Below are 72,089 nucleotides of genomic sequence, written 5' to 3' on the forward strand. Positions count from 1 at the left end.
CAATAGTCAAGTCTAGAAGACACAAAGGCATGAATCAGAATCTCTACATCAGCCATAGATAGAGAGGACCTAATTTTGGAGATATTACACAAATGAAAGAAGGCAATCTTTGTCACCTCTTTAATATGCTGGTCAAAAGAGAGAGTTGAATCTAACGTTACTCCAAGATTCTTGACTGTTGAACTCTGGGTTATTAAACAGTTATCCTCTTTGGTCTTCCTCTAGGCCTCCTGCCTGGCAGTTCAAAACTCAGCATCCTTCTACCAATATATTCACTACCTCTCTTCTGGACGTGTCCAAACCATCTCAGTCTGGCCTCTCTGACTTTAGAACCTCAGCATCTTCATCTCTGCTACCTCCAGCTCTGTCTCCTGTCTTTTCCTCAGTGACACTGTCTCTGGATCAAACAACATCGCTGGTCTCACCACAGTTTTGTACACCTTTCCTTTCATCCCACCTGACACTTTTTCTCCACCCCTTCCATCCTGTCTGTACATGGTTCTTCACCTCTTTTCCACACTCTCCATTGCTCTGGACTGTTGACCCTAAGTACTTAAAATCCTCCACCTTCTTGATCTCTTCTCCCTGTAACCTCACTCTTCCACTTGGGTCCCTCTCATTCACACACATGTACTCTGTCTTACTGCGGCTAACCTTCATTCCTCTCCTTTCGAGGAAAAACCTACACCTCTCTAGCTCCACCTGTTCCCTGCTCTCACTACAGACCACAATGTCATCTGCAAACAACATAGTCCATGGAGATTCCTGTCTAACCTCATCTGCCAGCCTGTCCATCACCATAGCGAACAAGAAGGGGCTCAGAGCTGATCGCTGATGCAGTCCCACCTCCACCTTGAACTCCTCTGTCACACCTACAGCACACCTCGCCACTGTCTTACAGTCCTCATACATGTCATGCACTGCTCTAACATACTTCTCTGCCACTCCAGACTTCCTCATACAATACCACAGTTCCTCTCTGGGCACCCTGTCATCAGCTTTCTCCAGATCTACAAAAACACAATGCAGCTCCCTCTGTCCTTCTCTGTACTTCTCTATCAACATCCTCAAAGCAATTACTGCATCTGTAGTACTCTTTTTTGGCAAGAAACCATACTGTTGCTCATAAATGCTCACTTCTGCCCTTAGTCTAGCTTCAACTACTCTTTCCTGTAACTTAACTGTATGGCTCATCAGCTTTATTCCTCTGTAATTGCCACAATTTAGCAAATCTCCCTTGTTCCTAAAAAAACAGCCACCAATTCTAGTCTTTGTTCTCTCTCATTTTCCTCATTTATCAACTCTTTAAAATACTCTTTTCATCTTCCCATCACACTACTGGCACCTGTCAATACACTTCCATCCCTATCCTTAATCACCCTAACCTGCTACACGTCCTTCCCATCTCTGTCTCTCTGTCTTGCCAACCTGTATAGATCAGTCTCTCCCTCCTTACTGTCCAACCTAACATACAAGTCATCATGAGCCCCTTGTTTGGCCTTTGTTACCTCTACCTTCACCTTACGCTGCATCTCCCTGTACTCCTGTCTACTCTCCTCAGTCCTCTCAGTGTCCCACTTCTTGTTAGCTAACCTTTTTCTCTTCATGCATTCCAGTACCTCCTCATTCCACCACCAAGTCTACTTATCTACTTTCCTTCCACAAGTACTCTCCTACCTGTCTCCCTGATCACATCAGCTGTCGTTGTCCAGTCACCTGGAAGCACGCCCTGACCACCCACAACCTGCCTTAACTCCTTCTTAAAAGTCATGCAACACTCAATTTTTTAGCTTACAGCATTTTGAAGTCACTGATCTCCTTCAGATGACACTGTCTACACAAGATGTAGTCTACCTGTTTGCTCCTACCTGCCTCTTCTGGAAGAAAGTATTCACGTCAATTCAAGTCAATCATCATCTGTCTTTCTGAAGTTCTCTCCTGGATACCAAACCTGCCCATCACCACCCCATCATCTCTTTCCTGCACCAACATGTCCATTGAAGTGTGCACCATTGACAACTGTCTCATTTCTAGGTATGCTCTGCATCACTTCATCAAAGTCCAACCAGAATTTCTCCTTCTCCTCCAGCACACATCCTACCTGTGGAGCATACCCACTAACAACATTGAATGTCACACTTTGGATTTCTAGCTCCAAACGCATCACTCTATCTGACAGGCTAGAGTGATGAGGCTCTATTGACAGGCACCATTTGTTAAGAATGTCCTCCAGGACATTCCTAACAAACTCCTTCAAGATAACTCCTACTCCATTTATTTTCCTATCTGCACCATGATAGAACAACTTTAACCCTGCTCCTAAACTTCTACCCTTGCTGCCTTTCCATCTGGTCTCCTGGATACACAGTATGTCTACCTTCCTCCTCTACATCATGTCAACCAACTCTCTACCTTTTCCTGTCATAGTCCCAACATTCAACACCCCTACTCTCAGTCCTATACTCTTGGAGTTCCTCTTCTCTCTCTTTCTACAAACATACTTTCCTCCTCTCCTTCTTCAACCAACAGTAGTTTCCTCCTGAACCCTCTAAGCGAACAATGTCGTCGTTGTTAACCCGGGCCTCGACCGATCCGGTATGGAAGTCATTGATTTGAATTGTATGTTTGATTTGGCAAAAGTTTTACATTGGATGCCCTTCCTGACACAACCCTCTGTATTTGGACCGGCACAATAAGATACTTGCTTGTACCCCCTTGCTGCTACATTAGAGTTAAGATAAGATACAATATATTTTATTGATCCCAAACTTTCAAAATTTCCCAGTTAGAGCATCACAACGAGTTGACTGCGGACAAGTGGGCAGTGTTACGAAAATTTTTAGGTCTATTCAGTTTTTCACATCTACATTTAATGGCTTTGATTTATGGGAAACCATAAATAGAGGGAAATTCTGAGCTGAGGAATACAATGAATTACAGTATTGCTCAGACGCAGGACTCATAATGTGTGAGGCTCTATGTTCAGTTACCCATTTATAGCAGGTAATTCAGTACTTCCAACATATTTTTTGATGACTGTCATTTTCCAATAAGAAGCACAAAACAGTCGTTGTGTTTTAAGTGTAGCAATAATTGAACATAGTTTTATTTCTTTGCTTACTGTCATTGGAAACGAATAGGGATAATGACAAAGTGTGGGGTTACCAAAATGAGACGATGTAGTCATAGTATAACTTTCATGCAGACTGACAATTACAATTTGTAACACATACAATCAATTTTGGAATTTGTGGCTGAAGTTCGAAGACCCGAATCAAAAAAATTGGTAACAGATCAAATCATTTTGTCTTTTTGTAGCAATCTGTGTTTTAAGTGCTCATTGAAGTCACACACAAATCAAAAATTTGGATGTGTGTTTTTTAGACAGCTTATGACTACAAGTAGACTTTGTGCTGTGAGATGCTCCCATCTGTGAACCTGACAGAATGAATATGGCATACTTGTCTTGTTTATGATGAATGCAATTTGAATGCAGTGCCATAAGATAATGTGCAATGTATTAAACATCCAAAGCATCTCACAAGTGATTTAGTTCAAGCCTAATCAAAATGTGAAATAAAGAAAACCTTTCCTTTGTAGCAAGTACATACTATAAAAAACATGATTGATATACTGTATATTTGTTGTTTGCAAATAGAAGAAGTTTGATTCCTTGTTGTATGTTTACTTCTGTTTAGGGTTCTGCCCCTGTGTACACATGTACACACTATGTCACACTATGCCAATGGATACATGATTCATTGAGAGCAGATGTGCTGTACTCAGTTTTATATTTAAATGTTGCTAATATTATTTCCATCTTGAGAGGACCCAGATTTATCATCTAATTTTCTGGATTCAACATTGATGTTCCTTCAGTAAATGGGTTATGCTTTAAGAAAACTATGTGAGGCGTGGGCCTGATGACATTAGGATGATACCAAAGGTTGGCTTTTGTGTTCTTCTGAATTTGCCTTCTCCAATCGTTGTGTTTGAAGGGTTCACATGTTTAAGCAAATTTGAGTTTACTAGTGACAGCTTTTCACTTTAGTATGTTATTTTTCTACTGATAAGTGAAGCCATTAGGCCCTACCTATTTGGGTCTTCACTAAGAGTAATCAGCAGTTTGGAGAAGCACTGCGTTAAGATGGACCCTAGACTAGCACTGTGACAATTCCATTAAGAAAACACTGTGCGCAGTTAGTGTGATGCAAATTGGCTACAAGTAGTCTGGCTGCTCTCCAGGCCTGACTCAAGGTGACAGCAGCAACACAAAGGCACAGCATTGCTGTCCAAATCAATACAATTATATTGAAGGCATAGAGCTCATAACAGCTATGTTGTGCTATGCAACAAAAATAAATAGAGTGAATATTTATTGGAGGGAAGTGAAGTCGGTCCAACAGGACATACTTTTTGTGTACTTGCTCAGTAAACAACAAAAGAGGCTGACCATAATCGCATATGTTCCTACCTTTGGACAAACTAGAGGCAGAAACCCAGCACTCATTAACTACGTGGACAACATAAATTTACTGAAAACCCACACTGTGCCATATAAACTGTATGGAGTAGAGATGTTCAAGGAAAGACACACTTACATGTGATGCATTAAGAGGTGTTAACTTTTGAGTGCTGCACTTTAGATTATAGGTTTTTGTTTTGCTGCATCTTTGAAGCTGAGAAAAACCTCAGGTGCCACAGAAAAGAAAGGTTATAGGCAGAGGAACAGCATCACATGTCAATTCTTGCATCATGAAAAGAACTTTATTTGAAATCTCTGGAGCCATGTTCATGTTTCCCTTTTGTGCTCTGATGATGTTCATATTCTTTTATCTTTTAATGCAACCATTCGTTTCAGTGTCTAACACTGTTGGATAAAAAATAAGGCTGCATTTCATTTCCTCAAAGGGGTGAGTAAATCATCGATTCTATTCAGAATCTTTCATTATGCCTTTATTCCTTCCTTATTATGTGCATGTTCAGAAACACTGAATCTATTTATCCTGAAGTAAATGAATATGCTGATTTAACAAACTTTTATCTTTTAGTAAGTTAAACACCATTTGTCTTATCAAAGACTTAAGTAATCCATCATTTGATTCCAACAAAACAAAAGCCCTTTCTCGCCAGAACATGATAGATAATTCTGTAACTCTGTAAACTTTGCATCCATTGTAGGAAGACAGAGTTAAGGTGAAAAGTCAGTATCAATACCAGAAGAATTCATAATTTTAATGTCAAAAATTTCAGCATTTGAGCTTTAATTACTTGCACACACGCGTGCACGCAAACACACACACACACACACACACACACACACACACACACACACATTTGTAGGAACACTTGAAGCCAGTATCTTAATTGGACTGAGGTCATGCTTTACGTAAAATTAAATGGGAACAATTTATTTCTACCATTGGATGTTACTATTTTACTGTTCACAACTATTGTGTCTTATTCTTCATTAGTTAAATTATTGTTTAGCCTTTAGATTGTGTATGCTTACACTCATTACTTCCATGAACATTATGAGATTACTGCTTATTGATTTCCATTTGCAACATGCATCGAGGAGCTGAAATTTTTTTTCAGCAGTAAAACTGTTGTAATGACATGACCACATTCCTCATCCCTCAGTTCTATCATTTAAAAAACATTCAATAATGTTGGTGATTAAATACGTAATAGAAAGTGTAATTTTTATTACATAATAGAAAGTGAAAGTGTTTCAGAGAAAGGCCACATTTGTTTGTTTATTTGCAACAATGCAGGTATATCATTAAGTATTATGCCATTTACTATACCAACGTTATCTTAAAACTGTCTGCTTCCGTTACGCTTGTTTCCCCTCTGTGGGTCATTTATTCCTTAGAATTTTTGTTACAAATTAACAACTCATGTAGCAAGACTCACCTATCAAGCAAGTGAATCATTTGCTCTGATAGAGCATAGAGACAGAGCACAAAGCACCACACCACGTTTAATGGAGAAGAAAACAATCATCATCACATTATGCAACCAATGGCCAAAACAGTCTGCACAAATATTCAGACAGCAGTTGTGTACTCCCCCAACCTCTCTCTCTCTCTCTCTCTCTCTCTCTCTCTCTCCGTCTTGCTATCCGATATGTATCAGACATGAACCTAGTGTTTTATCCTCAACCAATGTTTTATTTAAAATAATCATAATAAATTAGTCTACTAAGCGTTGAAAACAGAAAACAAGTTACAAGTAACTGTGTATGTTGACTATGAAGATGTATATTGGGTCTCCTGCAGCCCACTTTAAGACCATAATCTTTATAAATTGCTACATCCCACTAAGAAATGACACAAGTTAAGCATAGCTGACCACAGAATCCTTAATAACACTGATATTATTAATATTGTAATAACACTTTTATTATTAAATTACAAGAGCAACAGCACAGTCTGTTTTAAAGTGTTGCTGGCATAACATTCAGAATAAGTATATGTGTAGAAATTAGTGGCGATTATTAATATTAGTATTATATAATACATCTTTGTACTGTATTCAGTCAGATTTAAGATTACTAGAATTAACAAATTATTGTTTCCTGGCTTTTTACAATGACCCAACTTTGTTGGGATTAGGGATGTTCGTCTGTGCTTTGCATTTATTTCACTCAGACTGCAGCGAATTGAATATTCTCTCCCAAATGTTTCTAAAACAGTAGGTTTTTAGATGTTATACCATTTTGTTTTTGTTTTTTTGTTCAAACTCATTAAAACATTAGTGTAATATATTTCAGTCTCATATTTAATGAGATGATACCACCGGTTTTCTGAAAGTAATTATTTGACTGTTACAGTAAAACACCCTAATGAGATTTCTGACGTGCATGAAAGGGGCTGCAGTGCAATCTCAATGTTATCACATCCTTATTTTCAACTGAAATAAAGCAATTTCAAAAGACACAGCTACACACACACACACACACACACACACACACACACACACACACACACACACACACACACATATATCTGGGTGTATATCTTCTTCTTTTTCTATTGGCTTTTCGCTTCAGGGGTCGCCACAGCAAATCATTGCCTCCATTTAACACTGTGTTCTGCATCCTCTTTTCTCACACCAACTACCTTCATGTCCTCTTTCACTACATCCATAAACCTCCTCTTTGGTCTTCCTCTAGGCCTCCTGCCTGGCAGTTCAAAACTCAGCATCCTTCTACCAATATATCCACTATCTCTCCTCTGGACATGTCCAAACCATCTCAGTCTGGCCTCTCTGACTTTATCCCCAAAACCTCTAACATGTGCTGTCCCTCTGATGTACTCATTCCTGATCCTATCCTTCCTGGTCACTCCCAAAGAGAACTTCAGAATCTTCATCTCATCCAAATCATTTTAGCATCCAAATGGAGCCTCATGATGCTTCGAACCACAGTGAACCGATTGGGATGAAAAACTCCAGTGCTTCATTGGGCTTCACATGCCCATCACTAACTATACATGGACTTCCCAGCTAACATGATTTTAGAGTATCATAACTGTTCCAACAATTTTCATGTTTTGTAGCAGAAAGTCCAAGCAGCAGGAACGACACAGAAAACAGCAACGGTTTCTGAGTGAAACTAGCTGGCTAGCACAAACAGTCTGTCCAGCTTTGGTTTCCATTTGAAATGGGACGATCGATGTAGTAATCAAAATACTCCTCGGGCGTCTGACAAAAACGGTCTTTAGGTAACTACATACAGTTCTGTTCATAAAGTCAGCTAACAGAACTATCACTTTTCTACAATTTCTTTTCCACATGCTCTTTTGCCTTTTCCTTTAACATTAGCTCCTTTCCCAATCTCACCATTAGTTAGTTTTCTTTCTCCAGTTATCCTGCTAACACTCATCTACGGCTTCGCAATGCCCGCCGAGCGCAATCCATGATTTGCCAACACAAAGTCGTTACGTCACCACATTGGTTTTTGACTACACTGGGTGCGCTTGGTATATAATACCAATACTTTGGTTTCATAAGCTTGGTATGAAGTCTGATATTATTGTTTTATCGTGGAATTTCCACAGGTTCCCGCTAGTGTGTGTGCGTGTGTGTGTGTGTGTGTGTCAAGATGAGTCTCTGCTGACCTCACAACCTTTCATAAATAGGCCAGTTTTGCAAAGAGGGAACAAAAGTAATGCTTGAAGAAGTAGGACAATGGATGATGAAAGAATAAAAGGAATGACAGTAAAGAGAATATTGAGTTTACTGTTTGTTCATAGTTGCTGGCTTAATTCAGCATGAAGTTATTTCTCCTATCTGTTTTTTGGCTCTACAGCCTGGTGTGTTTTATGTGTCCATTATTGTAGTTATGAATTGTCAGTATGCTAATAATACATACATAACTGTCTCATTTTAGCATCTGCAACACAGCCTTCTCTTAATTAAAAAAAATTGAGTACGGATAACTTCATGCCCACACATCTGGAATGTACCTTGCCTCTTATCAGCTTGGATAGGCAACACCTGTGAGCTGCAAGGTGATAAGCTTATGAAAAAGACCCAATTACACTTGTCTTGTCTTCAAGAAAATGGATTAATAACAGAACTGAACTTCATTTTTTATTTCCATGGCATATCTACAGTATATATTTCATATTGATAGAAATGGGAGTGCATCAAGGTAGTAGTTCCACTCTATGATATGCACTTACATCTTACATGCTCAGATATATACAACCTTTATATAGGGTTTACAATACTTTTCTTTTAAAGTCCCATCATTTTAAATTAATTTATGCACACCCCCTAAATTACAGCTAGATAGTTCCAAAATATGTGCTGTGTTATCAATCCAAATGACCTTTTCAATGCAATAAACCAAATAATCAAAACGGTGTTATAATCACAATCATTTAGAGATCTTTGTACTTGATTCAGGGTTTTGTTGAACTGAGTAATGCTGAGAGAGCCACACTCCACCTTTCCAGAATTGTAATTCCTCGGAGCAAGCTGTATATTATATTTCTTCAACAGAAAGCTACTCTGAATGAATAGCTCATATTAAGTTCCCAATAATTAGCTGGGATTTCAGCTAGAGTTGCCAGAGTGTTACCTCAATGTAGCAGTGTAAGCATTGCATTTTTATTTTTCTTCTTCATCATGATTTTATTTTGCCTACATTTGTTTGACATTATACATTTTTAATTAGACTTTCCACCGTCTTAACTCCAAACCTCACAACCCTATAGGGATACTGATTTATAAACAGTCAATTCACACACTGATAGGGTTCTACCTCATCCAATCAATACAACAATCCCAGCAAGGAGTCAGACACCATCTGTCAGCAGGTCATCTTGTAACTAGTGATAGCGTAGCTCTCTTTTTCTCTTTCTCTAATGGAGAAGAAGTAATTAGCCTGTTGAATGGTTAAATTTCTGCAAGAGAAGGTGTTCAAGACAAGTGATGCTGATGGAGTTTTTCTTTGAATGCAAAGCTCCAGCTGCCTGAATACAAAAAAAAATCACGACGTTCCTCACTAAGAAAAAGATGGAGGTAATTTCCACCCTAAATTTATTTGACAGTAAACTCTTCCCCCCACCACATGTTTTTTTAGTCTTAAATTTCTGTTGCTATTCACATTACACTTGGTATTATAAAATAATAGCACAACACTCTGATTGGCTCCCCACCATGACACAACCCCAACCACACCCTTGGGTAGGTGAATGTGTGGTTTTCATATTACACGCAGCATGTGCTACACTCTCTAGTGCATCATGCGCCAGTGTAATGCCTCTTAAACACAGAAGTAATAGCACAAACAGATGTGATGTGCATGCAGCTCTAGTCTGCAACTGAGAATGTCTTGAATTATTTAAAACCAAAAAAGACCTGGATGAATGCTGAAGGATGGAGTTCGTTTGGGTAATTTAAGGTAACACACACCTCTCAAAAAATATTGCTAAAAGCCATAAATAAATAAAGTATTTTTTTTCTAAATTGACAATCATAATCACCTCATCTACAGCCACGTATCCACCTTGAGGGTCACTGGTCTGCTAGAGCCTGTCTTAGCTGACTATGGGAGAAAGGCAGGATAAACCCCGGATGAAATTCCAGTTCGTCGCAGGAGTATATGTAATACAAATAACCATACACTGTCACACTCACACCTGTGGACAGTTCAGTGTGACAAATACGTAAGATTCACGTTTTTGGAGGTGGGAGGAAGCTGAGAACCTTGACAAACCCACGCAGATGAATAACATTCAAACTTCGAACACATAGGAATCAAACCTGGAACCTTGCTGTTAGGCACAGCACTACCTACTCTACCATAGTGCCACTTCAGGGTTTTTTTTTAATTTAAATACTAATGCATCATGTCATATTTCCTTTATCAATATAAGTTATTAAGTCACAATTGCAAGGCATGAATCTTATCTTTTTGGAAGAAGAAAGAGCACAGCTGTAGTCAGATCTTTCTCGTATATAGCCTACTTCCAGCTGGATTGGCTTTCCTCAGTAGAAGAAATTTATGTCTGGGGCAATGTATGCTTAGTTAGTCGTGCTCTATACTTTAATGAACAAGTCTATATAAATACCCATATTAACATGTATTTTTAGTATCCACAGCACTCAAGCAATCAAGAGATATCATGGAATGTCAGCTTTGTAGTTCTCATTACAATATACAAAAAGTAAAGAGATAAGTCCAAATTAAGGATACATCCATTAAAAATATTAGCATGTGCATGAGTTGTGTTCTGAGAGAAATTTTAATGTTATATATTTGCATCCTAGCCACATGTAACACAAATCGGTGTATCTGCTTCAATATTCAGTGCCCTAAAATGCCAGGGGCTTAACAAAGTCATTTTGTTGACTTATGTCCTTATGGTTCAGATTTGCAAGGACGAGGAAATTGTCTCACTTCATAAGCAAGCAGTCAAACTGCATTTTCCAACTGTCAGTAAAATAATTCAACTCATTAGCCTTCCGAGTCTTATCAGTTGTTTATGGAGCAAGAATCAGAACTTTATTTGGTGGGTGTTTCCCTCGGGCACTCCCTGCCCTTAATCATGAGCTGCATCTTGTGTAAAGCTTACTGCCATCAAAGAGCCCTAGTTATCTGTCCCTATTACCACAAAGCACCAGTGAAAAAAGCCAGTAGCCTCCAACCGATCTTATCAAGGTCATCCCCTGGATAGCGTTGAGGAAAATAAAACAGATAAGAGATCTTCCATAACTTAATTAGCTTTTTATCACACAATGCAATTAAAAAATTGTCATCATTGGTGTAGGAGACCAGGAACATTTTGATGAACTAAGAATTACCGATGGTCATTTCCACTGTTAGAGCAGTAGCCCTCAGTCGTCTCGGTGCAAAGATGCAGCTCTTGGCCGAGGTAAACTCAAAAGGAGCACTATGGTTTATTTAGCATCCATTGAGTAATGGTAGCTTAATGTAGAACATACCATTCTGGGGCCAGAGCACCTACTGAGATGCTGATAAGAGAGATTAATGGTGTTGTCTGGGTAGCTGGCATACAATCAGTGCTTGAGCAACCAAAATGCATATGCTATCTAAAATATCTGAATCCCTAGTACGCATTGAGCTGGGTGAGGCAAAAGGACAAGATGTCACATGAATAAATAAAGCAACAGGAACAGACGAGTAAAAATGCACGGTCCCGTAAATGTGCAATATTTGCAATAAACCAACACATGAAGAAGAGACAGCGATAGAGCAAAATGGGGAAGAAGAGGTAGATGTATACATCAAAAGTTTTAAGCTGAGTAAACAGAGAGTTTGAGTAACAATCATACTGAATATGGAAATCTTTTTGCAAGTGTGCTCAAAATTTGCATGGAAATTGCATTTTGGTTCCCATGCTCTTTTGTAAGAGTGTGTATAGGTGTGCAGGGTGGTCTATTATCACCTTTGTAATCATACCTGCATAGAATTATGCTTTGGCTTCAGGATGTGATCTACAATTTCTCACATGGACCATTCAGCTTATACTGAGGGAGCCAGCTACTTTCACTGCCAGAAATACTAGGTGATGAATAGTTAAATGTTTTTATGAGCAGAAGTTGGAGTTTGCATGCTTATGTTTTGAACACCATGCCTTTTTCTTTTTTAGTTTAGCTACAGTTGAATGTTGGCGAAGGAATTAGAGTTCAATGATGCATTTGTTTGGAATGTGTAATGTGAAATAAGGAAAAAAATGCAGTCGCAAATGACACTCATTAGTTCTTGCTGTTTCCCTTTTAAAAAATACTGGAAATACATTTTCTACATTTCTATATATTGTACTATTTTTCTATATATTATTAGCTGTATAACAAACAAAAAAAGGAACTTTATAAATATTTGTAACTAGCAGGTACTGGGCTTCCTGATTATTTCACAAGATACTGTATATGGAAATAATTTTACAGTACCTGTCCAACAGTGTTTCCTTGGTGACCAAAGATTCCAGTCAGACCCTGCAATCCCATAAACTGTGCAAAGCTGGGCTCCTGATTTCCTTAGGGTGGGGACCAAATAATAGCCACTGTGCACATTGTCCAGCTCAAAAACATTTGGGCTACCAATCAGATCCAACTCCTGCTCCACAATTAATTAAAAATGTCAGAAAATGTGCTGAGTGATTTAACTGTGTGTTTTAGGTAATGGATTAATGTGTTTTATAATTATAGAGGATTAATTCGCACAAGATCTAAATTCTGCATCTGGATTTAAAAGGTTTCATTTTCATTGCAGATGGGGAAACCTCACTTTTCCATACTTTTTTGTGTTTTCCCAGGTTAGCAATCTAATTTAATCTCTATAAAATCATGTCAAAATTGTGAATGAGATCCGAGATCATTGGGTCTTCATCAACAGCATCTAGTAAGTAAGAAATAATAATAGTACCTGTATCAATGGAAGAAGCGGGTATAGAAATTAAATGAATGAATGAATGAAAAGCTGGGCCATGGTCCTGACAATCTGCAGTTTGCTGGATAAATAATTAAAAGTCACAAAACTATCATTGATCTGTGGAAACTTTTTAAAAGATCCTCATCAAAACTGAATATTTAAGTAAAACTATATTCCTAATGATATTAGAATTTCTTTGAATATTGTTTATATGTTCAACAAGGACAGTGGATGCTCAGTTCACCATTGTTTAAAATTTATCTTTCTCATGGTTGACAGTGTGAAGAGGAAAAGATTATTTAGGTAGGGGGCAGAAGGTAGTTTGTGTTCTCCATGGAATTTATCAACAGGATTGCTCTAATGGGGATGTCATTACAGGAGGAGAGGGACTGTCTCCTTGGGCTTTAAAGGAGGCATCATGATTGAAAAGGAGGGTTGTGTAAACATTAGCCATGTCTCTAAGTAAGACCCCCGGCCATATTGAAAAACGAAAATTGTGTTCCTTAATCTTTGTCCTATTTATCGTATTAACACTAATGGCCATCACACACACACACACACACACACACACACACACACACACACACACACACACACACACACACACACACACACCGACACGATTGCAGGATCAGCCATGAGTGTCCACTGACTTACTTTCAGATCACAGCTGATAGCCTCTAGGGTAATAATGTTAAACAGATTTGTGTTGATGCTACAATCACATCATCAGATTATCAGAGTATCTCTATTGTCATTATATACAGTACAAGTACCATACAACTAAATTACATCAGTATAACCTACTACTGAGGAGTGCTGAGGTGTTGCAGCTAATTCCCCACCATCAAACTCAAGCCTTAATAAGGACTGGCAAAGAAAGAGCCCACAGTAGCCCACGTATCCCACAGCGAACGTCCCGTCAGGACAGATAGGTTCCCCCTGGAACAGCATTTCTCGTTAAAATGATTTTGTCTATTGCATTTAGGGCCCAACTTATTTCATGATTAATCCATGTGGCTTTGAAGAAACAGTGCAGACAGGAGTTCCCAAGACAGGACAAAAAAAACAGCGATGGGAATTAAAGAGGGAAGAAGAGACAAGGAGGAATGTTTTCTTCCCTCGCTGAAAGCCGGACGAATAGTGACAGCATAGTGATTGACTGTACTGGTGCTCTAAGGGTTTCCAGTGACCAACATCAATTTTAGTATTTCATCATTTAATGTCTACATCCATTACATTTTAGAGAGAGAGAGAGAGATTTATTTTTTCCTTGATTTTTTACTGTCACATTTATTCATGAAGTCGTTATTACAAGATAGTTACGATAACAAACATCTAACCATTGACAAAATCTAGAAGAGAGAATCACTCAAATATGAACACACACTTAAAAAAAAACAACAACAACTGTCATTTGAAATGTGGGCAAAATATACTTGAATTAAATCAAACGGTGTCTATTCTTTAGTCTGACTCAAGTAAAACAGTCTATTTCAAAGTAGAAGTAGAAGTTGGGAATGAGCTTTCAGCTCTGTCGCCCTTCTTGCTTTTGAAGATGTTGGGATTCTCAATCTAAATAGAAGATGCATTGCTAGCTATGAAAAAAGTGACTTGAAAAGATTGAAAACACATGTTTTCTACAGCTGAAAATGTTCTGAAAACTCTGGTATCCACAGTAATGTTGGTGGTAATTGTGAACAGTGGAGAAAGGGAAACAATAAACACTGTTAATTTGTATTGGATAAATGTGGGAGGATTCATGTAAAGGAGGTTTGGGCCATATTCTTCAAAACCTGTGGAATATGTTCTTTGTCAACCATGGCTAGCCATATGGCTGTGACATGATGCACGAATACAAGCTTGCAGACATAAACAGACAAAATATCATTAACAAATGTAATATAAACGTGCTCAATCGTAAGTGGATGCATCCCTCAGGCAAATGGTTGACATCGATTAACATCCATTTCCCATCATTTTGGAGGCTGGTTACATTTATATAGCGTACAAGACTGAAATATTATTTTCCGTTTGAAGTAATGTGTGAATGATTTGTAGAAGTTGGAACAGAGATAAATGTCCAGCTCTTGGAATTATATGCCATTGAGGCAGAGGCACATCTCAAACAAAGTTAATTATCTCCTGATTTGTCTGTCTGGAAAATGTCATTTTGTTGTCAGGATGTTTTGAAGATATATGCCTAGTGGTAGAAGGGGTTCAATATTTACTCTGATGAAAGCAGGGCAAAGGAATGGGTCATGTGCTCCTGTAATAAATAAATCCGGGAGTTTCCACTGAGGATCAGGAACAGGCAAAACCCTCTTGACCTGGATGCAGGACCTAAGTCGTTAAATATTTTTATTAGACTGGCTCTTGTAGCAATTCTTTCAAACCAGCTATATTTTAGTTATGACATTTAAATCAACTGGCATCTTTTTGAACAATAACATTTCACATTTTGACTCTTCATCCAAACCAGCCAAATGACCCCATGTAGAGAATATTGGAGTCATGCTTGGATTCTAAGGCTTCCTATCCCAGTGTCCAAAAAAAGGAAATTGAAGAAAGGGAATCCGGGCAATGGTTGTGCTCATATTTAAACAATGACCGTTTTCAGCCACGCTGTACCGGACCAAGTTGTGGCACTGCTTTGACTTACCGGCAGGACACAGATAACAGCACCGAGGATGGATGGAGTGATTTGGTGAAGGGTGAAGGGACCAGAGAGACAGCCACCAAGGTGGCAGAGTCTCTGCTGGAGAAGGACGGGGAGGAGGATGATATTGTGATAGACGAGGACTTATTATAGATAGCTCTTGAAAGGAAAAACACTAACACAAGAATGAATAAAGCGAAGAAATTGCAAAATAAACACCCAAGACACCTCCTGATACAAGTAACTCCGAGAACGAAAATGCATAACAGTCTGAAAGAAGCCGTAAGAGAAAAATATGATTCACGAAGGATAAAAAAAAAAAACTCTTGCAAGACACAAGAGGTTCAACGGCAAAAGTAGAAGAAAAAAAAATTCCCTGACCTAAGGAAAAAGGAAAACTAAGGAAAAAGGTAAAAGACGTGATTGTAGAAGAGATGATTACGGAGAACTGGGGGGTTTTTTTTCTTTTTTTTTTTTTTTAGTTTGATAAATGTTTAAAGGTTGGATGTTTCTCTTTTAGAAAACGCACAGTACTATCAAAAATACTTTTTGCGTGAATCTGTTTTGGATTTTGTGTCAACATGATTGTTTTGGAACTTGATTTTATGAATAAATGTGATGTGTTGTTAAAAATAAAAATGTCTCTTTCCCTTTCTGTCTCTCATGTCGAATGCAGACTTCAGTTCCATTCATTCATTCAATGTCATATGACCACCGCTATATCCGCCGCAGCGGGTCACGGGGAGCTGGAGCCTATCCCAGTGGCATAGGGCGTGAGGCAGGGGACACTCCGGGCACGACGCCAGTGCACCGCGGAGCCACACACAAAGACATACAACCACTCACACACACACTCAGTCCTACGGGCAATTTGGGACCAGCCAATCAACCTGAAGCGCATGCTTTTGGAGGTGGGAGGAAGCCGGAGAACCCGGAGAGAACCCACGCAGACACGGGGAGAGCATGCGAACTCCGCACAGAGCGGGACTCGAACCCGGGTCCGCCGTGTTGTGAGGCGGCAGTGCTACCCACTGCGCCACCGTGCCGCCCCGACTTCAGTTCCAATTCTTCTGATTTCTACAGTTACCACAGGAACAACGGAAATATTACCTGTATTGTGTCTGTGTAGGCGCATTTATTCCTCAGAAAGTAATTTTATTGTACTGCATGTAGTAAATGTGTGGGTCATTTCAGGTAATTGTCAATTGAAGAGATACCATAGGTCGTCATCTCCCATGAGCTAACAGATGCTGCCTGATGAGTACATAGAATGCCATAGCAATACATTCTTCATTAGTTATCATTTGTGTTTTTGACTTCATGTTTACCATGCATGACAGGACGCCTTCGTAAGGCCTGGAGCATGTAGCTGCTACTGGAGTTCATGTTGCAATCACACTGCTGCTTTCTCTGTCATTGGTTTTGCATTGCATTATTTCTTTCTGTTATCATCTGCTTTGAGCTCGTAGATATTGTTAGCCCTTTCAGCATGGACTATGAGGAGTGAACATGTGTTGACGGTGGAGATCATTTTGCTTAAAAATTTATAAGTGATTTTCTGGATCCCCCCATATGGATTTAGATTCCTAATTACTTTTATTTGTCAATGTTAACTCAATATTATTTGCCATTAGTATTTTTTTTTAAGTTTATGGGAATTACTAGTGGATGGAACAATGCCTCTTATTTAACTTTTTTGAGTCTGGTTTTGTTCAAGGGGAACTTCATTGCTTGTGTATAGTCTCCAGGGTGGAACTTTCAAATTGTCTTAGATTTTACCATTTAATGCTCCACATCCTTGTACCATCCTGCACACCTATCACGCTATAATTTCAGTAATTGCTCTGCTACGATTCTATGGTTCATGCAATCAGCATGAAACTCAGTGAAGCACACTGCTGCTGTCCTGCTCCTGGCTCCCAGTCTCCATCTATTACCACATCCTATCTATTCATTCCCTCCTGTGCTCTCTCTGGTAGTCTGGAGCCTAGCCAGAAGGATCAATGATATCTGTCGTTTCCTGTGGTCATAAGAAAATGATACATTAAGAAAGGATGAACTCTCCTTCAAATGCTTGCATCCTGGGGTATAATTGCCACTAAATTCTATTGAAATGCATTTATTGGGCTATGAATGTAGATTAATGATTGCTTGGGAGTAAATTACCTGCCTAAATCATGGCAAATACTATGTTCTATAAACAAAATGTAGACATCATGCACAGACAATTCATCCGCTGAACACACTTGTGGTTTGAATAAGCATTTGTTTGATTTAGTAAATTATGTTTTTAATTTTCAGTACATCTTACTAACTTTGCTGTTAGTGTGATGTACTTTTGTTGATGCAGACTGATTTGCAATGCAGCACTACGCGATAAAGATGGATTATGACTTAATGTTGCAGTCCAGAGCCTGATGACTGCTGCTCAGGTCATCCAACCTGGCCTGAGAAGCAAGTCTTTAATGGCCCATCACTGCCAAGAAAGACTTATAGGTTGCAAGCATGCTGAAGCATAGAAAACAGCATCTTAGCAAAGTAGTTCAAACTACTCAAACAGGAAACCAATTAAAATTTGACAACCTTCACTTAATTCACCCTGCTGAATATCGCCACAGTGTATTTTCAGATCAGTCCATCTTTATAGGATTCCATATGCTTGGATTAAGTGTACTTAATTTAAGTTTTAATCATACAATCAAGGTACCTTCACAATAGACACTGGAGTTACTTCCACTCGAAATACAGTACATATCTTGAAATATTTCAGTTATATGGGCTATTAAATGGAAATTATTCCAACTGTTTGAGTTGAACTTGTAGGGAAGATAAGTTACACATTTCATGAGAATTCAACAGCTGCTTTCCAAATCAGCTGTTAAAGAAATCATAGTTGGCATTGTAAACAAAAATGTTGAATGCACAAGTACATAATTGGGGCAAATACTGTACCAATGATTAGTTGATGAAGGATCAAATAAGAGTCAAAGTGAGTTCCTTTGATACAAATTTTTCTTTGGTCAGTGCATTATGCTTTGTGGCAAAGCAACAGTGCCAATCTCTGTGGTCCTTCACATTGTTTGCGAGGTTTAATTAAGTCAAATTCACTTTGATGGAGTCTCTTAAAGCTCTGAACCTCCATTGACTCTAGAATGGCTGAATGAAGCTAATTATTTTTGCTGTGATTGTTCTTGGTTTTTCTTCCTTTTAATTATAATCATAAAGGACTCTGGAGAAGTTAAAGAAATTATACTTGTAATTTCATCACACACAGACACAAAAAAAATAACTATACCATTATGTCACTATCGCAATATGTTATGAACAATAGTTTTGCCCTTCTCCAGAAATCCTATTTTAAGCAGAAGGTTATTGCCCTTAAAATTCTATTTTAAAGGCCCACTAGGGCAACAGTCTTCAACTGCAGGTTGATAAATAGCTGTACCTAACTGGTTGGGGTTAGGATGTGGGGATTATCCATTCACTTTGAAAGTCAGGTTTTAATGCAGGGGCTGATTTTGACCGCCCTACCTTACAGCCATACTTTCTCTATCACAAGTTTCACAAGTTCAATACTGCACTTGGGCCTCGTAAACGTGGACCCTTTTCTGTTGGTCATCTCCCACAATTTGATATCAAGGCATCTTGGCAGTTGTGTTTCCACATTCACTACTTTGTATTGTTTTTTTGTTGGAAATCGCAAGTTCCGCTCTGAAGTCAATATTCATCCATTGACCTTTACAATACATGTCGTGTCTTCCCTCAACACACGTATGTATTTACTGCTGGTCATCAGATAGAAGCCACAGATATCAAGAAAACTTCTCACCATGCATCAAAGTCCTAGTCCCTGAGATGGTCCGTGTACATTGCTGCAGGATGTAACGCCAGCTAGAATAGGGAACATGATGAGGCACTATCAAAAGACTGGGATATTGTCCAGGAAGGACTGTACCCAGTATGGAATAGAAGTATCCAAATCCCAAAAGGACATATGACTGATGGAGGCTGAGAAAAACAGAACCAATTTGCTGTGGTACTTCAACTTCCAGACTAACAAACAGCTGCTGGTTAACCAACAGGAAATAGTGATGGTGGACAAAATGTTTAAGTGAACGGTGGTGCTGCCAGATGAAGGCAACATTAGGTATATCAAAAGTAAAAACCCTGCAAAAAATTGAGTGCATATTGTCACTGGATATTACTGTTTTGCAAAATGGTATTTTTCCCAGTGTTATTTACCTTTCCAACCATTGTCACTGGGCAACCACAGACAGAAACTTCAGGGTGAAAAGTGAGAGAAAAGTGAGAGTCATAGCTTATCATCCATATCACCATATGGATAATAAATGAATGTTCTTTGCAGTGCAACAGGCTGATTCCTGATGTTTAAATTCATGTATTTAAAACAACTAACAATGGGGAATATTTAAAAAGCAAAATTGAAATCTAGCTCAGAACTTGAGTTTATAGAGGGCATTTTTATTTAAATGAAACTTTAGCCTCTGAGATAATTTCTTCATTGGTTTGTTGGAGCTCTGAATGGTATCTTTACTCCAAGCAAATATAGACCATGACGATGTATTACCTGAATATGTAGAAGAACTACATATTGTCAGGTGAGTGATCTGAAGAGTTGTAGTGTTCCATATTTTTATTCAGATGGAAATGGAGTGACTGCTACAGTTATCCAATAGAGACATCTCACAAAGATGTTTATTTCACTAACCTGAAATCCACTGACTTTTAATCAAGATACATTTTATGACTCTGTGCCCATTCAGTGATGCCTTCAGATGTAACTACAATCAATGCGTCACTAACAAAAGCAGATGGCGCAGATAAATGGAACGTATCTTAAGGTATTTCTTTGTCCACTTAGGCCATAGTTTGTAGTGTTTTTGTATGTGTGTGTGTGTGTGTGTGTGTGTGTGTGTGTGTGTGTGTGTGTGTGTGTGTGTATCTCCATACCTATCTATTTGAATGAACTCACTTGACAACCTCATAGTCACGCTTTTAACGCCACCCACTACCTGTCAATCAAGCGCTCAACCAATCACGGTGCATCTGCCAGAAGTAATCACGTGAACAAGAGCTCCTGAGAGCATCGTGGAATTAAATACAGCTGTCACAGAAAATACTCTGTTTTCTGTCACGTGATGCAAGCATGTACCATGATTCGTGAATTTTGTCACGTGATGCAAACATGTCTCGTGATTCGTGCATTTAAATCTGTGTCTTACTTTGAAAAATACAATTTGTTAAATTTTCGAATTTGACTGTGTGTCTATTTTGTCCCAAAAAACTCCTTTGAAGAGTGGCATAAGTGACACAAACTGTATTTAATTATGTTAGAAGCCTATGGCAACCTTTCTGGAGTTCAAAATCAATTTAATGAGCATGCTTTTGTTTTTTATGTCCAATAAAATACAACTTTTCCATTTTCGAATTTGACTGTGTGTCTGTTTTGGCCAAATATGTCAATATAGTAAGTTATAGGGAAATGGTAACTATCTCTTCATACAGATGAAGTTGTGATGAAGATAAATATACCAAGCATGGGTATGCTAAATCATTTTTAATGTGGTATGTAGAGACAAATATCAAAGGTACCAAAAAATGGCCAAAATAGGTCAGGGGTCTAAGGGTTGATGTCCATTGACATATACAGTAATGCTCCATGAAGAAGTTTAACCGAGATTCCTTTCTCCATGACATTGCAGCAGTGAACTGGGATAGAATTAATACATTTTCAACTATGGATGCTGCCTGGTCCTTCTTTAAGTTGACCTTCAGTCAGATCATCAGCAAACACGCTCCACTCATAAAATCTCAGATCAAGGATCGCTTCAGCCCCTGGTTTTCCCGTGACTTAGCCACTTTAATTCACCAAAAGAACACCTTATAGCGGAAAGCCCGTTCCGCCCAGTCACCTGTCAACTGGCTTGCCTTTAGGCAGTGTAGGAACAAATGCACTCAGGCTGTCAGAAAAGCCAAATTCACTCAAAGTCACACAAATTTGCATCCTGTGGCTCTGATTCCAAGACATTTTGGAAATGTTCTCATTCTGTTTAATATTGTATTTATTATTCTTTATATTTTCTGTATAATGTATAACTTTGTGTTTATTTCAGCCTTCCTCCCCACCCCCACACCTCTAAGGGCCACTGCTCTTTGTTCAGGCTGCATTTGTAAATAAGAACCTGTTCCTAATTGCTTGCCTGGTTAAATAAAGGTTAAATAAAATAAAAATAAATAATGCAAACACACTGTGCATAAGAAAACAAACGTCACATTAAAGATGTGAAATGTTGTGAAATCATTTGTCTTGATTTAGTTTTTTTTTACATCACCAAAACCTAGCATTTGAACAGGAGTGTGTAGACTTTGTATATCCACTCTATATTGTGTATATATATATACAGTACTGTATATATATTTACTGTTTATAGTCTCATACCAGCTTTCCCTTATTATCTCTCAGAGATCCTTAGCTGTCATTTCCTGTCATTGTCAACGCTGCATCCATTTAAATTCTCTTTCCTCTGTACATCTAAGTCTTTCATGCTTTCATGATTTTATCCCACTCATTAGTCCCAGCAAAGTCATCAACCAACACCACCATCAGAGTCTGGATTCTAGAGTCTGTGGGATTCATCTTATTGCTTACAATCTCTCCGGACAGTTTTTTTTTTTTACTGTATTTTACTGCCGCAGTCATAGTTACTTAGCTTTCTTTATATTTATTCTAGTTCTTTTATAAGAGATAAGCACACAGATACTACCTACAACCTCACACACTAGGATAAGCCATTATTTACCATAAATAGCAAAAAATAAGGGTGTTTGCTATATATTTCCCAATATTTTTATTCAATTAGAACACACTTTCCTTGATAGCCTCATCAGCTCAACCTGACTTTCCGAAGAACAGAAAGGGGCTTTTCAATCTTCATCTATCATTCAATGTCCTAGATAATCCAATTGGTCCTTGCCCCAAAGTCATTTATGCACCAGATACATAGCAGATGGTCAGTCATCCCATTAACCATAGCTACCAATGTTAACCCCATAGACTCTTAGTTTTACAAATAGGCATCATCAACATTATTGTTTTGTATTATCCCAAATTGCCAGTACTAATCTATTTATTTACCAGTCTTTATGAATCTGAAGGTATTTTACAACTTATTTTTAGTTTGCACTGAAGTTAAAGGTTATTTTATAAGTCTCATGTTTTACTTTTTTTTTTAAATTAGTTTCACACAGCTGTCAAATGGGGCGGCGGTGGCTCATTGGTAGAGCGCGCGGTAGAGCGGGTCGTCCAATGTTCAGAGATCGGCGGTTCGATTCCCGAACCCGCCCAAAAAACACCTGGAGGTGAGCTGACAGTGGGAGGCGTCAGGTCACCTCCGGAGCACTGCCGAAGCGCCCTTGAGCGAGGCGCCGTCCCCCTTACAAGCTGCTCATTTGGAGCACACCAGGAAGGAGCTGCCCACCACTCTACCTCCCTCTGCATGCGTACTGGCCCCCTGTGTGTGTTTGTTTGTTCAGGGCCTGTACATACTAACATATGAATGTGGTTGGATTTGATTTGACTAACTAGAGAATGCTCTTAATTTCCCTTCAGGGATTACTAAAGTATATTAAATCCTAAATAAAAAATCTTAAATGTCCACCTGTACCGTATTGGAAATGTCTTGCCCAGTACTGAACCACGGTCTTTGATATACTGTATTTGTTTGAAAATTGATGAAATGAGCTGCTTATTCTGAAGAATACTGACTATGACGTACCCTTCCTTTGCTTTTCTTTTTAAACAATGACATATTTGGCAATTAAATAATTTGAAGTTGAGTTCATAAAACATATGACAACACAGATGACAACAGGGAATGGCCTTCATTTCTCAAATGAAAGGTTTTAAAATATATATCTTGGTTTAGATCTTAGTTGTAATTTTAAATGAAATAACTTCAGTGTCCTCCCTCCAAAAGGATAATGATTAAGATGTGATAAATCTTCATCAAGATTTTTCATTTGAATGGATGATTAACTTAATTTGTTGGGTGTTAGATTTCCCTGCTTTTTTCTTTCATCACCACAGGGTGTAACTTTAATGTTGGATGAAATCAGTATGAAATCTTTGGAAGACCATTTACATCTGAAATGCCAAATACCTACAGTATGCCAGTATGACCTGACTATGAGCAGTCCTGATCAACACAGCCAATTTTTCTTGCTCTTTACATATCACTCCAGCCTTGAAACCCCCATTTCCTCTTTTCCTCTTTTCCATAGATACACTTTTGTTTAACAAATATTGAGTTGTTTTTGTTGTTTTTTTACATTTTCACGTTAAAGATCTAGCCACATGCTTTCATAACTACCGCACCCTAACAGGGTCAATTTGCTGTTCACATTTGCATATCAGATCTGGTATTTGCATCTACCAATTGCTTCATTAATTAGGTCAGTGATCAAACCAGGATTTTAATTACTTGGGTATGGAGACAAAAATCATTTGTTTCAACTTCGTGCTGCTACAGAAGGGAAATGATGGGTTAAGATCTCACACATAATATCTTACAGTGAACCTGCTGAGAGCTACTGCAATTTTATGTAACTCAGCAGCATCATTATGAAGACAGCCAGAGAAGACAGCATGCCTCCATCTTTACTCCCTGCATCTGGCTCAAGAGTCAGTTCGCCCACGCCATCTACTGGTGGGCATGGTGGAGGGATTTTAATCACTATGACCACCCAAGGGAGAGCGCTGGGGGCCCAACCTACTAAAAGGTCTTTCAGGGTCTGGATGTGAATCTTTTGTACGCTGATGACATATATGATACAACATTAGGGATTATCATTAGTCATGTGAGACAAATCCTTGCTGTAGGGCCCACAGTGCTTTTCCCCTCTCCATTTTCTGAGGTGATGTGTAATTTGTCTGCTTTCCTCATTCTTCTGACCCTCTTCCTGACAAGGTATCATTTAAAAGACATTTGTGTGTGCTGGGCATTTGTGGTAATTTGCTGACACACAGACTTTAACCACCTAACTGTGCTGAGGTCTCTTGCCCACTTCTTCAATCTCTTATCTGCTGGCGGCACTACATCATAATCCTGAAACACCAAGCATACTAAGAGAAGGTACACATATACAAACTGCTGACCCATTTGTTTTACATAAAAGTAGAGAAAAACGATTTATAAAATACATATATATATACGAAATTCAAAAAGTAGGACCATTTTGATAGGCATGGCTGGATTGAAAAATGAGTGTTGTCTTACTTCAATAGCTCATATTGACGTTTATGTGCTCCACTTACTTAAGCTTTCAATCAATTCATGAATTCATATATTGTTGTGTTTAGGACTCTATAAAGCATTCAAGAAGTGACCTCAAGAACTGCAGTAATGTTAACTGTTACAGCTCTCGCTGGTGAGTTATATTTCTCAACAATAAAGGTAAGTACAGCTCATCACTGCAGTACATACCTTTTCCACATTTTTCATCTGGTAAATTTGATTTGAGCTTTGATGCAATGCCTTGAGCACATCAGTCATTTTTGAACTGTTGGTTCTACTCTAATGTCTTGCAGATGTTTGCGTACTACCAGTACACAAACATCTGCTGTTTCAGTAATTAGAGATAATTATCATTTTTTTGCTGCTTCTTCATTGCAATTCACCCTCTGCAGAATATGGACCCTAGACACTATTTTTAGGGAAGCTGACACTTAATCCATGTTGACCCTATAGAATAAAAAGAAAAAAAGTCCATCTGCCTTTCAATTACCCAGGGGCTATTAGCTGCTTCTTGAAGTCTTATAGTGCTTATAACAGTATATTTCTGACAAGTAGATGTCTGAAATAGATATGCAAGATGTGAAATCAAAAAGGTCAGTCTGAATGTTTTTTCTTTGGAAGTGTGAAGATCAGCCATCTCTAAGGTATGGCTCACTGGATTAAAAATGCAATTGTCATACATAAAGAAATTATAAAAATAAAACCCAAAAGCTGTATCATGTGAAAATTGGACTTGGAGGAGGCGGCGGACATTCCAGACGCAACACCAGTGCATATAAACTGAGATATTGTGAGTCCCGCTCTGTGCAGAGTTTGCATGCTCTCCCCGTGTCGGCGTGGGTTCTCTCCGGGTTCTCTGGCTTCCTCCCACCTCCAAAAGCATGCGCTTCAGGTTGATTGGCCGGTCCCAAATTGCCCGTAGGAGTGAGTTTGTGTGTGCATGGTTGTCTGTCTTTGTGTGTGGCGCCGTGGTGCACTGGCGTCATGCCCGGAGTGTCTCCCACCTCATGCCCTATGCCAGCTGAGATAGGCTTCAGCTCCCGGTGACCCGCTACAGCGAACAAAGCGGCAGAAAATGAATGAATGAATGAATGAATATGTTTGGTCTGATGTTATTGTTTTTATTGTGGAATTCTCTAGGGTTCCAGCTAGTGTGTGTGTGTGTGTGTGTGTGTGTGTGTGTGTGTGTGTGTGTGTGTGTGTGTGTGTGTGTGTGTGTGTGTGTGTGTGTGTGTGTGTGTGTGTGTGTGTGTGTGTGTGTGTGTGTGTGTATATATATATATATATACATTATCATATGATATTTTCCAAGTTACGAAACGCCTCAACAGGAAAATATTCCCTCTTGTTACAAAATAATTTTCAAGATATGAAAGGTAAAAAAAAGCAGTGAGGGCTGCTATTCGCAGCTTCAAAGGTTCCTGAAAGCAACATTCTTACAGCTCCTCTGCCATTGGCTATTACCTAGCATCTTCCTGGCATCCCATTGGCTAAGAGGACACTAAAATAGACACAGGAGCTGATGTTAATGTCATGAATGAAGACACATTCTACTCTCTCAGCTTGGACAATGTCAGTGTCAGTGCCTACTTGTGCTGCATGAGAATCAAACCAGAGGTTATTTATGTGCCAGGTAAAACCCTCGTTGTTGCAGATGCTCTTTCACATAGCCAATAGACATACACCAACAAGACGACAGTTCTGCAAAGCGAGGTTGATTGCTATGCAGCCGCAGTGGTGCAAGGCATCCCAGCTTCACCAAGCCAAATAGACAGCATCAGAAAAGCCACAGCATGGGACGGTGAACTGTAGTCATTGGGCTCATAAGAAATGGATGGCCTGAATACAAAGGCAAAGTACCTTTGAACGTCAGAGCATACATGAAAGTCAAAAATGAACTGTCAGAAACCAACGGTCTGGTCACACGTGGATGCAAGATTGTCTTCCCAAATCAGAAAGCGCAGAGATCCTAAAGAGAATCCACGCTGGTCAGCAAGGACTCACAAAATGCAGAGACAGAGTAACTCCATCTGTTAGGTGGCCAGACCTCTCCACTGAGATAATAGACACTGTGTCTCAATGCAAGTCTTGCCAGAAGCAGAAACACACCCAGCAGAAGGAGCCACTCATCTCCACACCTCTGCTGGACAGCCCCTGAGAAAGAATTGGACTTGACCTTTGTGAGTACAATAAAAATGATTATCTGGAGGTATCAGACTATTGCACACGTTTCTTGAAGATACTGCACCTGCCTTCAACCACTACTTTTCAGGTTATTCAGAGACCGAAGCTTGTTTTGGGATCCCTGAGGAGGTGGTGAGTTCAGGGAGTTTGCAAAAGAAATGAACTACAGACACATCAGATCTAGTCCTCACCATCCTCGGGGAAACGGTGTCGCTGAGAGGGTGGTGCAGACAGCAAAGAGAATTCTCAGACCGGAGGATCCGCTCGTTGCTCTGATGTGCTACAGATCTATAGTACACCTTGTGCAACTACTGGAGTCAGTCCAGCCGAACTCCTCATGGGGAGAAAGATCCACACAACACTCCCCACTCTAAAGAAAATTCTTCAGCCAAAGTGGCCCAACAAACTGACTGTCAGGCAAAAGGATGCTGCAGAGAAGGCCAAGCAGGCTTTCTACTACAATCGTTGCCATGGAGCTAGACCTCTCCCATCTCTACGTCCAGGTGACGCGATTGACACCAAATTGGATCAGGAAATTACCCGGTTGACACCTGCCGTTGTTTCCGAGAGGTGCGTTACCCCAAGGTCCTATCTTCTACAGACGCCACAAGGTGCACTGCTGCGCTGCAACTGCCGTCATATGGCAAGGACAATCTTCCACAGCCTGCCTGTTGCTTCTCAGGTTGTTGCCGACACACACTGCTGACTCACCGCTGACTATCCGTAGTCTCTGTTGCACTCGGCGGACTCTATAGGCTTTGGGGGGAGGGGGGGTAATTTGAAAAAAGGGGGAGATGTCATGTGGTGACACAGAGGACTGCAGTATTGCCTGCTTTACGGCAAGTCCGCAATTGTACAATATAATGACTGTTACAGAGTACCAGCACGCTCCTGTTCATGTTCTATTTGTTGCCATTAATAAAGGCCTGTTCTACCACTTGTCATTTTATACCAGTCACTTGGGGGGGGGGGTAACTTGATCCCATGCTGGTGAGTGAGCTTCACCAGTGCGGCTTTTTCCTCCGTGTTTGCCGATCTTGGGCTACATTGGTGCCTCCTAATTTCTGCAAAAGCCCTACAAACTGCCAAATGCAACTGCAATGTAACCTTCGCTAACTCAAAGTGAAGACGCATGCATACAAAAAAACAAAAACAGACAGAGTGAAGACATACATAAAGACGCCACACTCTCATCTATTCCTCTCACAAACTCCCAAAACGTAACCTTGGTTAAATTATGGTACACAAAAGCCTGTACAAATATATAAAAAATCAAAAAAATGAGTGAATACATGCGCAGAGACGCTACAGAGAGAGAGAGAGTTATTTATTGATATGCATGTACCATCTGCAATGAATGAGACCAGCCAGATGGGAGAAAAGATGGAGTATAGATGAAGACGAGGAGGTGAGCAATGTATCGGAAATGGCTTTTTGTGTTTGAAGGGTGTAGAGGGTCAGGGGAGTCAGTAAGCTTGTGGGTGACAGCGATGTACCTCACTGTAATAAGTAAACACATCACAGCCCTGTGTGATTTATTGCAGGGCCAGGATGACATTTTCAGCTGCAGGACAAGGAGCCAGGGCTCTTCTTCACTTTTGTTTGTATGTTGTCTTTCTTATCGTAGAGGACAAATCCTGCATACTTATTCTTGCGTTTCCTCTGTGAAGAAAGGGTAGTATGCTTATCTGGCAGGAAAAGGAGAATCCAGACACTTTCGCTGAAAGGGCTGAGAGGTACTGTAATGAAAAATAGGGGTGGGAGGTTTCAGCATGATAAATATCCAATGAGTGCACAATGACAAGAAAAGAATCCAGCCGTTGATTCTATTGTGTATGTGTTTATCATGTAGCCAAGAATTCACACCCTTACAAAGGGCGGACTGATGATTCAAACAGAATCGATGTTGTACACAAGGTTTTCTGATTAGCTTGTTTGGGAACTGAGAACATCGGTTTGTCTCATCATGCAGCAATACTTCACTACGCCACTGAGTAAAGTTCTCAGGCATTTGTGTTCTACTTGTGTGTGCAGCGTTTTCCTTTCCTCTTTGCATTTAACACATGTATTTGCAATATGTTCCTTCCTGTCAGCATACTATTATTATTATTAGACCTATTATAAAATAGTAGGCCTTATAAAAATCATAAACAAAGACATACTGTAGCATACAAGGAAACACACAATGAACCCAGTCACAAACAGTAGGTGTCAAACTGTTTTTCTTTGTTTTTCTTTGTGTTCAAAATAATTGTCATTCACTCTGAATATTTTTTTTTCTCTGAATGAGTGTCACAGTAGATTAAATTTAAAAAAATTCTATTAAAATGTCACCAGGCCCAATTTAGTCGACAGCAATGTTGATATTAGTATATCTTACATTTAAACAATACACCTGGAACACAAGTAACTGTACTTCTGAGAATGTGCGCTTATTTTACCTCTGCTAAGATCTATAATCAAAAAACCCTGGACCATGTTTTGCTGTTCATGACCATGTTGTGCTCTCATAAAAGGTCTGAACTGTAATCGCAAAACACCTATTGTTTGTTTGACAATGTTTGCCTTGCTGTAAAAACGAAATAAAATTTAAAAAAAGCTCTGAAATAGCATTTCAATTCAAACCCAGACTCAAAATAGTGAACAAGAGAAAAAAGGCCTTGCAGAGCTAATCCCAAGTCAGCATTTCAGAGCTATTATTCCTGCCAAGGAAAGCTTGAACACAATAAAATTTTAAACAGACGTGTTGACAAATGCTAAAGCCGTCCAGCATCTTCATTTTGAATTGTTACATAAAGTTGTGTAGTGTAAACTATATGTTAGCTATAAAATCAGAGGGTGCACTGCCAGTAAAAAGACTCAGTACTGTATGTGCTGTCGTCCCCATCCAAGGAACCACATCAGGCACTATGTTATCACCTCATCACAGCTGCATGCTTATCTTTCACCAACCAAAGTGAATTGTGAATTCATAGTCCTCAATCAAGCTGTTATTTTTCCAATCTTGACAGGTAAGACTCCTGTATTTTCAGGATTTAGAAGTGAAAATGACACTATCTGCCATTTTTTTTAGATTATCTTCATGACAGGAAAGAGGATTATTTCATCTATGTTTAACAGTGACACAAACAAGATAAGTAAATGTTTGAAATCCTGGTGAGAGAATGTACTAAGACATGTCTATGGCAGGGACAGTTCGAGAGTCAGAGGGGCTCAGCCCCCAGAGGTAGGATGGATTTTCCTGAGTGCGGATTTTTTTATGTGTTTATTTATTTGCCATGAATGTGTGAGGCAGACTGAAAAAGCATGCAGGAGAGAATTGTCCTGACACTCTTATGGCACATAAAACATTTCACCATTTCATCATGCTCATCAGTTGTGTAGCAACATAGATCTCTGATGACAACTCTGCCCTGACCGACAAGAACTTGTCACTCCTCCTCCTCTTCCTTCACTCTAAAGGTAAACTACATGCTACATGCTAAAGTACTGTAAAGTTGCTGTTAGAAGTATACAGAAGAGGTTCACGTATCTGTATCACAGAAAAACATTAGTGATAAAAATAAGTATCCTGAATATTTAGCCATGCCGTCATTGACAACCTCTATACAACTGTTTTAGGGTTTTTGACTGTGGTTGTAAGATGCACTTAAAAACTGGATTAAATTATAAGTAGCTAAATCTTACCGTAAACTTATCTGAATTGAAAGCAATCGTGTGAATTATGAGTGATGCTTAACTACTGTATATTTTAATATGATATGTGTTTATTCATATTTATTGCACAGTAACATGGTATTATGCACTTTTAATAGTTTTGTAGTTATTTTAAGAGTATGTAATCAATCTCGAAGTGATATGTCAGAGTTTTGATTACAAGGAAGTGCAACAGTGCATTATTCATGTCAGTGTGGTGGAATACCTCAGTGGCTTAAAGGTTTCCTTAGCCTCTACGTCCCTGAGGATAAAATTCATTCAGCAGAGGTAGAGATGTAAAAGTTACATCCTGGTACCACAGTATTTTATTATGTTTATGTGTTGTTTTTATTGTATTGTTTCTGACAATTGTCAGGGAATAGTACTTTAGTATTTAGAGTAGTAATGGCATTTAAATAACCTCAAATGGTGATTATAGATTGAAATTCAATAAATAAACAAATTAAGAAGAATTCACCTAAGAAACAAATGTGTTGGTATGTAAGACTACCTGTATAAATCTATTAAGTCTATTTGTTAACTCCTATCTGGGCAAATGATTTCTAGTGCATGCTGCAGGCAGATTGAATACTGAGGGCCTTTTTCCAATTGTTGACATTCACAAATTCCTCATGTTTGAAAGGCCACCACACTTTCTGCATGTAAAACAGAAAGCAGCATTTTGTCAAGGTGAGTACTTGTGCTGATCAAACTCCGAGACCATTTTGGTTGGAAGGTTCTTTCTTGTGAATCAAACTGATCTTGCGGATATTGAGAAGCTTTAACTGGTGAGGACTTGTGTCTTTCTTCTCTGAAAATCAACATAAGCAATAGGCTGCTCTGCTTTGGTGTCCTGAATGCTGCTTTCTCTCTGTCTTTATCTCCCTGTCTCCATTGTTGTGCTGACAGCCACAAACAATCACACGAGACAGTGTTTTGTATTTTTACTGGCTGATATGTGAGTTAGTTTTATCTGCCAGGGCGGCACTGTGCATTTTTGATAAATTCCATATTTATTAAAGAAAATCTTTGGTATTAAGAGTAGAAACACAGTATTGGTAACAGAAAAAAAAGAAAGAAAGGTAAAAATGATCTCTCTAATTTGGGTGGTAGGTGGGGATTATATACAATTTTTGAGGGATTTCATCCCACCCTAAAAAAGTGTCTAAAAGCTACTTATAAAATGACCAAGTCCAAAAATATCCATTACTACAAAATTGCAAAATATATATTTATTAACCATGTAAATTTTTTGTCATGTCCTGAGTTTACTCTGATGACTTCCACTGAATGTAATCAGCAAAAGATGCATGGTCTAGATGGTAGGTGCTAGTCTAGACAGCCAACCTCAAACACAATTCCAAATCGTCATTGGTCATAGTAGAACGTAAGTGGACTTGACTTAACTAACAGCCACTGACAGTCATTTATCTGCCTGCATTCTCCATGTCCAGCTAAGTGGAAAAACTCCCTAATCCCCAGACAGAGGTCTCAAAATCTTTGAAGGAATTTCCCTCGACCTAGCCATCTCACATCAGTGTGGAGCATCAACTCAGAGTGGTTACAGTCAGCCTTCTCCAGATATCCACAGAATAACCATCTTTGAAGATATCTGGCGCAAGTATAACATGTGATCTCTTTTGCAACATCCATGATCTCTTTCACGTTGAACATTTTAGTGCATAAAGCTTGCTGATGGTCCAGGAAATCATCATCCTGCTTGCACTTGACAATAAATCCATTCCAGCGGCCATCCATTGCAGGTGGTCCATCTGTTCTGATGGACACTAATTTGTACACTGAGAGCTGGGTTTTCTCAATTAAGTTTTTGAACGATAGAAATATGTCCTCTTCTCGCATCTGTTCTTTCATGGACAGCACTGTTAATAGCATCTTCTTTGACGTGATATCAGGAAAAATCATACAAATAAGTATGCACATCTGGGCTGTGTCACTCATGTCCATATATTCATTCAACTGCAGTGAGAACCACTCACAATCTGCGGCTTGTGCTTTTGAAGTTGTCTGTGAGACAAACAACTGCTGTCAGGACAACTGGCTTTTGAGTGGCTTTACCTTTCCTTTCTTCAGCTCACTTTTCAGCAGAAAGTCAGTGTCCTAGTGTCTATGAACAGGCCAAAAATGCCGCTTCCCGTTTCCTTTCTTTGGTATTTACATAGGAGACTGGCAGTTGAGGCAAACGCACTTCAACAATGTCAAAGTGAAAAGATGTCCTCCTATTCTGTATGAAAGTGTTACATTTTTGCTTCCTGACTTGGTCTATCTCCCCCACTCAATTTGATAGTTTTTCTTAAATTTAAGCCAAAAAAGAACAAGAGCTGAAAAATGTAAGTGACTCACTAGCTAACTTCTTGTTGTTGTTTGTAGTTTAGCATTATGTCTGTACATGCACGGTGACCTAACTTCAAGAAAATGTCAGATGCCATAATATGACTGCCCTGTGTCAATCTGGTTATGGGTGGCTGATAGGCTATTTTAATGTCATGCAATCTACCCAGTCACTAGCTAGCTTGCTGGCCCTAGTGCCGCTGTTTGCGCATGCGCTGACATCTATTTTTTTATGTCATGTGATCTACCCGAACTACCATTGATGTATTGAACACCCCAGATATAGGGTAATTATAAAAGCAGCTGAACCCCTTGAATACAAAAGCAATCAGAAATATTTGTCCTGTAATTGCAGTACCAGTGCCCTCGATTGAATTTAAAAAAAACATGCAAGAAATCACTAATCACTTCTTGAAGTCCTCTCATTTTGAATGTGGCCATAAGGCAAAACAATTATTAATTTCAGTTTATGAGTAGAACTTCAAAAAATAAAAAAAACACATGTACAGCCATCAAACACGTATCATGAGATCATCAAGACATGACTGGGAAATGTTTTAACTTGTGTTTTTGATCCAAAATACCAGAACACTAAAACAGCCCAGGCTAGATTTTCTTTTTCTTCCTTTTTGATTTTCCTTTGTTTTGCCTGCTTTTATTGTTTTGTGTTGCTTGGCTGCTGTAGGGGTTTACACAGAATTCTCAGTTATTTTTCTCTGAATCAATTTAGCACTGATCCCACTTAGTAGCATATGTTACTGACACACAGCTGGCCTACTGATCCATGATCACACATGGAATATACAATGTATTTTATACTTTTTATTATGAAAAACATTCTGTACTCTGGATCAAGGGACCAATCCCTTTAGTAAAGCACTTCGGCTTTCTATGGAGGACCATAGAGTGACTGTCTTTAGCTCTTGCTGCATGTGATTATGAAGTGGGGTGTGATTAAAAAGCCCAAGCAGGATAAAGTAGGGTGAAGTAGGGTCTTTCCAGCATAGCCCAAGCAGCATAAAGAGAGTGTGACAAAAACAACATGTTGATGTTGACAAATGGGGCGGCAGCGGCTCAGTGGTAGAGCGGGCGGTAGAGCGGGTCGAGCGGGTTGTCCTATGATTCAAGATCAGCCGTTCGATTCCCGCTCCCACCCAAAAAAAAAAAATACCCGGAGGTGAGCTGACAGTGGGAGGTGTCAACTCACCTCCGGAGCACTGCGGAGACGCCCTTGAGCAAATCGCCGTCCCACCCCTCTACGTCCCTTGCATGCCTACAGGCCCCCTTGATTGTGTGTGTGTGTGTGTGTGTGTGTGTGTGTGTGTGTGTGTGTGTGTGTGTGTGTGTGTGTGTGTGTGTGTGTGTGTGTGTGTGTGTGTGTGTGTGTGTGTGTGTGTGTGTGTGTGCTACAGGGGCCTGTACTCACTAATACACAGTATGTATGCATGCGTTTGAACCATTAACTAGAGTGCGCGTTCTTGATTTCCCTTCGGGGATCCAACCAGTATATAAAATTTAAAAAAATTAAAAATACAATATTTATATGTATATGTGTATATATATATATATAATATATATATATATATATATATATATATATATATATATATATATATATATATATATATATATATATATATATATATATATATATATATTTATTATCAGCTGGGATAATTAAGCATTTAAACATTTTTGGTTAAAACTATCTTAATTTTATGTCTGAGATCAATGCAAAATTGTATTTAATTTCTTCGCTGCAATCATTCTGAATAATAAGATAGCTTTAGTCCCTCAGGAACACATCAGATAAAAATGCTGATCATTTCCAAATGGTTTAACAGTGAGATGAAGCTTATTTTTTTCCACACTACCATTCAAACCCTTGACTTTAAACAAGATGAAGTTTAAAGGTGGAATTTCTAGAAGAAGCTCTACATTCAACACCTCACGGAAGTGACTAGGATGCTTCTAAGCAAATTCTCTCTGTTTGCTTTCATGTGATATTCTGGGCTTTATCAGAAAAGAAAAGCATATATTCTTACTGATAATAATTTGTGTGAAATTTGTGAGTCTATAAATGGAATTGTTCTGAGAGCCCTGGAACAAAATGAATAATGATATCTGGCCAGGAAGACTAGTTCCCCTTTTAGAAACACAGCCTCTTGGAAAAGATAAGGACAAAGAAAATAGTTGCTTCGCTGTGCTCTTATCAGTAAGAACTGCATAATGTAATCTGACTCAATGGCATATCAGATCAATCACTGTCTGATGGAGGAGGAAGTGCAAGAAAGAAAAGAGTGGGGTGGGAGGTTAGGTTAGTGTTTTGGATGAAGATTTTATTAAACAGTAATTACAGCTTATATCCACTTGAAGTTCGAAAGTGTAGTCACAAAAGTGTATGGAGTTAAAACTGCTAGCACTAAGCATGGTCAGTGTTCGCCATTTTTTTTTGAAAACCCAAAAGCAATCAATGGTAAAAATTCAATACGAGTTCCTAAACAAGCCAAATATTAATGCAATCACTAACATATCCAGCTACCTACCTCTGTACACACTGACTGTAAAACTAACACAAAATGTATATCTGAGTGACCATGTAATTTCCCCTTCAGGATTAATAAAGTATACTTCTTCTTCTTCTTCTATTACAGACAGAAGAACCTACTATGAGTTCTTTCACCAAAAACAGCATGTCACTAATGCATGACCAAGGCTCTTTGGTTATAGGGGCCTGGAAGTCTGATGAGGCTCTGCGGCTTGGGCCAGATCATACAGGAGGTTTGCAACTAAACAACCTTAACAATACATTAGTCCATTAAAACCTTGTTACCATGTGGCCATGTGGTGATAGTTGCTGATACTATCACAACTCCCCCAACTCATTCAATAAGTACTGCACTCTAATATCATTACTTCATTACAAGACAGATTTGTACATACAGTATGCACAAGCAATATGTCTTTCTTGTATGATATGGCTCATTAAATAATGAGTAAAGTTTGATTGTTTGTTGCAAATGAGGAGGAGGAGAAGGCATGCTTCTCTGAGTATGCAACTGAGGAAAGCCTTGAGGAGCAGGAGGAGGATTATGTATGGTGTTTTACACAAAATAACTCAGATATTCTCAGCTAATAATAGTGGAAAACAAAACACAATATACAGGTTCAGCACAACGAAATACTGATGTCACCACTTGCAACAGTATTGTGGCTAAGAAAGTCTATCTGCTAGTCAGCTAGCCATCTCATTAGTGTACCCTTCTCCTTTTGACTTTTCCCTTCAGGGGTCGCCACAGTGAATCTAACCAATCTAACGCTGTCTTCTGCATCCTCTTGTCTCACACCAACTACATTAATGTCGTCTTTCACTACATCCATAAACCTCCTCTTTGGTCTTCCTCAAGGCCTCCTGCCTGGCAGTTCAAAACTCAGCATCCTTCTACCAATATATTCACTATCTCTCCTCTGGACATGTCCAAACCATCTCAGTCTGGCCTCTCTGACTTTATCTCCAGAACCTCTAACATGTGCTGTCCCTCTGATGTACTCATTCCTGATCCTATCCATCCTGGTCACTCCCAGAGAGAACCTCAGTATCTTCATCTCTGCTACCTCCAGCTCTGTCTCCTGTCTTTTCCTCAGTGACACTGTCTCTAGACCAAACAACATCGCTGGTCTCACCACAGTTTTGTACACCTTTCCTTTCATTTTAGCTGAAACTCTTCTATCACACATCACACCTGACACTTTCCTCCACCCGTTCCATCCTGCCTGTACACGCTTCTTCACCTCTTTTCCACACTCTCCATTGCTCTGGACTGTTGACCCTAAGTACATAAAACCCTCCACCTTCTTGATCTCTTCTCCCTGTAACCTCACTCTTCCACTTGGGTCCCTCTCATTCACACACATGTACTCTGTCTTACTGCGGCTAAACTTCTTTCCTCTCCTTTCCAGGACAAACCTCCACCTCTTTACCTTTTCCTCCACCTGTTCCCTGCTCTCACTGCAGATCACAATGTCATCTGCAAACATCATAGTCCATGAAAACTCCTGTCTAACCTCCTCTGTCAGCCTGTCCATCACCATAATAAACAAGAAGGGGCTCAGAGCTGATCCCTTATGCAGTCCCACCTCCACCTTGAACTCCTCTGTCACACCTACAGCACACCTCACCACTGTCTTACAGTCCTCATACATGTCCTGCACCACTCTAACATACTTCTTTGCCACTCCAGACCTCCCCATACAATACCACAGTTCCTCCTTGGGCACCCTGTCATCAGCTTCTTCAGATCTACAAAAACACAATGCAGCTCCCTCTGGCCTTCTCTGTACTTCTCTATCTTTTTTGGTATGAAAAAATACTGCTGCTCACAAATGCTCACTTCTGCCCTTAGTCTAGCTTCCTCTACTCTCTCCCATAACTTCATTGTATGACTCATCAGCTTTATTCCTCTGTAGTTGCCAAAACTCTGCACGTCTCCCTTGTTCTTAAAAATGGGCACCAGCACACTTCTCCTCCATTCCTCAGGCATCTTCTCACTATCTAAGATCCTGTTGAACAACCCAGTCAGAAACTCTGCTGCCACCTCTCCTCGACACTTCCCACTAACATACCCACTAACAACATTGAACATCACACCTTCAATTTCTAGCTTCAGACTCATCACTCTATCTGACATTCTTTTTAACTTCTTCAAGATAACTCATACTACATTCCTTTTCCTATTTACGCTATGATAGAACTTAAACCCTGCTCCTCAACTTCTAACCTTGCTACCTTTCCACCTGATTTCCTGGACACACAGTATGTCTACCTTTCTCCTCTGCATCATGTCAACCAACTGTCTAACTTTTCCTGTCACAGCTCCAACATTCAACAACCCTACTCTCAGTGCTAAAATCTTGGCTTTCCTCTTCTTCCTACGAACACACTTTCCTCCTCTCCGTCTTCAACCAACAGTAGTCCAATTTCCACCGGCACTCTGTAGGGGAACAGCACCGATGTTCACCCGAGTCATTGTTAACCCGAGCCTCGACTGATCCATTATGGAAGTCATAGATTTGATTTGCATGTTTGATTTGGTAAAAGTTTTACATCGGATGCCCTTCCTTACACAACCCTCTGTATTTATCCGGGCTTGGGACCAGCACAGTAATACACTGGCTTGTGCCCTCTTGCGGCTACATTAGCCAGCTCATTAGTGTACTAACCCTACATCAACTTGTGGAGTCACTCAGCTTGGAAAACATAGAAACAAACGTTGGATTTGACATTGATTTCCTTAAAAAATTACAATTATCAATCTACGCTGTTGATTTGGTGCCTAAACAAGCTGCCATGTGATGACCTAACATGTAAGTAAAGATAAGAGCTTGAACTCTTTGCCATCAATCTGAAGAGAGCCAATTCTGAGACTTTTAAGAATGCCATAACCTCACAAAAATGCTAAGACACATTTGCTATTTTATAAAGGCATGTCTCACAAATATAAATTCAATTACTTTAAAGTTGCAAGACATGTGTTTTCTAATTTAAAACAAATTTAGTTCAGCTATGTCTAAATCCAAGTCCCCATTGTATCACATGTAGCAACAAATTATTTCCACTGGTTCTTTTGCGCTTTGCACAAGCACAGCATGTCACTATTGCCTGATAATATCACCCTACCCTCCAAGACACAATTTATTTTACACCTTCACAAATCTAATGAAAGCAGGCTTTTTCATTATTTTTGTTAACTATTCTGATTTTAGATGTGTTTGAATGTGCCTGCCTAGAGAGGACGGTCTTTTATAATATCTGTTTGATATAGTTCTCCTTGAACTATATCAAACAGAGATGTGATATGATTTTAGATTCAGGTTGTCTCCAAGCTCTGTATCCCAACTCAGCCATCATCTGATTACTTGCACCTTACGGTGTTTTCCTGACAGTCTCACAAAAAGAGGAGGACAGACTTGAGAGAAAGCAAGAATGAACAGAGGAAGGCTAGTTCTCTCGGATATGGCAACAATAGTACATAATACATCTGTGGAGATGACTCTCTGGGGACCAGCTGTGGATTTCTGGCGCTAATTGAAAAGGCTGCTCCACCAAAATTGTAGGCTTTTTCTTTGGAAAACACATGACAATGGAATTCTCCCTCTTGCATCACTTTCCCCCACCCACACTACCTTTCCAATCTTGACTTTGTGTTCCCTGTTTTCTTCTTTGCTCAATATCGCATGGTGCACAGTGTGTGCTAGAGGTGCCCAGAGACAAGTGGTAGGCGTTTACTATGCCAGTCACTTCTTTCCATCTCCATGTCCCTGAGAGACCAAATTGATATTCCAAACCAGGGTTGAGGCTGCATCTCAGCCTCACCTTAGTCATTAGTGAGCCCCACAGGGCTATTTGCATTATAATCTCTGATTTACAATGTGTGTTGCTTTCATGTCCTTTCCAGGAGGTCAAATTACGTGTGCAAAAGGCTACCATCTTGGGGGATTTATTCTCAAATTAGCTCCCAACTCTAAAGTTTGAATCTGTAATGAGGGCTTCAAGTCATGAACTCACACTTAGACAGATCAGATGAGCAGATTAGTGTCAGTGCAAGTTCTGTCACCATGCATGCGAGCCAATGTGAGTGAACACCTTTACAGGTCCATCTGTCCATTTGCATGGCAGAATGTAATGTGAGGATGTTCATAATGCATGAAAAATCACCTAATTTATGGAATGAATGTGAGCAGAATAACAAAGTTATGAGATCTTCAAACGCATCATTTGATTTATCTGTGTGATGATACATGGGAGGTTACATGTGTATGTTTATGGGCAACTGTGCTTTTCTGGTCTGCTACTGCTCTGTTGGATTTTTCAGCAATGTAGCACACTTAAATTCATAAAGAAATATATGGCATAGATAGATATCTTGGCTAACTGCAACCACAGTTCAACATCAATGAAGCCATTCTCCTCAAATGACACAGTACTGTCACTGTGAAATCTAAAGAAACATTGGAAATATTTTCCTCTAAACTTATCCCTAGAATTTCACTACCTACACTCTTTGTTTAGTGTATGTTGAACTGTTTGTGAATCTATTACCTGTATACAATAATAGGTGACGCAAGGCTATCTTTCATCGAGCAATATTGCCTCAAAATATTAAACAAGTTACATAGAAAGAAATGGCTTTTTATTTAGAGTTTAGTTCAACTTAAAAAGTGCAAATACATTCTATCGGATTCACGTTTTTTTGTTTTGAATCTGTTGATCATTAATCCAGTCTATTCCGAGAACTATCTAAACAATGTAAGTGTCCCAATAATCATAATTTAAAAGTTCCATCTAGGAAAAATCTTGGCATTTGCATCGAAATGAATGAGAGTTAGAGGCTCACTTTAACAAGATTATACCCTATTTAAAAAAAAAGGTTGCACAAAATAATACTTATTACTGCTTTACTTTAATGTTTACTATGAAGCAGTGATCTGTCTTAGTTGTAACTTTATTTGCTTTTATTTCTTCTTTATTTATTTCTTTTCTTTATTTCTTCTATATCTATATATTTAGCTTCAGTCCTCAGATACTGTTTATACAGGAAGCATTTAGAAAATTCATTTTGATGCAGGTATAAGAAAAAAAGAAATGTTTTTATCATCATATACATTAACTGAAGCTACAGGTGTCTGGTGACTTTCCCTTGACTGTCAATCAAATCAGTAGCAACCACAGAGGTCGTTCATTGGTAAACTGCCAACAGTAAAATCTATTGCCTATCACAACCCCCATCATCAACTGTGTATCTGCTCTGACAAAGTGAAATCATCATTATTAAACAAAGTGAGTATTTACTTTGAGAGATATTTAGAGACATTAGAAACATGGCATTTTGATGTGTTCCTCAGTGGAAAAGGTAATAATCTATTGCATTTTTCTATGTTAAAGACTGTTACAAGCGGAAACTGCCAACATTTTTGGGTTCATAATTGTCTTCCATCCTAACCCTTAATATATTTGATCTAAGTGCAGTGATGTAGTGTTGTTACAATTGCTGCTTAAGCTACACTGAACATACTCACTCCAGCACTGTTATAAATATTCAGTTGAACATTTTTAACACCAGCTTTGCAAATAAAAACAAAAAGGGCAGCATCACTAATTTGCTACAAATCAGTAAAATGTTGGCAGTCTAGCCATGTTCTTTTCCTTTTGGCTTATCCCTGTAAGGGTCACCACAGTCACCACAGTGTTCTGTTTCCATGTCAGCCTATGTTCTGCTTCCTCCTTTCTAACACTACCTGTCCTCATGTCTTTCTTCATTACATTCATCCACCTTCTCCTTGATCTTCCCCTTGCCCTCTTGCCCAGTAGCTCCATCCTCAACACCCTTTTACCAAAATACACATAATATCTCCTCTGGACGTGTCCAAACCACAGAAGTCTGCTCTCTATAACTTTGTCTCCAAAACATCTCACATTGGCTGTTCCTCTGATGAACTCCTTTCTGATCCTATCCAACCTGATCACTCCTAGAGAGAACTTCAACAACATCATTTCTGCCACACTCCCCTCAGCTTCCTGTCTTCTTTTCAGCAATACTCTCTAATTCATTTACCATTGGTGGCCCCACCACTGTCTTATAAACTCTTCTGTCATATAAGACACCTGACACTTTCCTCCACCCATTCCAGCCTGCTTGTGTTAGGGTGGCGACTATGACCCACATATTTATAAAATATTTAAGTCAGTAAAATTCCTGGCTGAATTAAGTGATAGTTTTTTTGAAATCACATACTGGAACTCACCACCTACTATCTAAATTTACATATCAAAGATAATATGGTTATATGTATATAAAAGCATCCAGAACTCTGATTCAATGCAAACGAAGGCTGCTCTCAGCACGATGCTTATTCTCTGAGCTTTCCTCTTGTGCTATACAGTCACTCAGATCAATGTGTTCTTTCACCAGACTTCACAGAGTACATGGTGTTTCAAGCAGACAAGAGACACACACACACAGCAGTCACACAAAAACAACCAACTGTGCCTCACAACTTAGACTAATCTCTATGGAATGTCTCAGTGAAAGGATTTCAACTCATTCTGAGGCTCAGTGTTGCTGTGCCTCTTTAAAGCTTTAAATTTACGTCTCTGGAAAAAATCCTCTGAGATCAATCTGTAATTAAGACCAAAAACCCCTCAAGCTGAATGCAACCAAAAACAGTCAAAGGGGCATGTTATACATTTGCCAGAGTTAAGAAATAAAAACAAGAAGGATCACAAGGAGAATCCTGGATCTTGAATGTCAGGAACATTGTGGCAGTGTAAGCTCAGAAGAATTTGACATTGTAGTCACACAGGGACTTGTATCACACTGGATGTGGTTTTACTGATTTCCAGGACATTTATTTTGGAAGACAAAGACAAATTCATATACTTATACAAATTCATAACTTATTGCCCCTTTTCTATGAGATAGTTTTTGTTAAAACGCTGAGTGGGTACAATAAAATTATCTAGTCCCATCCAAAGAGTGACAATGAATAGTGACCACTATAGTGAAGAATGTACTCTCTGACATGTGAGGCACATTGTTACCATTGTCCATGAAAGCATTTGGAAGGTAAATTCCCTCCACTTTGATAAAAAGAGGAAAATCTGATTCTGTCTATGCATGCAGTCCTCAGGCTGTTTCAAATCCCACATGAAGGTGTCTCTCAGAACATTTGTGTAAATTAGGGTTTGGTAATGCACCAGTCCTTTGATCATATTAGATCATATTGTATATTACAAGACTGAAATTTCATATTATTTCCTTGTTTGTTCTCAGCGACTTAAATGACTTAATGTCAAAAAATGTTTATTGTTTTCACCAGAGGTTTTTGATTTATTGTACAACAGGATTCAGTTAAAAAACACTGCCATTTATTGTGTAGACTGCATCTTTGGATCTTAAGGACAGGATAACCTGTTAGCAATTAAGTAGTTTCCCATCTGAAAATGGTTATTGTATTTTTTTTAAAGCAAATTAACAACATGACCATCTTTTGAAGTGCCTGTGGAAATACCACAGTCAGTGTTTGTATAAGATGCAAAAAGAATTCAGGCCATTGAAAGTGAGATGTGTTACATGTCTGAATGCCTTTGTGGATGGTAATGTTGATTCTGGAAGCCTTATGGAGCTCCAGCTAATGCAGGCCAGGAAACATCGCTAGCACTAGGGCCATGTGGGAACTCTCCTTAAAAAAGTTTGAGTTTTTCACAGTCCATTGTACGCAATCAGGCAAATAGAAGTTTGCAGTCGCTCAGTGAACAGGCACTTCTTTCCAAAAAACAGAGAGCAATGATCAGTCTACTGATAGGTGAGTCTCAAAACAGACAGCAAGTCAGGAAGTATTCTCACAGCTCTAACAGATGGTACTTTTAGTGGTACTTTTAAACCAACATTGTTCTGGGTGATTACTCCTGAAGGCACATTGGATCTCCTCTGCTGCTGACCGTGAATATCTGCAGATGCATTCATCTAAAGGTTTACATTTCAAACTTGCATCGGTCTCAACAACCGCACCAAAGCTCTACCCGCCAGAGGATACACAAGATTTACTGACAGAGCTTCAGTTACTTTAAGCTTCAGCTTCTGGTGGACTGGAAGAGTTTTTCCTGCATGATGAGCTGTGGTGCCTTTGGACCCAGTATGTTGCCTTTAGTTGTGGCATGTTTGGTATTCATCCTGCTGGGTTTTGGGCAGGCTCAAGTTGGTGCACAGTCTCAAGACCAGGAGCAGGATAACTCTGCCACTCCTTGGAGGCAGGTGATTCAATGGGAGAACAATGGGCGGATGTTTAGTTTGCTGAACAGTGGAGCTGAATATGTGCCTGCTGGGGTGGGGACCCAGGACAGAGGTCTCAGAGTGGTTGTGGCAGATGCTCGTATGCGGTCTCCACGAAGACCTCAGGGAGGCAATGTCCGCCGACAGGCTCCATCAAGAGGAACCTCTGAAACTGTCCGTGGACAGGCTAGACATCCTTTTGGTTTCGGGCAAGTGCCTGACAACTGGAGGCACAGTACAGGCAGCACAGGTGTCAACCCATTCCAAGGATCCTCAGGCACTCGCTTCAGACAATCCACAGGTTCTTCATCATCTTCTTCATCATCATCATTTTCTTCATCTCCCTATAATATCCCATCGCAGCCACAGTATCCATTTTCTTCACAGTCAGCATTCCAGCCGCTACCTTGGGACTCTAGTTTTGTTGAAGGCCCAGTGATGAGCTATGAACCACCTTTTCAGCCTATTGGTGGAGGATATGGCAGTGAAGGGCATGGTGTTGGACGTGGGTTTACAGGAGGAGGGTACGGAGGTGGAGTGGCCCCAGTGGTCCCAGGTTCTACGTCTGATTTTACTGAGGATGGCTATCGTTACTACCAGCCTTATGGCTATGTGCCAAATCCTGTGGTTCCTGCACGTTCTGCTCAACCACCATTTACAGATGGCCTGGACCACAGATACACCCATAGTCTCTTTAATGAGGATTCTGCACCTGCTGTACCTGATGGAAACCAAGCCGGTCCCATGATAGTGGACAGGATGGGCCCAGTTAGTCAACAACCAGTAAGGAGTCCTCAGTACGAACAGTTTCCACCATTTGGAAGACCCCAGCCTCCTTTCTTACAGCCCATGTCTCCAGGCAGACTTTCTCCAAACTCTGCACTTGAGAACCCTGGTATGAATGTTGGGAGCGTGTACCAACCACAACAGAGAGGTAGAGTAAACTACTTGTTGATCTTTGTAACTGACATATTTTATTATTTATTTATTTATTTATGTATAATTATACTAAGCTTTTTACTTAATTTCATTTAATTAAAACTTAATTCATAGGCGTGGCAGTGGCACATGGGTGGAATTAGATTATTATCCCCTTGTACATTTAGAGCAATGTTGGTTTCAGGAAAATTCTTAAGCACTTAAAATATTTGACATTTTGAGAGAAAACATGCTACTTCTCCCCCTGAGAAAGAACACAAAAAGATTTCTGATACTGCTCAACATATGAATTTAATACAATATCCAGCAGAGGAAAGCACTCACAACTTCCTCAAGTAAACAATTACTTTTTTTTTTTTTAGATGATTTTTTTCTCATGTTTTTAAGATACCTGAAGCAATCCAAATGAAACAGACACTACCTTTTTTTTCCAGTACAAACTATGCAAATTGTTCACAGATTTATCTTTATCACTTTTGCGGTTATTGAAAACAGGGTTCAAGCAATCCCTGCCAAGGTACCAACAGTGCACACAAGAGCCTTTGTGTTTCTGCATGGAGAGTTCTGTGCTACTCAAGGCGTGTGTAGTTTTACAACGATTATGGTGATCTCATTGGGCTGGTGACAGGGGTGTTGTAGTGCACTGGCTGCCTCCCTGCCTTGTGGACAGGAGAGAGGAAACAAGGGTGGGGGATACTGAATTTCACTACTATGTGAGGGGGAAGGAGGAAGGGAGAACGTGGAAAGTCCCTGTAACACATAGGGTCTATTGCTTCACACACAGGAAATAAAAGAAACATTTCAGTTTGAGGAAGAATGAGGACTGTCAAAGTGTGCAACATGATGACAAAAAAAAGCCTATTACAGGGTTTTTAGGTTTATTGGTTTTTGTTACTTTTGAGAGAAAGTTACATGTTAAGTTATTTTTATGCTCCGACTGCCAGAGGGTGTATCTGATCTGAACAGAGATGTAATTAAAAACTGACAACATTCATAGCATCTTAATATCTCTAATTTATCAATTGGGATCTGGGATCTCACAGGGATCTGTCTTAGTGTGTAACTGTCCCTCTAGTGGGCTGTGAGGCCTACAACCATCGTTCTCAACACGTAAGAACACTTAGGCAGCCATGCACCAAATGCCAAAATGTGCACAGATGCTTTGGCATTTAGCTATCATAAAGATTATGACACTAAGAGCTACTGAAAATGATTCATTGCACTGCTCTACTAACACAGAATCCAGATGTGGTTGTACTATTTTGCATTCAATTTTACACGTATACATGTCTATAATACTGCAGTAATGGCAGTGCCTTTGATCATCAAAGCCATTGAAATACAAAAGATACATGAATGCATCATATTGATAATGAGACAAATTTCTATGGCTAGGCTGAAATAATACAAATCAGTTCAGTCTATTTCATCAGCATCAATAAAGTCACTGCATAAAAGGAGAGCGGAGCACACATAGCGGAGGTTAGAGGTAGTGTGGGCGGATGTGGTGATAAGCATTGCCATGAGCATCTAAAGTATTAAAATATCTGCAATTAAAGGAGTAAAATAAGAGTCAGTGCAGAATCACTTCCCAGTAAATGCTTTAAACCATGTTGCATGGGTTGATGTTCACAGAATCACAAAACCTACAGTAAATATAGTTTGACCCACAACTAAACCAACAGGGCAAACGCAATTCTAACAGAGAGTGGTACACGGCATACATTATATATCAAATGTTGAATATGTGCAGTGTTTACATCTTTTAATTATAAATGTAAAACTAGATCAATCAGCTAACTCAAAACTCACATCATTCAGCTGAGGAGTGTAATGGTATAATGATGTCAATTTGTCTCCATAGGGTGATTATAAATTTACATTCATTTAGTGTACTTGTATGTTATTTTCCTCATGCACATTCTCCAACAATCTACTGTATTGCTAGTCCCCTTACATTATCTAGAAAATTCCTTGGGTTTTTGCATAGCACATCGATGCATAGCGCAGTATTGTGGTAAAATATAACAGATATTTTATAGTATTTATAAAATTATTATATTGATTACAAACACAAAGGGATCATTTTAGTAATATATATATATATATATATATATATATATATATATATATATATATATATATATATATATATATATATATATATTCTTATAATAATAAGCTATTTTTAATAGTTTAATTGTCTATTTCTGCATTAAAAATGAGTGGATATTCATATAGGGGTATAGTAGACTGCTCAATCATTAAAGCAAGATTCCATTTCATGCAACATATAAACCCTGTGATTTAAACCGAAGCATCCATGACACTGAGGTGTGGCAAACCTATGATGAAAATATTAAGATTGGCATAGGGCGTGAGGCGGGGGACAATCCGGGCACGACACCAGTGCACCGCGGATATATATATACTGTATATATATATATATATATATATATATATATATACACTTACATAGACACAACAGGCCTGTATTATATACATACACACACAGACATACACACACACACATACACACACACACACACACACAGCTAGATTGGACAAATAATTTCCCCTATGGGGGTCAATAAAGTTGATTTCTTCTTCTTCTGTAGCAAGAGATTTATTTGGTGGTATATAAGGCCGGGCAAAATTCTCTTTCTTTTCTGTGCCCCACTTACGAGTGCAATGTGTGGCTTTGTCACATGCTGTCGAGAGCTGATCAGCTTTGCCTTCTCAATACACTTTATCCCCTTGAAAGACACCCAATTTCACATTTCAAAAGATTATGGGACTGAGAACAAAATGTTCATGGGTTGAAGATTAAAAAAAATGGTTGAGAGTGCTGTCGGAAAACCTTGGTGTTTCACGTTGGTCTTATAGTGTTTATATGGTCTGCCACAAGAAGCATCCCCCTGTCCTGTAGATCTGTCTCTCAGTGGACTGTCAAATTGGAAGTTAACAAAAACCTGCAAAGGAAAAGCCCTCATAGTTGCAACTGGAGAGGGAAGGACTAACCTGAATGTTGTACAGCGAACGAACATAAAAGATCTTCCTATCTGGTTTTTGTGAATAGAGCATAACTACAGCACTTCATGTAGGTCTAAAATCAAATAAGATCAATACATTATTTTATCAGTAATTCATCGTTTAAACTCACTGCAACAAGAATTAAAGATCAAACATGATTTTTTTTTAATTTTTTTTTTATGTTTCCAGGCTTCGAGGTCAGATAAGATTGATTTTCAATTGTTTGAACAGGGGTTAGGGTTAGGGTTATGCTTTAATGTGAGATTAAAGCATATCCGTCTTTTTGGAGCTAAACAGAAAGGGGTGATAAGCTGCACAAGAGGCTATTGCTGTCCTGAATGACAATGAGAACTGACAGACATTAAGGCCTACTTTTTTTCTTCCTTGTTCCTCAGCTTTTCTGACAGACTTGGTCAGTTGCCCACTTTAAAAACAGTACTGCTATGAGATCAGTGTTGTTTTACCACGACATGCACATTCTTCCTCTGTGTCATGCTGTGCTTCTATGCAGTTATGCTTTCTTACATCTCTTCATCTTCATTCAAAACATGACAGACAGACTGCATCGCAACAAGCAGTCATATGATACTATAGCTATTTCCATGTTTAGCTTTATGCTCGAGTGTTTGAAAGAGGCCACATATTCATATTAGGACAAGTGTCATGGAGGATCACAGTATATTAGGCCAACATTGTGTGGTTAAATTAGTGGTTCAAACATGCTTCGTCAAACACAGGATGAACTTTGTTATGGGCAAATTGTTTCTACCCTTGTTTCAATGTTAAAAGTAAATTAATTGCAAGTTATGTCTTCTTTTATTTGTGATTTTGCACATCAGTGTCTCAAATGTAACCATGTTCTCCCACTCCAAACTCACCCCTGTCTGGCCCATGAGCACAAGTATCTCATTACAAAATCACGATAGTAATCTGGAATGCACAGTAATTAGTGACCAGTGGCTCTTAGTGTGACCCAGTCTTCAACTGTGGGCTCTGCTGCTACAATTTTGCCCATCATATATCCATTAGCATCACTATAAATACCAAGTAATAAGAAATTGATGACAGATATGTAAAAGAGTTCAGCTGTTTCTGTGGTGTTCACTCGAAATACTGCAGTAAGACGGGATAAAATCCTTAAAAATTATGTGGTTGTAGTGTTTTATTACTTATATTTACATTCATTGTGTGTTTTTGGATCCTTGATTTTTGCATTTTTGTTTTACGTACCCGTCCCTGCTTCTGCTGTGTTATTTTTTAGTATACTTACTTAATTATCACTCCATGGTGAAAAATCAGGAAGAAGGTGCAGTGAGACTGGAGGGAGGTTCTGTGAGTGCGTAAGGTCTTGCTATTCAAAGTAGGGAAATGACAGTACAGTCTGAGCACTTTGTTTGTTTCAGGTTTGCCAGATCTTGTTCCTGATCCCAACTATGTCCAAGCTTCCACCTACATCCAGAGAGCCCACATGTATTCCCTCCGCTGTGCTGCTGAAGAAAAATGTCTGTCAAGGTGAACCCGATTTTAAACGTTGTATAATGTTTTGTATTTATTTCATCTTCACTATATCAAATGTTGTTGATATGGTTTTCATATCCAAGTTTACTTGTTTTGTTTTGGGGGTTTTTAGGTCAGGAATAGATTATATTTTCATAGTCTCAGCAATATCTCATTGGCAGCTCAGTAGTAATCACAGTCCATATTTGGAAAAGATGTCAATTGGAAACAAGTGTTTGCAAGGCAAGTTTATTTGTATAGCACATTTCATGTACACAAAATTTGAAGGTTTTTTTTACATTGGAATAAAAGAAAGTATTTAAAAGTAAATGAATAAAAGTATGATTTCAAATTAAAAACAAATAGGGAACATTACAGAATCTTAAAAGTTGCCATGCAGACTTGGACTCCTAAATAAAATCTATTTAATTGCAGTTGAGAACAGGTGGGTCTTTAACCCGGATTTAAATAAACTGTTTCAACATATCTCTGAGGCTTTCTGGGAGTTTGTCCCAGACATAGAGCATAGAAGCTGAACACAGTTTCTCCATGTCTGGTACCAACTCTGCAAACTGATAAAAGACTGGATCCAGATGACCTGAGGAGTCTGGTGGGTTCATGTCTTTATGTAGTCCTCTAACTGGTTGGTGTGTCATTGCACATACTCTTACGTACTCCTCACAAAATTGTGATTTCTTTCCACAAACACATGCATAACATGTAGATCTGGGACTAATGACAGTTCTTGCTGTTGGCCTGGCTGAACGCTTAATGTTTTTATGAATGTAATTAGAAACATAGTGGATGTTCATTGTGGAACTTCCTCTCTCCCTCTGTGTGCAGAGAAGAACACATTGCTATTTCCAGATTGAACTTTCTTTTCTGGCGGGGTCTCTATCTGGGGTAAAAGTATCATTGTTTTCATCATATTAAAGTTTTATACATTGCCAGCCAAACAGAGCAGGGGTTAAAGTTCCTTTTAAGTTGTGGAAACAAAATTTTTAAAAAAAATACCGTTAAAAGTGTTTCTTCCTTAAAAATCTCAAAAGACCCCGAGTACCACGGAAGTTAACTAAATCCTGGTTAACATTGGGAATCATTAGTTTCATTCTCTGTTTTGGTGGATAGCATCCCCGAAGACCCCTGTCTGGGTCCTTTGTCTGCCTTTAACTAAGGATATTATGGAAATGATGGAAGTGCGCGTACCCATGACTGCTTTATTTTCCCTCATCACAAGTACAATTCCTCAAAGCCATTTCATATCCTGTCTGAGTTTGAAGCAATCACAGACAGATGGGCTGTTCTAATTTGCCATACACTCGATTGTCAACAACAGCCAAAAGACAAATGGCATAGATCATCAATGGTATTGTGAACTCAAGGTTGTGGGTCCTTCCTCACACATAAACATTGTATGACAGAATGTTTCCTCACTCTACGTTAAAAATGTATGTTTAGAGAGATGACTGTAATCTGGTGAATTAATTTTTTAGTTGATAAGCTCCTTCCCCCGAGTCTTTCCGGTTCTGCTCTTTTTTTTCTTCTTGTCTTACTTATAAGAAACAGACATGCTGGCACAATTTTTGCAGCCACTTGAGCGGTGTGGGTTTTTTTTTTTTTAAATGTAATGCATATGTCCCTCATTCAGTTCTGCCTATGGCCCTGAGACCACTGACTACGATGTAAGAGTCCTGCTTAGATTCCCACAGAGAGTGAAGAACAAGGGGACTGCTGACTTCATGCCCAACAGGCCACGCCATACCTGGGAGTGGCACAGCTGCCATCAGTAAGTACTTAATAAGTACTTAATGAAAAAAAGAATATTTTATCCAGTCAGCTCTGTTATGGTTTACTGGTTACTGTATTAACTGCTGTCTTAACAAGGATGATAGTCAGTAAACATGACATGAACCATGGATCTTTTTCTTTTTTTTTCAAGAGGGAATTCTGTAACAGAGTCTGGGATTTATAATGATCCCTTTATTGACATTTCAAACAGTATTAGAAAGTACACACACCTGGTTTTTAGGTCTGAAAGACGGTGTTTTATTTCAGGATTTTCTTTTTTTATATTTTCAAATTTAAGTTAACAAGGATTTTTTTTTTTTTTTGTATTAATTTTATTAGAAGACATTTGTAATTTATTTGATTTGCTGTTCGATTTGGCTCTACAACAACAGAATAGATGAGTAACAACTTGTAATATCCTTTGAAAATGTGTTTAGAAAGATTTGCTCCTACAAGGTTTGAATATCCTTGGTTTTAAATCTATTTGAACTTGTGCAACTAAAGGGCAGAACTTGCCTTCTGACAGTTGGGTGTCGGGTTTATCGTTGGTCAGATGTAGTTTTGAATGTGAAGCTTGTTTTTAAAAGTAGGATTCAATTTACTTTGGTATGTTGATAGCTTACATGACCTTGGTACTACCATTGTGAAAACTTTACTGTAGTATTTTAGTAATGTTCTTCCACTAAAATAACTCAATACCAGCACACCCCTGGTGCTCAGCATTAGCCGAATTAGGACACCCAATCGTCTACTAAAAGGCCAGTAGGGCGTCAAAATGTACTCTAACAGCTGCATAGTCACTCGCACAGTCTTCTTGCAAAAAGACAAGAAAGAATGTTCCTGTTCTCTCAATTTCAACAAGTCCACCCACTGAGGCTAGTGCCAGATTCTGCTTTTCTATCCTCATCTTAAAGGAATGTTGACTAGCCATGAGGAGATTGCCACTATTGTTGCAGTCTGACAACAGTCTGCTTTTACACACTGGTTCCCAGGAGGCAGAAAGTCGCATAAATCATTTGAATGGCCGTGTGGTGAGAATGACACATCAGTTCATTTTTCTTGTCAATCGCTGACACCATATCACCATAGCTACTAAAGTATGGTGGCATGGGTTACTGGAGCAAAGTAATTCCAATGGAAATACAGTAGGTCTCTATCAGGGAGAATATATTCAGCCCAGATTCCCACATTTAACTTCACTGTCCTACATTTTTATTGATTAAGCAGCGAAGAAGTCAGTTTTTCATTGCTTTTCATTACATTCTCCCGAATCTTTTCCGCAAATTTTAGAAAAAGGGAGCAGCATTCCATATAGGATTTAGAGCTGTGGAACTGTTAGAATTGCTATATACGGATATAAGTGGAAGTGGTTAGAATACTTCTTTTTTTGGTTAAAAAAAATGTTATAGTTCTAAAGATAAACTATTTGTTTTGAAACTGCTTTGTTTACCTAAAGCCCCTCTTGTTAAAAGTTTATAAAATCATCTTATCAGTGTGGTCAAAGGTCATGGCTATTGTGTATGCAGGTGCTTCTCTCATGTCCTTCTTACACTTGTTTGGGGACAAATGTCGAGAAACTGCAAGATAGTTTTCAAAGAACTTACTGGAGTTTTTTTGTATTTTACAATTCTGTGATCTGGGAAACACTCATAGTCCTGTCTGTGGAAACTGACTTATGATGATGAAGAAGGATTGGAATGTTTTGTACTGTATATTACCAAATCGTTCTTGTTAAATGCGCTATATGTCTATCCAGTAATACACTTTCTAAACTTCATATTGTCAGTTGTGTGGATCCAAGAATCCAAGTAGGCAGCGGATCCATTCAGGCACGTCATCATCAATCAGCACCTTATGGTCATAATCTTCTCTGCTTCCCACACTATTTCTTTCTATCACACACAGAAACACACACACACACACACACACACACACACACACACACACACACACACACACACACACACACACACACACACACACACACACACGCACACATGCACGCATACAGTCAACAAGCATCTTAAGACTGCCACAATGTCAGTTTCAGGACTACAAACGAAACCCTTTTTTCTGCCTTCCAGGATTTGCAGTTTGTTGTCTGAATAATCATTCAGAAATGTATTGCCAAAATGCATGTGTGCACATGTGGCCCGATGTATCATAGGTCTGCAAGTACAATCATGTATATTAAAAGAAATGCAGGAGTAGTTTGTACCCATGTTGTCCAGCTGCAGATAACAACATACAGGTTTTTACCTGAGAGCATTTAAGGTTTGATTGTTTCACTTATGGAAAGAATGAGTATCACTTTCTCCATTGCTGGAAAGTACCCACTTTTCCTTCCAAGTCATCATTCTTTAATGACTGTTCCAGTAAAAGCTGCTGCTATGTTGAAACACAAATCATGCAGTAAGGCAGAAGGGTAATATTTATATAGTCTGAGCTTGAAGGACTGTAGTGCTTACCTCACCTGCTGCAGCAAACTAAAGTCAACACAACTGAACTGTGGTGCAATGTAAGACATTAATGATGATGGACATGCATACTTCAGTAAGTGCTAGAATGTATGGAAATAAAATAAGACCCAGGTCAAGAATATGCCATCATACCATGTCTGTGTATCTCAAATGAGTTGCATGTGCAGGAGTCATTGTCATGTAAATAATTTCATCAAAAATAATTTTTGAAAATACAAAATTATACAGATTGGGGAAGCTCCTATCTTCTTGGTCTCAACTTGAGACCGTATGATTACAGAGGAAGCCAGTTCCAACTTATATCTTGAAAATGCCTCATACCAGATGATTAAAAGAGGCTGATTAGAACAGAATTCTGAGATGTTACATCATTAATTCTCTATTAGCCTAAATATGCCGTTGTTTATTTCTTCACTTTTACATGACGAGTACCAGCTGTGGCTGAAACTTGATATCAGTCACATCCACATGGAAAAAGGGTGGTTAAACCTTTTTGTGTGCATATTTTTGTCAGTGTTTGACCATAGCTCTCTCTGTCTGATTACATAAACTCGAAAATATTAGCTTCCAGCCCTATTTGGGGTCAGTTGCTTCATCGGTGATACAGTGATCAACAGACAGTGGATCCATTCACTGCCTTGTTATTCCTCAGCCTGTACAAAACTGCATTGGAGAAAACAATGTCAAAATAAAAAAAAAAATGCCAGAGTGACAAATCTGTGTTACTTTGTAATTATCTCTCACTCACTGGGTGACCTTTGGCAGCCCTTGATCAGATTCAGATTCAGTGGCCATGTGCATCTAGCATTTCCTAGCACTCAACAGAGTAACTCTACATCCAGCACACATAACTGTAAAACATGAATGCGCACACGCACACACACACACACACACATGCACATGCATGCACACACACAAAATCACCAGTCTACACAGTCACACACAAGCACCTCTGATCTAGCAGATTGATGCAAGCTAATTAACAACACACACATCATTAAGATGTTAATGTGTGTCTCAGCGATACTTGATTGTTGCCATTAATTAGTATCCATTGTTCTTTGATATTTAATGTGTTCAGTCAAGGTGCAACACCACTTACAAAAATATTAACAAATGAGGTCAAGAGGTCAAAACAGACTGTCTGTATATTCGTAGATAAGCGCTCAATTCATTGGAACAGAATTTTCGACTTAATACCCTGATAATAACCTGTGCATAGATACCGGTTGGACAACACAGATGAGCAAAAATGTACTTCTTTTAACAGGCACTACCACAGCATGGATGAGTTCAGCCATTATGATTTGCTGGAGGTCAGCACTGGCCGTAAAGTGGCAGAGGGACACAAGGCGAGCTTCTGTCTGGAGGACACCACCTGTGATTTTGGTCACCTGAAACGCTATGCCTGCACTGATCACACTCAGGTAAATGAGTAAATCAAAGACTTAAATTTGGACCAGAAGTTTACTTCTGCCAAACTTAAATGATGTCCTGGCTGTTCTTTTACATTTATACTTATTGAAACATGATGGCCACTTTTTTCATTCATTCATTCTGCTTCATCAGGGTCTAAGCCCAGGCTGCTATGATACGTACAACGCTGATATTGACTGCCAGTGGATTGATATCACAGACATCCAGCCTGGAAATTACATTTTAAAAGTAGGTGTTTAGTGGCAGGAGATTGAACGTGGCAACACTATGAACAGAAAAGAGCCACATGTAGAAAATAGACTTTATGTCATGAAATAAGTATTTTGAATATCAACATACTGTATATCCTTTTACTAGAATTGTGTAGAGGTCCATCAGCTGAAATGTCATAATTATGACTTGTGTTGTTCCTTCTGTTTTTCATCTCTCAGCTCCAGGTTAATCCCAAATTCTTTGTGTTGGAATCAGATTTTACCAACAATGTGGTCAGGTGTAACATTCACTACACAGGACGGTTTGTTACCACAACCAATTGCAAGATAGTACAGTAAGTAACATACTTTTTTTTTCTTTTTTTATTTACTTTTAGGCAAATAAATGGCAATAGATGCGACAGTTGCAACTGTCTCATTTACAAAAAAAAATGGATGGATGGATGGATTCATGGTGGTAACAGATTATTAATTGTTGTAAAATTGTTATATGTCTATTTGCCAAAGTGATTTAAATGTCTTTGATGAATTACAGGTTCCTCACTGATGTATCTGATAATGAATGATGTCTCCACTTAAGATTAATAGCTTTCAAAACACCCACATCCTCAATCGGTGGGAGTGCTATAAGTATTTTTGTACTGTTAAATAGTGCTATCAGAAGGTATATCATTGCAATAAGAATTACTATTATATCCTCTTGAAAACATATTAAATCAGGAAGCATTTACATGAGAAAAGACCCTCAGCTTCAGTGATAAAAAAGAATCATAGAATGCATTTCCAGAGTTAATGAAAGCTGGTTTTAATTGGTAGATACTGATGTTAATTCAATATTTATTTTAGCATGTGCAAAAAAACTTTGTTATGTCTTCTTGACTGGATAAAGACAAGCAAACCTATTTGAGAATTAACTGTATAATCATCCAATATACTCTTGTAAATCACGGGGTCAAGATAATTATCAACATAATATCTGTAGCTATAAAAAAATTGATTTTTTTTTTTTCAAATTCTAAACAATATTCTTATATCTTGTCTGTTTACAGGTCTTGATACAGCATTAGGAGGCTGCCACGCTTGAGTGACCCTGATTGCTATTCCATTGAAATGTGAATGGGATCTATTTGTTGCTGGTTTGTTGTTTTGTGCTCTCGTGATATGTTGGACTTAATGTCAAATGAGGCTTCTACTGGCATTGTAAATATTGCATGGATTATATTGCGCTTTGATACCCAAGTGATGAATCATCACTTACATTGCCCTGCTACAGTCACCCCTCTGCCCCACCACCATTTCTGTTAGGACAGATCATTGACTTTCAAAATAGTTATTGTATCTTTACACACACACACACACACACACACACACACACACACACACACACACACACACACACACACACACACACACACACACACACACGTACGCATGCATGCATGCATGCATACTCCTGGCAGAGTGGCTTCCTGTGAATTATAAATAAAGTGTGAAATGGTGCTGGTGTTGAAATGATTGGCTCCAGATAAGTCAGAGTTTAGCTGCACACACAAATAAAATGGGGGGACAAAGACTTCCCAGGAGCACTCATCCCTGCAGCATGGTTACAAACAGTGTTGCCAAGTGACTTGGATAAACTTTAATTTGTTATTCTTTTCCTCTTAGCTGCTTAATCAGGTCAGCCTGGGACACTGAGAGCACATTTTCTCTAAGTTTTGCTACCAGCAATGAAGTCGCAGCAGGTCATGCATGTATTTTCCAGCTGAATTACATTACAAATTAAAAATAAAGAACATACTGTCAGCATTAGGCGCTGTGCTCCTTAAAAATCTTGCATATTTGTGTGGTGTTTTTGTACGTCCTTTCTTATTTAAGGAAAACATGAACAGGAAGCTCAACTGGCAGAAAAAAGGTGCTTTACAGAAAACTAGATTTACAATACGTAAGCTGTATGTTTACAATGTCTGGAGGTCTCTTCTTCAAATAACCCACACTGGACAAATGACACATCGCCAATGTCACCTTTTGAAGAATGTATATACCAACATTGCACTCGTGTGTGAATTCAGTGGTGATTATGTTAACCTGATTGTACTTTGCTTATCCACTTTGATTTCTTTCTGTAATTTGTGAAATTTAGCATACGCTTTTCTTGATAGTCTGAATTTCTTTCAAAAAGTAGTTGATAGAAAAGAAAACACTACTGCTATAGACTTAGTATTACAATGCAAAACGTCACTGCCTACCTCTCCAACTGAACACATAGGTAGACCTTGTTTGCACCGGACACACTATCATTGTCTGTTATATTCCAAGTAAAAAAAATATAACATTGTTTTATTTAAGATAATTATCACTTTACAGTTCAACAAAAACTTTTAAGTAAAGAAATATTAATAATAAGTCAAGACAATTTACGGAAGTTATTGTTTGAATTTGTTATTGTTATTTGTATAAGCATATTTGTAAGCAGTGCTTGACAATGTTTGCAATTTTGTGTTTTACCAACTGAACTCTTGAAAATAAAAGACTTAGTACTGCAGCATGGTGTGTGTGTGTGTGTGTGTGTGTGTGTGTGTGTGTGTGTGTGTGTGTGTGTGTGTGTGTATATATATAGTCTCAAGGAGTATACACACATATAGTAAAGTTGCATTTTGTCATCATGTAAGGGGAGGAGATTTGAAACAATAAGACAACAGACCCAATCGCTAACAATTACATTACAGTTGTTTTTGTTTCTTTTTAAAGTTTATTAGTTAAAGTGCATTCATTCAATGGTAATCACACAAGAAAGATGGTGACAACAGATGACACAAAAAAGGTTATGTCCTTGTCTGTTCCTTGGTTGTTTTTTCTTTCCTTTTTTTTCTTTTTTTGGTTTTTGTTGCTCTCAAACTGAAATCCACTGATCATGACAATCCACCAAAATCAACTTGTTTGCAAACCTTGTATCCTCTTCTGATTGTTCCGCATTGTCAATGTTGAATGTCAATGCCATGAAAATTATGGGTGTGGTTTAGATCCAAAAGAGGTACACCAGAGGAGCAGTCCAAATTTATAATTTTAATACAAGCAGAATCAAAAACTAGGTAGTCATGAGATCATGCAGGGAAGAGAAAAACAGGCAAAATCCAGGAAACAAGCAAAAATTACACCGACATCCAAGAATGCTGAGGCGTAGAAGGAGTCACTACAATTTGTCTCTAAACTGAGGTTTGATCAATGCATAAGTAGGGTGGAGCTGACGAGATGGGATGCAGGTGGCTGCATCAACACAGGTGACAGCAATGAGCTGACTGAGTGGGAGTGAATACGGAATACTGAGGACAGGAGGGAAAACTGGAACTGGGGCCATGACGATAAATGGAGTATATGTAAGTCTAAGCTTTGATTTTGAGTTTACACATACCACATCGGTCTATATTATTAGTATCATACTTACATACATACTGCTCACTGAAAAGATGAAACTGTGTGAATTCAATATTCAGTGTAATAATACCACAAGTCTATGTGACACTTGTAGCATCAGCATGCATCATCTTTTACAGGTAGAGATGAACTTTGAACTTCTGTACATCTGTCAAAAATATTAAGTACAATAAATTAATTTCCAAATTTGCTGTGTGAGCAAAATGGAACATGAATACAGTGCAGAATTTTTACAGAAATGTGTCATTGTGATTCATATAAGACCAGATCTGCAGATTTACACAGAATGCATATCAGGAGATTGAAAGGAAATGCAGGGTGACAGTGGCAAGAGGTTATGGAAACCATTCCCTTTGAAATGATTATGTGTGATATGTTTAATGCATTAGGACATTTTCATGGCTTCTATATGTAATTGTCATGCATGATTCAGGCACCGATGGAAACCTGACATTCATAAATACAGAAACACACTGCATAGAAGAGGCCGGCAAAGACCAACAAATGAAACATTTGTGTGAACATGCGGTGTTGTGTGTAACTTAAGTCTAGTTTTCATGCTGTACCTTAGAAAGAAAGTCCTACAACTCTGAAAAATGTAATGCGTATCCATGATTCCATTTTTTTCATATTTATGCCAAGAAATTTCAAAGACAGTGCACACCCTTTAAACAAGTTTTCATTTTTTTATTTATCTACTTTTACCAATGAATATGACCCCAGATATTCTGGGCATAACAGCAATGAGCATTTAATGTTTCATTTGACTACATTACAGATAAACATCACACCATAAATGACGACCCAGGATACATACCACTATGGAGACAGGAGAGTGAACATATTGTGTTAATGAAGTTAAATACAAATGTAAAAAAAGAAAATACCCTCTGTTTTATTTAGTAAGGAAGGGATCATTAGCTCCATCCAGACGTTCAGACCTGGTGTGCCTTTTTTTTCATCCTGTTTTCTTTGAAAACAATGAAGGTGTAATGAGCGCTCATTTCTACCTCTTTGAAGTCTGTAGCGTAGCATCAGCTGGATACAGGCTGCCACTTGTGATGTAGTAACATGTTCAGGTGTAACACCTACCCCAGAGGATTTAATCATGTCGTCGCAACAGGTAGTCCTTTCTTTGAAGATCAAGGGGAGGAAGATGACCGCTAACTGGATAATTAGTGAAATATATACAGTATATAAGCTTTGTGGCTCATTGTTTTGCTGTATATCACTGAGGTAGCATTGTGATGCTTTGGTTTGTGCACAAACTAAGTGGTTCACGGAGGAGACAACTTGTTTTTGTGTTGATGTACCACTTTGTGCAACCCTTGTCCTCAACAACCCATTTTGAACCTGATGGAATGACCTCATCCAGTAATAATGCACTATTTAAAAGCACATCCAAATAATGTTTGGCTAATGCCTGAATGAAATCTGCAGGGCAGCTGTTTATGGACCTAGAGATTAGAGTTGAGATTATTTTGACCGGGGATCAAACATGGACAAAGATTAATTGATACAGTGGAAAAGTCAAAAACTGGCTCTAGCTCATTTATTGCAGGCTGTTGTATATGTTTGTAATACATTGTGCTGTGTAACCGCAGTAGGAAACGGGGAACAGGGCATGTTGACTATTTGGATAAACATTAGGACAAAGATGCCCCCAGAAGAAATATTTCCTGATCCCAGAAGAATATAAATTCATTACCTAGCTGTTTTGATACCAAGGAGCAGAGTCTATGTATAATGTGTGGGTGATGGTGCAGATCGAAGAAAACTTGGATTTTTTTTTGAATGAAAACCTTCCCAACTAGGACAAATAACAGCTGTTTATGTGTTATTGTTCTCGAAAATGAGCAGAGCAGGCTTTTCCTAGACCTCTTTCAATTCCTCTGATCACAGCAAATTCTATCTATTCCTTTATAGACTAGTGTGCTATTGTTTGGGTGCTCACTACACAGGACAAACATGTCACAACTGTCTTGTACCATAAAAGAACATGTTACATTACACTTGAATATAAGTTTTATTACGGTTGTTAGTACATACTTGGTCAAATGTAAATCTAACACTGGCTGACTAGTTGTATTAATATGGCATGCGAGACAGGTGAGTCAGAACTGCATTTTCACAATAAATGGTGGGGTTTCATGGTTGCTGTTTTTTTGGTTTTCACTGCAGCATCCATGTAGTGATAGGAGACTGTAGAGGCCAGTGTCAGGACCGGCACATCCTGAAATTTGCTGATGACACACTAAACATAAGCCTGTGGCAAAAGTTCAAATCTGATCAAGTTCCAGTACTGGTATTTCCCTTAAACAAAATGCTATTAAAGTCATAAATACTGACTTGAGAGGAATGCTGTCACAACCATAGTGGGGTTTTTTTTCAAATTGTATATACTGTTGTAATCCCAGAAGGGAATTTAAGAGTGCACACTCTAGTATGTTAGTAGAACAATCACACACATGCATATTGGTGTGTACAGGCCTCTGTAATACAACCACACACAGGGGGACCTGTAAGCATGCAATGGGAGGTAGAGTGGGGGGCAGCCCCTTATGTGGAGCGACCAAATGAGCAGCTTGTGAGGGGGACGACGCCTTGCTCACAGGCACCTCTGCAGTGCTCCGGAGGTGAGTTGACACCTCCCACTGTCGACTCACACTTGGGGTGTTTGAAGGTGGGAGGAAGCCAGAGAACCCGGTGAGAACATGCAAATACCACATAGACCGGGACTCGAACCCGGAACCAGCGCTACCCACTGCGCCACCGTGCGGCTCTACATGGTCATAGTCAACTTTATTGTCATGTGAATAAACTAAGACTTAACCGAAAGGTTAGAATAATAGATTTTAAAAAAGACTTAAACTATAATTGCTAATAATTTTGGGTATAAATATTTGTTTTTCCTCGTTTTTATATTGACTGTAAAATGATGTCATTATTTTATGTCAGTCATAGCATCTGTTCTTACATTCCCCATTGTTGTCTGGTATTGCACCCTCATTCCTTCATTCATTCATCTTCCAAACCGCTTTATCCCGCTTTGTATTTTGTGCTGTATTGTTTGATTTCCTCACCATAAGCCGGGAAGAGAGAGAGTGGTGGGGGGAGTGGGAGAGAGAGAGAGGTGGGGGGGGGAGAGAGAGATGCCAGATGATGCATATTCTTTGTAAAATCTCAGATCATAAGGAACTATAACTCTGCAGATTTCTTACAAGTCACAGGATAATCTGACAAGCTGTTCTGACCATATGAACACTTCCCTCTGATACATTCTGGCAATTGTGTTTTGTTTTGTTTTTTTGTTCCTCCAAGTCATCCTGTTCAAGTTTCTTTTATGCTTGTATTGGCATTTTACATCATGTATATCCCATATCTCTACAGGGCATGTATATAAAATTATGGTGTGTGCCCGCTTTTCTTGTGCTCTGCTCATGTGAACACAGTCTCAGACTGCTTGTGTTCACATGTGAAATACCCCATAGTATATTTGTAATCAATACAACCACATATTTATTTTATCTAAAGAACTAGTCCTGAATAACTCCTAAAAGTTTTGAGAGCCATTGCAGCCTGTGGCCACAGTGTAACATAATGCTTAATAAGTAGCCGTTTCATTAAAATTAATACATGAAGAATATTCACATTACACGTGAGCATGTCCTCTGCAAACATGCACCTGACCAAAATAACATACAAGATAGAGTAACGTGAATAAGGGGCTGCATACAGTAAATGAAGTCGTAATACATGATAAGAGCAAATACATATGTAAATGCTATGCTTCAGACAGCACAGTATTACTTGTGATCGTTTTGATAAGCAGGTCTGTAGCTAGCATGTACTCTCACGAGCTGTTTTTATTCTACAGCCTCTACAACTGTTTTTGCAGCTGCAAGCTTCCTCATAATTGAGGGAAGGGATCAAGTGAAATGAAGCAAGACTGATTTGATCTTCAAGCATTCTTTGTGATGAGATGAGATGTCACTGACTTCTTGGAAAGGAAATCACAGTGCTGTGAAAAATGGAAACAAGTAACAAATGCATTTTTTGCAGGTTTGAAAAGCTGTCATTCCCTGTCATTGCAAATCAGACCAGGATATTATGACTGACCTTTACCTTAAAAATTCTGGCTTTATTCAAGAGTAATGACATTGGATCATTTGATCCCATGACTGTGCTGAATTTAAAATCTAGTGTGTATTTGGGGTGGCAAGGAGGTGTAGTGGGCGGTGAGAATGAACAAACTAATGAATAACAAGATAGGGTGGGCCATTTCACAAAAGGAACAAGTTATACCTGTCTTGCCTAAATGTAAGATCACATGTGTCTAATTTACATCTGAAAATACTGTCATAATCTAATGCTCTCTCATCTAATAATGAGCATACACTGACTTACCTAACATTGACAACCAAAATAAAAACAAAGTCAAACCAGTCTTACATTTCATATAATTCCATAGGGATGGTGTAAAAGTGAGGCAATTGTTTGTTCAGACAGCCCAACTTAAACTTTTGTTCACTAAACAACAAGGAAGCCCATGGGAACGAGAAGACTAACTCCGTAAGTGTGGGCATGTACAAGTTACTCAAGGACACATGTCTTATTTACTAGGGAAAGCTGTCAGTCAAGAACAAACAGAAGTGATACAGAACACTAGCAGTGCAGAGATTCAACTGTAGCAGAAGGCTCTGGAGGAAAGCTTAGACCTGCCCATCCCTTAACTGCATCTTCCCCATCCCAGTCCCATTTTAGCCTTGATGTATTTATTAGATCACGTAGAGATTACATCATAAGGGGGTGTTTCTGCTAAGATCATCATTGCTTCATTCTGTCAAATAACTATGTGATGCGTACAGTGTGTATGTTGTGGTATTTGTGTGCTTGTAATTTTTGCTCTTGGCTCCACCCTTGGCTAGCAGTGTTCACTGTGAAAGCAAAGTAGATGGTGTAAATCTTCACTGCCAGGTATAGTTTCTCTGCAAAACTGCATAGAAATTGGATACACCTCAAGGTGACAGATAGTACATTGGACACCTTGTGTCTCCAGGCAACACCGTGGAATTTGGAGGTGACTGAGCCCCAAAATGCACAAAACGAATGACTCACCAGTGTGTGGAGATGGATTGATGCCTACAGTTTTTTGTCTCCACCCACAGGTTAAATAGAACCACTGCCTTGTAGGATCATGTAAGGCTAAGGGAAACAACTTTTATGGAAATATCAGAGTGGAGCACTGTTGGTGGATTCTTGTCAAACTCTGTCAAGTCTCTAGCAACTCCTGCATCTGGAATCATCTAAAGCTATCTAAAGCTGTATCACTGGATCAAGATAATTCAAGCCCTAGACATGGCTATCATGGGGAGCAGACCATAGCTTACTTTACCAAATACCTCTTCAGCTCATTGTGCTGGTAGCCATCCCCTCACCTCACCTGCATTGTGTTTCTTTTTTAGTTCAAATGATGAGTCCACTCTTGTGTTATCAACCTCCAGCCGTTTATTCTGGCAACACACAAACCATGTGCGAATGGTTATCACAATCCTCATTAAATTGCCACTCTCAGCCGCGGCCATTACCGACTCAAAGTTAACATGAAATGAATTGGCCAAAGAGTCATTAAAAATAAACAAAAATAAAAGTTTTCCCCGCTTAACTAATAATGGTGGTGGATGGCTACATACCTGGCAACACAAACCATGTGCGACTGGCGATCACAATCTTCATCGAATGCATGCTGGACTTGGATCGGCCATCTTCTTGTTGCCAAGTCAAACCGCTGTGGACTGATATACTGCAGCTTGACTGACAAAAAGAGAGCAAATAGCTACACCAGATTCCACCTTGTGCAATTATGGACAGGAACAACCATCATGTACTGTACATGTATATAATGTTTAGAGAAGTATACGGTGCGCCCTCATTCTTTACGGTTAGTAAGTTCCAGGAACCACACGCGATTAAGGAATCTGTGATTGAGATCGCGATCTATTTATCTTATTACTTAGGGTAATTTAAACGTTTATGAACCCTCCCCATACTGATATGAAACCACCTATCTGTATTTGTGTTACCTGTATTACCTTTTCCGACACTCTTAACGACTGTTTAAAGCACTTTTGTGTCTCACGAAAGTCTGAGAATGACGGAACGGAGCGGACTTCCGGATTCCGTCAGCCAATGGGATGCGTGTACGGTATTACGTGACTGCCTACCAAAAATCCGCGATGAGGTGAAGTCGCGATTGCTAATGCACTAATGCACGAGGGTGCACTGTATTCATTTAAAAAAAGACCTGCATGCGCATGTTTTTGGAGGTGGGAGGAAGCCGGAGAACCCAGAGAGAACCCATGCAGACATGGCCAAGACCTACAAAACTCTTCAGAACCAAAGAAAATTCTATATTGATATATTCTTTTGCTGTTTTTGTTGACAGTGTTTCTATCAATCAAACAAGCCAAAAGATAAGTTTTTTTAATATTAATAATATAAACAATAATATTAATAATATAAACAATATTTGTTTAAATTTGTTTAATATTATTGTTTAATATTTCCTATAGTAATGCACAGAAGACTTGAGTATTGAGTAACACACGGTTAGCTGAGGTTGTGCAGAATCGTACAGTCTAGCATTTGATGACACTGTCAAAATGACGACTTTGTATGGTAAAACAGAGAGGAAGGTAAAAATAGAAAGGCCCTTGATACAAGTTGGTCATAAATGATGATTGAGACATGACACTAACACTTGTGCTGAGAACATTTTTTTAAAAATTTTTTGTATGTCTGCTTTAGCTCTATAACCTGCATGAAAAAGCTAAGTTAAGGTTTCAGGAAATGCATATTTATATAATTATGTTTGAACTGGATTTAATCTAAACATAAGACCTCTGACAGTGGAATCCTCATCTTTCCAACAGCGCTCTCATTCAGCACAATTAAGTTTTGTATACATTTTTTTTTTAGATTTAGACAAAGACTCAGTGTTTATGGGAGAGAAACTGAATTACATGTGAAGGAGAGAAAGTAGACTGCACTTTGACTGCCAAAAAGCCCACCTCCAGATTTGAGGTCTAATTTATGCTTTGCCTATTAAGTACAGATTCTGTGGCACAATACCAAGGCCACAGGTAATACCTCTTCTGAATCTAGCTCTGCTTTGCAACCTAATTAAATGAATAAAGATGTGAAGGAATCTTCATTTCCGTAGGGATAAACACATTGCAGCACGGGTAAGGTAATAGGAAAGGCTGGCTTTGTAAAGGAAGAATAGGATGAGATGAGAATCCACCAGCTGGGAGATAGTGAATGGCTGAAATCATTTGAATAGTAAGCGGAAAACAGTGCTCTGATTTACATGTTAATAATAGCACATCCCACACATGCTTTATGCTGACCCGACTCAACCGTATATCTTGGTTAATAAACTTTTCACTACTTGTGGTAACACTCCAAATTAAAAGTGATGGGCATTCTACAAGACAAAGCAGCTTGAGTCATAAGCACGACTCACTCGGAGGTACTCCCTGACAGTTTAAATATCATCTCCCTTAACACTAAAACATCTGGCTTGTTTTTGGTGTCAGCAACAAATAAAGCTCTTTCCTCACTCCAAACTCATCAATTTTTAGGAGTATGCAAATGGAAAATTCCCCAGGGGTCCCGGGAAGACTTCATGGTTAGAACAACAGGGCAATATATTCTCATTAAGGCATTCTTTCTTTAAAACACAGAAACTGAAGCTCAGATATTCATGTTTATAGTCCCAGGCCATTGAAACGAATGAGTAGATTTTGTCAAGGGAAGCCCCCCGGCCTCAAACGGGTCTTCCACCTACCTTCACAGCCTTCCACTGGCTCCATGGGGAGTGTCATTGATTAAGTCAGCCACAAGGAGTGACGGCCCTGTGCCACTGTGCTTAGCCTCTCACTCCTCTGACAAGCCCATATTTCACCAGGCTCATTCTCCAACCTTCACTGTCACCATTCCCTTTGCTGTCAGGGGACAACTCCCATCATCTCATCGGTGATTTCACAGGCTAGTGGCGGCACAACTCCCGAGCTGTAGCTGACTAGCATTGCCCTACCAGACAGCTGGGTGACCCTTCCTTGGTTGATTCCTCTTTATTATATGAATGTAAAACGATCTGGGATGGAATGTGTGCTGAGTGGTTCACCAAAAGATTATATACTGTTCATATTGTCTAAAAAGATCAAAGTTATAGACTATTTTACCTGTAATGACAGTATTAGGGGGGTGGTTAAGTCAACAACAAAACCTATTCAGACCAGGTTTTATTAAATCCACTTCATCCACACAATGGGGAAATTATCTTTACATTCCACTTTTGTACATTCATATATATAATATAATGTGTGTGTCTGTGTGTGTTAGTCAGAGCACACACAGACAATGCAATTTCCTCCGGGATTAATAAAGTATCTATCTATCTATCTATCTATCTATTGTATACAGGCCCCTGAACAAACAAAACACACTAGGGGCCTGTAGACATGCAGTTAATAACAACAATCAGTACAGGGGAGGTAGAGTGACGGGTCTCGACTTTGGGGTGCGCCCCAATGAGCGCACCCCGTGCCTCGGCAATTTTTATTTTTTTTAATTCTTTTTTATTCTATACCTTTGTGACTGGGGGAGCTTTCTTGTATTTCAGCTTCATCCGTTGTGAAGTACAGTAATTGATAACTAAGCTTTCAAAGTCGCTCTCCCAAGAGTAGTGTGATTATTTCACATTGCTGCAAACACTTAATGATATCAGTGAAGTTGTTAGATTTTAATATCTATTCATGTATATTATTATGATGTTTTTGGGAGGGGTTACCAGCTTCAAGAGCCATCAGCAATCATGCAAATGGTCAATTCTGCAGACAATTATGAAGTTATTTAATTCATTTTTCTTCCCTTTCAGCTTTTATTCTATTTTAAGCCAGCTTGATTATTAACTCCCAAATTTGCAAAAAACCCCAAGAGCAGACACAAATTCACAGTGGCAGAGGTAAATAACTCACTCTCAGATCCCCGCTTCCAGTTTGTTTCCGTGGGCAATTTGATGTACTCAATCTGAGCCCTCATGCTCATTAATAGTCTTTGTTAACTTTCTTTCCCCTTCGGCCAAAAAAGGAAAGTCTGGACAGGTAGCCTCTCATGAAAGGAAAAATGTGGGTTTTTTTGTATTTCAAACCCGGTGTGAATTCCGTGTGAATACATGTGCATGTGTGTCATACGCACAAGCATAAATGCATGCCTTTGAGTGTACGACAGCATGTCTGTACACCTTTTGTCCATTTGGTAATATGTGTGTGTTTAACAGCATGAAAGACCACTCTATTTCCCTCTCTCCTGAGAAGCATGAGCAAAAGGCTCTCTGTGCTCCGTCAACGTCACGTCATAACTTGCCCTTTCTGTGGCCCTCACTTCCTCCTTCCCTCCCCCAACTTCTGTTCTCCAATGTCGCTTTGATTAACGAATAAGTGAAGGTGCAACATTTGCTATAAAATTTGTATTCTCGAAATTGTCCAAACTTCATCTGCATTAGGTTAGGTAGATGATTTTAGTGTGAAATGTGCCAAATTCACTTCCACAAAACACAATGTGGTAACATGTCACTTTTGGGCCGTGCAGATGAACAGACAGACAGACAGACAGACAAATAGACATACACACAGACACACGCACCTTGTTCATATTGCTATTGCTTATTAGTTGTTGTTTTTTTCATCTTTACATATATGTAAAACAAAATATAACTGCTGATGTTCCTACATAATCCTAGTGTTTTATATGTTGGTTTTTCAAAGTAATAATATGGTGAAACATTAAGAAAAGTTTATTTTTTTATGAAAAACGAGTGAATTATCCTACTTGAACCATTACCTGAGAGGGGTAAGGGACAATATGGAGCTAAATATTGATGGAATAGTTGGTAATGGAGTTAGTAATGACACATAATCAATACTTGTAGGATTGTTTTGGGGTTTTGAATACACTATGAGTTGAAGCATTAAATGTATTTACTTTTCAGTGCTAGCCCTCTTTATACCAGAAAGGTGTAGTACAGACGGGTCCCTACAGCCCTTCCACCGCAAGTTGAGACTTTAAAAGACATTATTTTAAAGTACTTTTGTTCGTACCGAAATCACAAACCAAACTAACCTACCGTCTACTGTGAAATTATGATCCAGTTGAAACTTGGTTAGATTCACTTCATTTTCCATCCAGAATGGGATGATCAGATTAATTAATATAACGGATTTATCAAAGCAAATTTTAAAAGTGTCATTTGATTTATTTAAAAAGAAAAAAAAATCTACGGTCTAGATTGTTATGAATCAGTGACAACCTGTCCTCTCTCCTGCTCACCCTAAACCTAACCCTAACCTTTGCTTTCACTATGTATCAAAGTGATTTACATGTGTATAGACAGACAGTGTTTGCTGGTGACTGTTGATATATCCTCCAAATATCTATATCGCTGAATAATTCCATCCCCTCTAGGCAGAGTAATTCTGTCACCCTGCAAACACACAGCCAGGCAGACAGTAAGAAAGAGGACATCTCCGGATAAATCCATTTAAAGTGTATTTTGAATCTAATCTGTGATGGTTTCCTGCTCACTGGATGGAAAAGGAAAAATTGGGTTTACCTCATGTAAATTTAAAAAAAAAATACAATCTCTGGCCTGGCAAGGAGCATTAGTCACCCCTCATGTCTCAGATTTCTTATGTAGTGGTATGAACTTCATAAACAGATCACTGTGAGGCGGGGGAAAGTCGTACATTTCCCCTGATGGACAGACCTCCTCGCTAACAGCCAAAGACCAAGCAAATCATTTATTTATTTCCCATTTTAACAGTGTTTAAATGTGGCTGCAGCACCATGTGCTGTGGGTAATGTTTTGGAAACAGTTTCAAATCACATTTGTACAATTTGAGTGCGAGGTCTCGATTAAATGACGCAAATGTAACAAAATACTCCCAACAAGAAACAAAGATGCTTATGCAAATAACTTATGTAACTGCAAAACAAGACAAACTTTTATTCATGTAATCCTTTTACACAAATATTCTTCACTGAGGAAATACGTGGATGGAGGTAATGGTGTCACTCACTACAAAATGTTTTTGATTGTACCTTGATATGGGGATTTCAAACTCTTTCCAGACTAGTTTTTCATGTAGGTAACCCCCCAGACCCCTAACACCACCACCACCCCACCCCCAAAAGGAACATTCAGTAAGAATAACTGTCACTGTGACACTAATTACTGCTATAACGGTACATATTACAAAATGATATGGTACTTTGTATTTGTTGCAATAATTTGATGTGTGCTTATAAATTCCCAGGTCTACATTCAGTGTAATGGAGGACAAAGAATGAAACAACAGAGGGAGGAAAAAAAGAGGAGAAACAAGGAGCAAAAAATAGAAAAAAAATAACTAAAACTACAGACTAAGGTTTTTGAAGGATGAATGAAGGTAATCTGTAATGGAGTTGTTTATTCAATAACTTCATACTGTAACCACAGTGCCCCCCTGTGGCCACACAACAGATCATTCAAAAACGACAAAAGAACACGCTAAACTGACATTTTGTACCAAATTTTCACATCTCACAACCCTGGGACTACATCACATGAATCACATGTTTCATTTTAGCACACTTCTAGACTAATTCTGGCTTAATTCTACTGTGATGTAAGTCTCATGTATTCTCTGTAAGGTAGATACTGTATGTTAACAAAACCTTCAACAACATCCAAGAGCAAGTTACAAATTGATGAATAAATTAAAAATCATACCTAACTGATGACACATTTAACAACATTTTGCATAGAACATATGATGACATTCTGCTAAGGTCACATGAAGCAGCAGACTTTGTAAGGTCACAATATTGACATTTAATCTTTGGTTCATCTTTGGAGATACAGCATTATTACATACAAGCTATGTGATCACATATAAATTTACAGGATGAAATCCTACAGAATTTAGTAATATGCTGGTTGATAAATAGGATAGCTTTAAATATTTTAATCTTCCTCACAAATTGATGTACATCAGTATTTTTACAGAAAAAAAAAACTGTTTTGTTAAAATTGCTGCGATTCCAGGTCAACACAGATTATATTCACACACAGCTCCAACTCTAGACTAGTACACATTCAAACTAGTGTTAATTCATCTATGTATGCCCTTTCATACAGGGAGTCAAAAACCTGTTTCCCATACAGTTTAAGAGTTATCTGTGTAATGATGATGATTGTGAGAAATCCTTGACAGTTCTACCAAATAAGTGATAGGTCCAAAATATAGAATCATGATGCGTTGTCACAGTGAATTCTTTGTCATTGTTTTCTACACTTTGGCATAAATGTCACATCAGTCCATTGACCTGTGTGTGAGAGGTTACACTGTGTTATCGTTGTATTGTGGGCTGGAGTACTGACTCTGCATGGCTCCAGAAGCTGCCTCCATGGTGACCTGCTGGGCTGCTGCTTGGACATGGGGATTCTTCCAGGCTCCTGTGGCCCATTCTTCCTGCGCTTTGGACATGCTGGCCCCACTGCCACGGTAGAAATTATGGATCTGAAAGCAAATATCATATGATGAGTTACCAGAAAGTCTTATTCTATGTAAAGTAAGCAACTTTAAATTTTCCCATTACTGTTATTTCGCACAATAGATCTGTAGCTGAATGCTTTAAATCAATACATCTGTTAAGGGGACAAGTTTTATGGAGTAAAGCAAAAAAATCTGTCTAACATATTATAAGCAGAGCAGACCAGAGATAATTTAGTTTTCGCAAGTAGAAGTTAATTCAATGAACTGATTTCCTGAAGCTCTATTTTTATTTCAGATATCTGATATGTAATACTAGATGTCTGAAATGAAGTAGATATTATGTAGTAATAGATATCTAAAGACAAAGCACACGTTATCTGTGATGTAACACTAGATATCTGGAATGTAATACAAGACATCTGAGGTGAAGTACTAGATATCTGTGATGTAGTCATATTTGAAATATAATACTGTACTAGATATCTAAGATGAAGTACTACACATCTGAGATGTAGTGCCAGATATCTAAAATGTGTTTTTCTCACAGTATATTTTTTCCGTGTAGCATTGTTACGGAGTTTTTCCTCACAGGGTTCGAGGGTTTAAAAGTAGATGGTGCTACTCAGTAAAATTTGTAAATCCATCAGAGGCAAATGTTTAAGAGTACCCGATGCGAAAATGATAATATCTGCAACTGCTGCTTCCTCTACAGATAAGTGTTTACCATA

At 38.8% G+C, this 72,089-nt stretch overlaps 2 protein-coding genes across 3 annotated transcripts in view; one reads left to right on the plus strand and one right to left on the minus strand.

The window, feature by feature from the left end:
• The first annotated feature begins 43,411 nt into the window (after window positions 1-43,411).
• On the plus strand, window positions 43,412-57,872 carry loxl1 (lysyl oxidase-like 1). Its single transcript, XM_068319473.1, has 7 exons — window positions 43,412-44,878; window positions 49,320-49,428; window positions 51,062-51,199; window positions 54,952-55,108; window positions 55,251-55,346; window positions 55,550-55,665; window positions 56,380-57,872. Exons 1-7 carry the CDS (start codon window positions 43,780-43,782, stop codon window positions 56,384-56,386), a joined length of 1,722 nt encoding a protein of 573 aa, XP_068175574.1. The 5' UTR covers window positions 43,412-43,779; the 3' UTR covers window positions 56,387-57,872.
• A 12,444-nt stretch (window positions 57,873-70,316) lies between these two features.
• The window catches only part of LOC137597993 (secretory carrier-associated membrane protein 5-like), a 6,368-nt gene continuing 4,595 nt past the window's right edge, over window positions 70,317-72,089 (minus strand). For both annotated transcript variants that reach the window (XM_068318380.1, XM_068318381.1), the window contains exon 7: window positions 70,317-71,385. In XM_068318380.1, the coding sequence (XP_068174481.1) occupies window positions 71,206-71,385 (180 nt within the window). In that variant the 3' untranslated portion in view covers window positions 70,317-71,205. The remainder of the gene's footprint in view (window positions 71,386-72,089) is intronic.

This window comes from Antennarius striatus, chromosome 1, assembly GCF_040054535.1.
Source record: "Antennarius striatus isolate MH-2024 chromosome 1, ASM4005453v1, whole genome shotgun sequence".
NCBI lineage: Eukaryota > Metazoa > Chordata > Actinopteri > Lophiiformes > Antennariidae > Antennarius > Antennarius striatus.

What these genes read in the sequence shown, in the direction of transcription:
- loxl1 (XM_068319473.1), top strand. Translation starts at nt 43,780, where the DNA reads ATGATGAGCTGTGGTGCCTTTGGACCCAGTATGTTGCCTTTAGTTGTG. An exon ending in GAAGAAAAATGTCTGTCAAG is followed by an intron (nt 49,429 to 51,061) that starts GTGAACCCGATT and finishes TCCCTCATTCAG; the next exon opens with TTCTGCCTATGGCCCTGAGA. An exon ending in GAGTGGCACAGCTGCCATCA is followed by an intron (nt 51,200 to 54,951) that starts GTAAGTACTTAA and finishes TTCTTTTAACAG; the next exon opens with GCACTACCACAGCATGGATG.